This window comes from Carcharhinus amblyrhynchos, unplaced genomic scaffold (genome assembly GCF_965287045.1).
Source record: "Carcharhinus amblyrhynchos unplaced genomic scaffold, sCarAmb.v2.hapA scaffold_37, whole genome shotgun sequence".
NCBI lineage: Eukaryota > Metazoa > Chordata > Chondrichthyes > Carcharhiniformes > Carcharhinidae > Carcharhinus > Carcharhinus amblyrhynchos.
In genome coordinates, this window is record NW_027649778.1 from 5,852,307 (window position 1) to 5,924,015 (window position 71,709).

The 71,709-nt window shown below is 47.0% G+C and overlaps 2 protein-coding genes across 3 annotated transcripts; both read right to left on the minus strand.

Annotated features, from left to right (window-relative positions):
• Positions 1-1,772: 1,772 nt before the first annotated feature.
• ppp5c (protein phosphatase 5, catalytic subunit) lies at positions 1,773-42,992 on the minus strand. Of its 2 annotated transcripts, XM_080218211.1 has the most exons (13): positions 42,894-42,992; positions 40,452-40,693; positions 30,608-30,755; positions 24,857-24,978; positions 18,330-18,395; positions 16,784-16,882; positions 14,079-14,184; positions 8,728-8,870; positions 7,910-7,997; positions 6,728-6,768; positions 4,232-4,410; positions 3,310-3,391; positions 1,773-2,114 (listed from the first exon to the last, which is right to left on the minus strand). In XM_080218211.1, the coding sequence occupies exons 1-13, from the start codon at positions 42,976-42,978 to the stop codon at positions 2,052-2,054; spliced, it is 1,464 nt and encodes a 487-aa protein (XP_080074337.1). In that variant the 5' UTR covers positions 42,979-42,992; the 3' UTR covers positions 1,773-2,051. The 2 variants fall into 2 exon arrangements, with proteins under 2 accessions (XP_080074337.1, XP_080074338.1); XM_080218212.1 differs by lacking the exons at positions 40,452-40,693; positions 42,894-42,992 and adding an exon at positions 32,675-32,740.
• Positions 42,993-48,042: 5,050 nt separating this feature from the next.
• On the minus strand, positions 48,043-52,680 carry LOC145362130 (acidic phospholipase A2-like). Its single transcript, XM_080218188.1, has 4 exons — positions 52,635-52,680; positions 51,488-51,656; positions 50,120-50,223; positions 48,043-48,185 (listed from the first exon to the last, which is right to left on the minus strand). Exons 1-4 carry the CDS (start codon positions 52,678-52,680, stop codon positions 48,043-48,045), a joined length of 462 nt encoding a protein of 153 aa, XP_080074314.1.
• Positions 52,681-71,709: the final 19,029 nt, after the last annotated feature.

The following is a 71,709-nucleotide window of genomic DNA, read 5'->3' on the forward strand; positions in this document are numbered from 1 at the left end:
GGAGCTCTGGGCTAGCGTGCGGGAACACGAGACAATTTGGGGTTTTAAGATACTGAATGGAGGCCACCTGTTTAGCTGCAATTGAGAAAAAGAGGAGGAAGTGGATAGAATAATGCCCTGAGGTACAAATAGGTGGTCTCCCACTTTAAATGAAATGGCAGAAATGGGCCAGAAGAGGGTCATATTTGGGATGTATTGACGGACTCTTTTTACAGGTAGTAATGCACGGAATGGGGGTGGGGGGTGGTGGAGGAGTTGTGGGGATGTGTGTGGATGTGATGGAGGACTGAAGAAACAGTCAGTTTAGGGAAGAAATTGAGAGCTTATTCTGCATGGACGAGTCCACATCTGCCAAACTGATGGCTCACCATGAGTGTGTGCACCAGTGTGCGTGCATGCATGCACACGTGTGCCCATGCCAGTGTGCCTGTGTGCCCAAATGCACCCGCGAGTCTGTGCACGCATGTGTGCCCATGCCCGCCTGCGTGCGTCTGAATGCACGCCTGCATGCGCCCCGCATGTGTGCACATACGTGTGACTGCCTGTGCGCCCACCTGTGGATCTTGTCATCTGCTAACTTGAAACACTAATCTCCATCAATGGGGATTGCTGTTTTGCTTCAGGCAGGTGGATATCCAAGGCTGAGATTGATGGGATTTTGGATACGAAGGAACATTCATGGGGATAGGGCCAGGAAGTGAAGCTGAGATAGACCAGCGTGATCTTACTGAACGACAGAGCAGGCTCGAGTGGCCGAACGGCCTACTCCGGCGCTTATTTCTCACGCTGTTAGCTCGTGATGGCAATTGGTGGGCTCTGGCTGTGTGCAAACTGGTTTCTGCATTTCCTACACTCCCAACAAGTGGCAGCACCTCAAATCTGACTTCCTATTTGGGACATTGAGGTGGTGACAGGCGCTACAGAAATTCTTTTGAAGTCAGTTACGTTAAGTGCACTGGTTCTCTCCCACATCCTTGTGTCCCTGCCCAGCAACCAACCACCCCCCCCAACCCCCCCAAAACAAACATTCCCCTGAATTCACTTTCTGTGAACTGAGAAAGCTTCTCAAACTTTTAAATGTTACACCTGTGAGATTTCACTACAACAGCTGGAACCCCCTTGGTGGGGGTTTTAAGCTTTACTTGGAAACACCCGCTCTGTTTCCCTCCACCATCAACTCACAATCGCCTGCAAGTCATTGGCGAGAACAGATTGGGATTTTTGGGGGGTGGGGCATGAAAAAACAGCAAACGGTCCAATAAAGGCCCACCAAATTCAATTGGCGCAAACCAGCCACAGCAAATGGGAACGCAAGTGACAAAGTGGGAAGCAGGTGGGGGCGGGGTAGTCTGAGGATTGCGTACTGTTAGAAACAAAGGGAGTGTGGGGGTCACAGGTGATAGTTTGAGTGTCCCAGGGCTGACGGGGGTGGTGTTAATGCGGGCAGTTACAACCCAAAACCGGCAGCGAGAAACTAGATCCGCTAAAAAGCTTTATTTCTTTTCTCCTTGTATAAAACTTTGCTATTTACCTCTGCACTTCTATTTATTGTGGGATACTGGAGATCTGGTTTTGGGGAAAATTGGAGGTAATCTGGGGGGTGTCGACCAGCCATTCAGAGACTATGCATCAGCTTTAACCCCCCCCCCCCCACCCCCCTGGTTTAGGGGAACAGTCAGGGGCTTGTTAAAGGGCAGGAGGGTGAAAGAGAAGCTACAGTAGTTTAAGGGATTGAAATTACCTTATTCCGCAGAGTCCTGCTGATCGGGGGGGGGGGGGGGGGGGGGGTTAAGAATTTGTTCCGAGACCGTGCTCGCGAGGGCAGGCATGTGGACTGCGCGGGCATCACACGTGCTCGCTTGGGCTACGAGTCTAACGTATACTCTATGCACTAGGAGGACCTTGCACTTTGTGGAGCCCCAGCCAGCGAGGGCCCTGGGCAGGCGGGAGACTTGGTTCGGAGATGGCAGAGCGAGTGAGGAAGATTAAATTAAACCCTGATGCCCCGCCCACCGCGGGAGGGGATTCTGTCCAAACCAGATGCTCAGATACTACATCATCCCCATCTGCAGCAGAGAATTCGCGTATGCCATCGGCTTAACGTTCGGGTGAGGCTGCGGGAGAAAACAAAACAGGGCATTATCACGTGGTTAAAACTACACAGTCCTCAACTTCTAAATCTACCAGTGCTACACCCACAGCAGCTCCATATCTCATGCAATTCCTCTGCTGGAATCACTTCATTGCATCTTCATCTACTCAATTTATTTAAGAGACAAAACAGTGCAATCCCCATCACCTCTAGTGTTCTCACAGAATCCCTACTGTGCTGAAGGAGGCTATTTGGCCCATCGAGTCTTCACCAACTCCCCAACATAGCATCCAAATACAGGCCATGGACCTGCGACCCCACGATTTACCCCACTAATACTCCTAACCTTCACAACCTGAGACACTAAGGGGCAATTTAGCATGGCCAATCCACCTAACCTGCTCATCTTTGAACACTAAAGGACAATTTTGCATTGCCAATCCACTTAAACTGCACATCTTGGGACACCAAGGGGCAATTTAGTGTGGCCAATCCACCTAATTATAGAATCCATACAGGACAGAAGGTGTCCATTTGGCCCATCGATCACAATCCTTCAGGCCCTGACCCCATAACCCCACATATTTACCCTGCTAATCCCCCCCGACACTAAGGGGCAGTTTAGAACCCACACAGTTCTGAACACTAACCCGCACATTTCTGAACACTAAGGGCAATTTAGAATGGCCAATCCACCTAACCTGCACATCTTTGGACTATGGGAGGAAACAGGAGCACCCGGAGGAAACCCAGGCAGGCACGGGGAGAACGTGCAAACTCTGCACAGACAGTCATCCAAGGCAGGAATTGAACCTGGGACCCTGGCACTGCGAGGCAGCAGTGCTAACCAGTGTGCCACCGTGCTGCCCACCTGCTGTGGCTCTGGAGTCGCATGTAGGCCAGACTGGGTAAGGACGGCAGTTTTCCTTCCCTAAAGGGACATTAGTGAACCAGAAGGGTTTTTCTGACAATCAACAATAGTTTCATGGTCATCGGTAGATTCTTAATTCTAGATTTTTTTAATTTAATTCAAATTCCACCATCAGCTGTGGCGGGATTTGAACCTGGGTCCCCAGAACATTAGCTGAGTTTCTGGATTTATAGTCTAGTGATAATACCACTAGGCCATCACCTCCCCTCCCTCATTAGGGATGGCAAAAAATGCTGACTTTGCTAGAGACGTCCTCATCCCATGAAATAATAAAGCAGAAACTCACCACAGTTTTAAATTGATGGAAGATGGGTTTTAGGTCAGAGCCCTTGAGGTGAATGTATGCTCCTTGGTTCCCCATCTGATCACTGCAAGAGAAAGAAGGTTCACTAAGAGGAGGGGGGGCAGGCACAACCAATGGGCCGGCACAAGCATACCAGACCCAAAGCAATGTGGTCAACTCTGAACTACCCTCTGAAAGGGCCCAGCAAGCCCACTCAGTTCAAGGTGCAATAAGGGATGGGTAATAAATGTTTGAAAAGTTGGCTCTATTCTCTCTCTACAGATGCTGTCAGACCTGCTGAGATTTTTCCAGCATTTTCTGTTTCAACCTCCTCCCCCACCAATCTGCTCTGTGCAAGGCTGGTTAAACACACGAGACAAGGATAGAGTGGATGTAGAAAGGATGTTTCCACTGATAGGAAAAACTAGAACCAGAGGGCACAATGTCAGGCTAAAGGGACAATCCTTTGAACCAGAGGTGAGGAGGAATTTCTTCAGCCAAAGAGTGATGAATCTATGGAACTCTTTGCCACAGAAGGCTGTGGAGGCCAGGTCATTGAGTGTCTTTAAGGCAGAGATAGATAGATTCTTGATTAATAAGGGAATCAGGGATTATGGGGAAAAGGCAGGAGAATGGGGATGAGAAAAATATTAGCCATGATTGAATGGCAGAGCAGACTCGATGGGCCGAGTGGCCTAATTCTGCTCCTATGTCTTATGGTTTTAAGGGTGGCAGATACAGCAGTGTAGGGAGAATGCAAGGCACTGGTATTAGTCTTGAAATGTTCTGATAGGCTGGAGCAGGAAGCATGGGCTCCTCCTGCACACTCAGTGGAGGAATGAAAAGTGAAAGTTCAGCAGTCCCTGCCCCAGCCTGGGCAGATCCTGCGCTCTGCCCAGTCGCTGGAAGAGCACGGGATACTCACCAATAGTTAGGCGCTGAGAACACAGTGATGCATTTGCCGTTGTGCGTGACCTCGTAGCCCTCTGGCTTCACCTCGTGGCTCCTGATAATGTAATCCAGTTTATTCTCTTCCAGGAAGCGGCTGGTGACATCGGGTCCAAACTGGCAGCTGACCCCACGTTTGCTAACTGACCTTCCGTTCTGGAAAAGACAACAGAGACGGACACTTTCACTCCGGGCACGGTGCATTGGGACAAGAGACAGTGATGACAGACAACAGCCTGGGCGCCAGGGCTTTACTGGTGGAGCCAATTTGGCAGCAGTATCGTGATGCGGGGTCTGGTGCCTCAGAGGGTCTGAGTTTGAACCCCCCTCTATGTACACCTGTCTCATTTGGCAGTCAAGTCGGGTTGAAGTTAGGGGTACTGCAGTGGTTTAGATTAGAACACAAGGAGTAGGCCATTCACCTCCTCGGGCCTGTTCTGCCATTCAAAAAGATCAAGGCTGATCTGACTGTGGCCTCAATTCCACTTTCCTGTCTACACACCCCCTCATCCTACTCAATGCTCTTTGACGTCCTTCTCGATCAAAAATCTAAATCAGTCTTAAAAACATTCACCGAACTCATCCTCACTGCTCTCTGAGGAGGACTTATGATCCAAGAGAGAAAAGAATTCTCATAGAATCCCTACAGTGCAGAAGGCGGCCATTCAGCCCATTGGGTCTGCACTAACTACAGTCCCGTCCAGGCCCTATTCCCATAATCCCGCACATTTATCCTGCTAATCCACCTGACACTAAGGGACAATTTAGCATGACCAGTCCACCTAACCTATCTTCATCCTAAACGGGCATGCCTTATTTATAAACTGGCCCCCCCTTGTTCTGGGCTCTCCCAAGAGAGGGAACATCTCACTGTCCACCTTGTCAAGTACCCTGAGGACTTCAGATCCCGCCTTTTCTTACCTCCACCCCCCCCTTGCTTCCCCTTTCCCCCATTTTCTTAATTTTACCTCCGCCCACCCCCCCCCCCCATCTTCATCTGTCACTGTTTACCTCTGATTTCAGTTTCTCTGCCATTTGGCCATTCACACCCTTTATTCTCTCTACGGGCTGCCATTAGCAGCCTTTCCCCTTGTTTCTGTGGCTGTGATTCATCTTTCATTCCCTCCCCCTGCAGTACAAATATCTTCCACTTTCTATGCCCTTTAGCTTTGACGAAGGGTCGCCTGGATGCAAAACGTCAGCTCTTTTCTCTCATTACAGATGTTGCCTGACCTACTGAGATTTTCCAGCATTTTCTCTTTTGGGACCCTAAGGACTTTATATGTTTCAATAAGATCACCTCAGTCACCCAAACTCCAACGGATACAGCCCCAACCTGGCCAACAATTTCCTCAAAATAACTCCATCATCCCAGGAATCAGTCGAACAAAGTCCCTGAACCGCTTCTAATATCACTTCCAAAACTGTACACAGTGCTCTAGATGTGGTCTTACCAACACCCTATACAACTGTAGCAAAACGTTCCTGCTTTTATAGCTCATTCCCTCTATAGTAAACAACATTCCATTTGTATTCCTACTTTTGTGAATCATGTGCCAGGACACCCAGATCCCCCTGCACCTGAGTTCTACAATCTCACCCCATTTAAACAATACGTTGCCTTTTCATTCTTCCTGCTAAAGTTTTGTTTTTGACTTATTAGTGTCACAAGTAGGCTTACGTTAACACTGATGTGGAGTTGCCAGCGTTGGACTGGGATGGGCGCAGTAAGAAGTCTCACAACGCCAGGTTAAAGTCCAGGTTTATTTGGAATCACGAGCTTTCGGAGCGCTGTTACATTTGTTACAGCTCCATATTCTGGAGCAAAAAACTGCCAGTTCTTTTGTTCCTGTCAACATGTTTTCACATGGTTGTTAATTGTATCAGGTGTGACAGATCCTATTTTTATAAGACCATTATGCTGGATGAATATGGTGTCACAAGTCAGATTGCCATGGATGATCGGAGGATCACAGGAAGTAGCTTAAGGCAGGCAGGCAGGCAAAATCTGGGCTCACCATCTTCCATCCTTTCATCAATTGAGTGAGTAAACCTGTTGGATTTTAACCTGGTATTGAGAGACTTCTTACAACATTAACACTGTAATGAAGTTACTGTGAAAATCCCCTAGTCGCCACACTCCGGCGCCTGTTCGGCTACACTGAGGGAGAATTTAGTACGGCCAATGCACCCTAACCACCACCTCTTTCAGACTGTGGGAGGAAATCGGAGCACCTGGAGGAAACTCACGCAGACACAGTGGAGAAGGTGCAAACTCCACACAGATAGCGACCCAAGCTGGGAATCGAAACCAGGTCCCTGGCGCTGTGAGGAAGCAGTGCTAACCACTGTGCCACCATGCTGGTGGAGTTCACACTTCCACACAGGACACTCCCGTTAGTTCTGGTCTGGACTTACACAGAGAAGAGCCAGTGAGATTTGAATGTAGCATGCCCTGATTCTGGACTCTTACCTGAGGCTGTGGGTCTGACCAGAGCAAGTCACACATTGGACCTGTGGCGAAACAGAGTAAATGAGGAGAACATTGATTTAAAAATGCTGAGGACCACAACAGTCAGAGGAACAGAGAAACACCAAGCCTGATAATGGATGCAATGAAACACTTGGGTGAGACAGGAGACGAGGGACAAGAGAGAGGGTGGGGAAAGAGAGAGAGAGAGAGAGAAAAAAGGGAAAAAATCATCAGTTTGTTGCAGTGTGTGTGTGATCGTAGAAAGATAAATTCCACCCGAGTGAATAGAATGCATTTGAGGCCAATGCACATTTAATTCTGCATACAGTACTGGAAGGGTTAAATCTACATCCAAGCATAGAATCCCTACAGTACAGAAGGAGGCTATTCGGCCCATCAAGCTTGCACCGACAACAATCCCATCCAGGCCCCCCTAATGACTTCAATCAGGACATTGAGGCTGGCCTATTGGAATATAAACTCCTGATTAAGGAGTCAATTGATGGGCCAATCAGGGAGTCTTTTCTTTTTATTTAACCACAGTTCCTCTGGCACTCCGGAAAGCAGACTGTTGACTCGTAGCACACTGTGTACTGCTGTTGGAATTGTAAATAAAGGGATTTTGGTGAAGGGACTTCTGCCTCCGAAGATTTATATAGCCTTATCCCCTTAACCCCACGTATTTCCCCTGCTAGTCCCCGTGACACTAAGGCGCAATTTAGCATGGCCAATCCATCTAACCTTCACATCTTTAGACACGAAGGGGTAATTTAGCATGGCCAATCCACCTAACTCACACATCTTTGGAGTGTGGAGGAAGCCAGAGCACCCGGAAGAAACCCATGCAGACATGGGGAGAACGTGCAGACTCCACAGAGTCACTCGAGGCTGGAATTGCACCCGGGTTCCTGGTGCTGTGAGGCAGCAGTGCTAACCACTGTGCTACCGTGCCCAGAGCATCAAAGGTTTATATCTCTGTGCGTCACCCTTCTGTGAAGCATGAACATAAAGGTTGAAGTTTTTAAAGCTTCATTACAAACACTGAAATTCCTCCCTTCCCCCCCTCCACACAGATCAAATTAATGAGTTATGTTTCCACCCCAGATAAAGACCAGGTGCTGGGCGCACACCACCATTCATGGAAGCCTCGGTCACATAGTGTTACAGGCAGGGATTCCATACCTGAATCTGGAGGTTGTCGGTTCCGATCAATCTTTTTGATGTCTTCGAGGGTTATGCCATCCTCACTGAAGAGACCGCCATGCATAATCTATTACAGGGGGAAATAGGGTAGCTTTGAATAACAGGCAGACTCAGTGAGGCGTACAAGATTCTGAGGTGGACTGCAAGGGGGCGGTGGCATGCTGCCTCACAGCACCAGGGACCCAGGATTGATACCCGGCTTGGGTCACCGTCCATTTGGAGTTTGCACATTCTCCCTGTGTCTGTGTGGGTTTCCTCCGGGCGCTCTGGTTTCCTCCCGCACTCCAAAAATGTGGGCGTTAGGTGGATTAGCCATGCTAAATTGTCCCGTAATGTCCAAAGATGTGAAGGTTAGATGTACTGGCCATGCTAAATTGTCCCCTTGGTGTCCAAAGATGTGCAGGTTAGGTGGATTGGCCTGGTAAACACACCTTGAGACACAACAGGGCAATTTAGTATGATCAATTCATCAAATCTACATATTTTTGGACACTATGGGGCAATTGAGATGGCCAACCCATCTAACCTACACATTTTTGAACACTTAAGGGGACAATTTAGTCAATCCAGCCAAGCTGCACATCTTTGGAATGTGGGAGGAAACCAGAGGAAACTCATGCAGACACGGGGAGAACATGCAAAATCCACACAGACAGTAGTAACCTGAGGCCGGACTTGAACCCGGGGCTTTGGTGCCACAAAGCAGCAGAGTAACCACTGTGCCATCATGCCGCCCAAGAGAGTCAAGAAACAAGCAGTTAGCATCCGACGGAATAGATGGAGCAAGGTTCACTCACCAAGACTTTACCGTTGATGCACTGAGCCAGTGGTAGCCACTGGAAGACCTCACTGAAGAGCTCAAACATCTGAGATGTATATTTGGCCTTCACCTCACCCTCAAAGCCGTACATTTGATTCATGTTGTCCGTTTCATGGTTACCTGCAAGGGGCCAAGAACAAACTCGGATGTCAGTTTTCCCTTTGTCACTTCCCCCTGGGCTAAACACCACCCCCCCACCCCCAAGGCCAACTCCTGGAATCTACCCGCCTGTGTCTCTTCCTCCCTCCAGACACTACGAGGCAATGGAACAAGGGGAAGCCAAGCCAAGCAAGCTCTTGGACACCCTATCGGAGTTCAGCCCAGGGAGATGCCGTAGTTCCATTCGAATCTGGGTCCCCAGAACATTAGCTGAGCTTCTGGATTAATAGTCTAGCAAAAACTCAGTGAATGTTCTGGGGACCTGGATTCGGATCCCACCACGGCAGCTGGTGGAATTTGAATTCAGTAAAAAAAAAATTTAGAATTAAGAATCTACTGATGACCATTGTCAATTGTTGTAAAAATCTATCTGGTTCACTAATGTCTCTTTAGGGAAGGAAAACTGCTGTCCTTATCCGGTCTGGCCAACATGTGACTCCAGCAATGTGGCTGACTCTCAACTGCCCTCCAAGGGTGACTAGGAATGGGTAATAAATGCTGGTCACTGACACCCATGTCCCACAAACAAATAACAAAATAATTGGGAGGGTGATTGGAGACGCACCCTGTTGGAATTCAGCCGAAGGGAATGTTGCAGTTCAGTTGGGAGGGCGATGGGGAGAGACAGTCAGGCAGCTTCCCTGCTGCTCCAGATTATTATTCCGGAATCCTCTCTGTCCCAACGGATCCTGAACGTCTACCAGCAATGACGCAGAGCTGGATTTGGCCATGATCTCTGCTGTTGTCAAACTGTAGATGTGCAAAGAATTTACATTTCTACACCACCCTCCCAACCACCAGACATCGCAATGGGCTGCAAGAGCTAATGAAGTGTAGTCGGTGTCAATGCAGGGGGACAAATTATGTACACAGCGAGCTCCCACAACCCAATAACCCATCTGTGATGTCGACTGAGGGATGAATATTGGCTGGGAGAGTAGGTAAACACACCTTGAGACACTAAGGGGCAATTTAGCATGGCCAATCTTTGGACACTAAGGGGACAATTTAGTCAATCCACTCAACCTGTACATCTTGGGAGTGTGGGAGGAAACCCACGCAGACACGAGGAGAACGTGCAAACTCCACATAGACAGTGACCTGAGGCTGGAATTGAACCCGGGGTTCTGGCAACTTAGAGCAGCAGTGCTCACCGCTGTGCCACCCATGAAAGTCAAGAAACAAGCAGTCAGCAAGACCCCCTGCTCTTCTTCAAAAGAGCAGCCTTTGGAGTCTTTTAGGTTCAGGTAAGAGGGCAGACAGGTAAAAGTCTCATCTGAATGACAACATGTCAGCAGTGCAGCACTCCCTCTGTACTACACTGCAGTGCCAACCTAGAATTTTACGTTGAAGGCCTGCAGTGAGATCGGAATCCACAATCCTGTGACTCAGAGGAAAGAATGATACCAACCGAGTCACAGTTAACTCTCAAGGCAATAAGTGGCTACCTGAGCAAGATACTGGGGGAAATACAAGGCGTGGGGTTCCTGCGGTACTATATCCTGGGTGGGGAAGGGAGATGAAGGGCAAAGACAAGGTGGGAAGAAAAGAACACAAAAAATAGAACTGATGGATCTGTATGGCCCCTCTGACGCTCTTTTCTATTTCGCTCTAGTTCCCTATCCACCTACATTTATTTTTCCGTCATCTCCTCCTCCTATAGTTTTCTCTTCCGTAAGATATAGGAGCAGAATTAGGCCATTATGTCTGCTCCGTCATTCAATCGTGGCTAATAAGTTTCTGAACCCCATTCTCCAACCTTTTCCCCATACCCCTGATCCCCTTTTAAATCAAGAAACTATCTATCGCTGTGTTAAATACACTCAATACCCTGGCGTCCTCTATGGCAACGAATTCCAGATTCACCACCCTCTGGCTGAAGAAATTCCTCCTCATCTCGTTTCTAAAGGGTTGTCCCCTTACTCTGAGGCTGTGCCCTCGGATCCGAGTCTGACTAACGGATACATCTTCCCCACGTACATTTTATCTAGGCCTTTCAGTATTCTGCAAATTTAAATGAGAACCCCCCCACTCCACATCCTTTTAAACACCATCGAGTACAGACCCAGAGTCCTGAGACACTCCTCATGGGATCGTTTCATTTATTCATTTCATTCTCGGGATCATTCTCGTGAACCTCTTCTGGACCCTTTCCTAGGCCAGCACATCCTTCCTTAGATACGGGGTCCAAAATTGCTCACAATATTCCAAATGTGCTCTGACTACAGCCTTACAAAGCCTCGGCAGTACATCCCTGCTTTTGTATTCTACTTTTGCTCACGTTTCTGCCACTCATGTTTTCTCCCCTGCACCTTGTGCACCTGGGATCAGGTTTCATTATCTTATACTTGTCACCAGCCTATGCTCCAGATTTGTGGATAACCCCCCAAAACAACTTCAGGCACTGGTCAATTGAGATCTGATCAATGGGTAGCACTTACATCCAAGTTAGAAGGTCGTGGATTCAAGCACTACCCCTCTCCAGCTTGGGCATGGAATCTGGGCCGACCCTCCCGCACAGTACTGAGGGAGTGCAGCGCAATTGGAGGGGCTGACTGTTCAGATGAGACATTAAACCGAGACCCTGCCTACCCTCTGGAGGGAACCGAAGAGCTTGCGCTGCACTACAGGTGAGTTCTCCCAGGTCTCCTGTCCAACATTCATTCTGTGTCACTGTTGTTTGAGGGGTACAGTTTGTTTAGATAATGACAGTGACTACACATCTAAAGTACTGGCTGTAAAGTTGCTTTAGGGGGTGTTCCGAGATCTCTAGAGACAGAGACAGAGAAACTTCATGTAGCCACCCATCGATCGTTAATGGATGAGCTAAGCCTTGCTCAGAATAGTTTCAACTGCATTAACACCTTCTCCCAAGGCTATATAGCGAGATGCAATGGAGTGGTTAAGTTCACAGTCTCCTCTCCAACTTGTTCCCCACCTCTCATCTCATCAAATTCCCTCCCACCACACCCTCCTTGTCACTTTTCTAACCTCTTCCACCAAACTGTTCTTTTTTCCCATGTTCAGCATCTAGTTTCTGACTTTAGTGTTTGTTGCCTGGACTAGGAAACCTTAACTAATATCAACTAATTAACCCTAACTAATATCAACTAACCCTAACTAACATAAACTAACACAGAATTGTCAACTTTCAAATTTTGCTCCTTTGTCATCCAACACCCCTCTTATATAAAAGTTTATTATTAGTGTCACACAAGTATGCTTACATTAACACTGCAATGAAGTATTGTGAAAATCCCCAAGTCACCAGACTCTGGTGCCTGTTTGGCTACACTGAGGAAGAATTTAGCACAGCCAATCTACCTAACATCTTTTGGAGCGTGGGAGGAAACCCACACTCACACGGGGGAGAACGTGCGGACTCCACACAGACAGTAACCCAAGGTGGGAATCGAACCCAGGTCCCTGGCGCTATGAGGCAGCAGTGCTAACCACTGTGCCACCATGCCATCCCCTATATCTTGTCACTCCCACCTTTCCAAGGTTTTTAATTTTCCTTTTCTCCATTTAACCTCTCATATCCTCCCAAATCTGGTTAATTCCCGATTTTCGGTTGGAGATGTTCCACTTTTCAAATGGGAAGTGACATGTTGTTTTAATGAGTAGCTTTTATGCACCAAAACAGCTGCCCCATCACACCTGTGCAATGGCACCTTTTGCCGTAGTGAATTACAGGGGGCCATTTGACCCACTGTATTCGTGGTGGCCCCCCTGCAAAAGCAATTCACCTAGTCCCCCCCCCCACACACCATTACCTCAAGATTTTTCTCTTCAGATAGTTATCCAATTCCCTTCTGACAGTCTTGACTCAGCACATCAGGGAAAGTATTTCATGGCCCATCAAGCCTCGTTTTAAATAGATCCCTGCGATGGGACTTTTTTTTGAAAAAAGAGAGGATCAGGGCAAAGGGAAACTGTTTTGAGTACATGTAGACTCTTCCCCCAGCATTGGAAAGGTACCCCCCTCATTCAAAATCAGGGGACGGGCAATTATAGAATCCCAACAGTTATTCACTAGGTTGATTGTGGAGTTGAGAGGGTTTGCTTATGAGGAGAGACTGAGACTATACTCATTGGAATTCAGAAGAATGAGGGGAGATCTGTTTCCACTGGTGGGTGAAACTAGAACTAGGGGGCATGGCCTCAAAATAAGGGGGAGCAGATTTAGGACTGAGTTGAGGAACTTCTTCACACAAAGGGTTGAGAATCTGTGGAATTCCCTCCCCTGTGAAGCAGTTGAGGTGACCTCATTGAATGTTTTTAAGGCAAAGATAGATTTTTGAACAATAAAGGAATTAAGGACTATGGTGAGTGGGCGGGTAAGTGGAGCTGAGTTCCCAAAAAGATCAGATATAACCTTACTGAATGAAGGGGCAGGTTCAAGGGGCCAGGTAACCTACACCTGCTCCTAATTCTTATGTATAATGCAGAAGGAAGCCATTCAGCCCATCAAGTCTGCACCAGCTCTCCAACAGAACAGCTTACCCATCCCCGTAACCCCACAAACCACCCTAGTTCCACATCTCTAGACACTAAAGGACAATTTAGCATGGCCAATCCACTTAACCCACACCCCTTTGGAGTGTGGGAGGAAACTGGAGTACCCGGAGGAAACCCACGCAGACACGGGGAGAAAGTGCAAACTCCACATAGGCAATGACCCCAGGCCACAATCGAACCCGGGTCCCTGGCGCTGTAAGGTAGCAGTGCTAACCACTGTGCCACATGGTGCCCTTAAGTTATACCTTAAAAATAAAGGTGAACCTGATCATTGATTTCATTGCTGTTTTGTGGGATCTTGCTGTGCACATTTTGGCTGCTTTGGCTTACATTCCAACAGAGATCACACATCAAAAAGTGCTTCATTGGCTGCAAAAGGCGTTGGGGCGTCCCACAGCTGGTGGGATTTAAATTCAACGAACTAAAAGAAGAACAGAAAGGCAGTCCAGTGATAGTCTTGGTGATTGTTATCCGGTCTGACCTCCACATTACTCCAGACCGAAGGCAACACGCTTGATTTTTAGCTGCCCTATCTGAAATGGGCCTTTGGGGTGAGCAATAAACTATGGCCTTGCTACCAATGCCCACATCCCATGAAAGAAGCAACAGAAGGTCTAACAGCAGGACGAGAGGGAAAATGCACCTTACCTCGGAGAACATGGAAGTGGTTTGGCAAAAGCAGCTTGAACCCGAAGAGGACTAATATGACCTCCACGGAGAATGACCCTCGGTCTACAAAATCGCCATTAAATAACTGAGTAACACCTGGGTTAAGGAGGAATACTGGATGAGCAGCAGAGAATGATATTAACTAGGCTTTGGTTCCTCCATTATACAAAGATGGGTAGTAATGAAACATCTTGCTGGTTTTGGTGGACGCACTCAAGCACTCTCAGCTCCCGAACTAATTGATGTGTCAGTCCTAGTTCTAATGGAACATCTTTCTGACAAATTCATAGAATTATAGAAACCCTACAGTGGAGGCCATTCAGCCCATCAAGTCTACACTGACAACAATCCTTCCCAGCCCTATGCCATATTTACCCTGCTAATCCCTCTAACCTACGCATCCCAGGACACTAAGGGACAATTTAACATGGCCAATTCACCTAACCTGCACATCTTTGTACTGTGAGAGGAAACCAGAGCAACTGGACGAAACTTGGGCAGACGTGGGGAGAACATGCAAACTCCACACAGTGACCCAAGACCAGTAACTGAACCCAGGTCTCTGGCGCTGTGAGGCAACAGTGCTAACCACTGTGCTGCCCCAATGATATCGGAGGCAAAATCCACTGGGGAATGTGAGTATTATTACTGCAAATTTGCACACTACCGAGTATTTTTGTACTGTTGCAGAGGTTCAAGGCCCAAACAGTAATTATTATTTGACTTTTGAAAAGTTATATTCATTTCTAGGATATGGGTATAACTGGCTCGACCAGCATTTATTGCCCATCCCTAGTTGTCCCTGGAGGTGGTGGTGGGTGAGCTGCCTTCTTGAACCGCTGCAGTCCCTGTTGTGTAGGCACACCCAGTGCTGTGAGGGAGGGCTAAACCACATAACCCGCACATCTTCAGACTATGGGAGGAAACCGGAGCACCCAGAGTTAACCCACGCAGACACGCTGTGCTGGAGGGAGTTCCAAGATTTTGATCCAGCAACAGTGAAGGAACGGCCAGTATATTTCCAAGTCAGGGAAGGGAAGGGAGTTTCCAGGTGCTGGTGTTCCCATGTATCTGCTGACCTTGTCCTTCTAGGTGGTGGTAGAGATTGTGGGTTTGGAAGGTGCTGTCGAAAGAGGCTTGGTAAGTTGCTGCAGTGCATTTTGTAAATGGTACACACTGCTGCCACAGTCCATCGGTGGAGGGAGTGAATGCTTGTGGATGGGCTGCCAATCAAGCGGGACTGCTTTGTACTGCATGGAGCTTCTTGAGTGTTGTTGGAGCTGCACCCATCCAGGCAAAGGGAGAGCATTCCTCACATCTCATCTCGCATCTTGTAGATGGTAGACAGGCTTTGGAGGTGAGTTACTCACTGCAAAAACCCAGCCTCTGTTGCCATCTTCTGCTCGTAGGCGGGTTGGGAATGTGGACTTATTCTGCAACCAGTGCTACTGAAATACATTCTCTGACACAAATGCTTCAGTAAGGTTCACAAAGGGTAACAGAGTTGTACCTATAGGGAAGCGGCCAGCTTCTATCTCCAGTCTGCATCGATACAGCTCAGTGAGGCTGCTAAATTTGGTCTTAAAATTCCTGATGTAAGAAATAAGTATGGGATTGGGAGGTGTAGGGGGTAACTGGAATACCTGGTTCCAATCACTATTTATTGAATTCTGCCAGAGGGCAGTGAACGTCTGGAATACGCTGCCCGGTGAAGTGGTGGGAGCAGGTACAACAGTGGCGTTTAAGGGGCATCTGGACAAATACACGAATAGGCTGGGAATGGAAGGATGCGGACTCTAAGAGCACACACTTTTAGGTTAGGCGGCACAGCAGCATGCGCTATTTCACAGCCATGATGTGGGTATGCCGGCGTTGGACTGGCGTAAACACAGTAAAAAGTCTGACAACACCAGGTTTTAGTCCAACCTATTTATTTGATAATATACTCACTAGCTTTCGGGGTCACGGGCATTCAGCCTCTGACCTTCGGGTAAGCATTCTCCAAGGCGGCCTTCACGACACACGACAGCGCAGAGTCGCCGAGCAGAGACTGACCTTGTCCTTCTAGGTGGTGGTAGAGATTGTGGGTTTGGAAGGTGCTGTCGAAAGAGGCTTGGTAAGTTGCTGCAGTGCATTTTGTAAATGGTACACACTGCTGCCACAGTCCATCGGTGGAGGGAGTGAATGCTTGTGGATGGGCTGCCAATCAATCAGTCTCTGCTCGGCGACTCTGCGCTGTCGTGTGTCGTGAAGGCCGCCTTGGAGAATGCTTACCCGAAGGTCAGAGGCTGAATGCCCGTGACCCCGAAAGCTAGTGAGTATATTATCAAATAAATAGGTTGGACTAAAACCTGGTGTTGTCAGACTTTTTACTATTTCACAGCGCCAGGGACCTGGGTTCTCCCAATGTGTGGGGCTGCATTTACTTCTGAAGCAACACCCCCCCCCCCTTATAGATTAATAGGTCAGCCATCTCGTTGCTGCTTGTGGAGCTTTGCAAAATGGCTGCCGTGTTTCCCACACCACACTAGTCACAGTACATCATTGGCTTCAGGACAGTGAGGATTTGGAAGGTTCTAAATAAACGCAACTCATTTATTTCCTCTCTCTCTCCCTGAATGGCTTTGTGGCCACTTATATCTCATTCACTTTACTAGGGATTTCTCCCAAGATGAAAAGGATACATAAGGATTAGATTCTGAAGGTAGTCCGTTGAGATCAAATATATTCAACAGGTCATAATACTGCCCGTGAATGTCGCCACAAATGGTAATGGACTCTTTCTGAAACAGAACAGCAGTCAGGTGAGCAGAGACCAGTAACAGACGCACAGATGCAGCCAGCAGACAAAACATTGCAAAATAAGTAATTCATCTCACAACACCAGGTTAGAATCCAACAAGTTTATTTGGAGTCACGAGCTTTCAGAGCACTGCCCCTTCATCAGGCAAGTGGAGAGGTAGGTTCACAAACACGACATGTATAGACACAATTACAGATTGAAATGTAAAGAATCCGTAATTATCTTGCAGTTGTGTCTTTGCCTATACATATAATACATATATAAGCCATGTTTGTGAACCTATCTCCACTCACCTGATGAAGAACTAGCGCTCCAAAAGCTTGAGATTCCAAATAAACCTGTTGGGCTTTAACCTGGTGTTGTGAGACTTCTCACTGAGCCCACTCCAGTCCGACCCTGACATCTCCACATCAATAAGTAAGATAGGAGTCTTGGAGACCCTGAGCAGTTCAGACAGCAAATTATCTCAGAGCAGCAATGTCTGATGGAAAGCTCATTGACCAGAAATACGAATTAACTTTGTCTCTCCCCCCCCACCCCGAGTATTTCCAGCACTTTCGCTTTAAGACCAGAATAATATCAGTTGTCCACTCTGCCGAAAATGCTGGGGGGGATTGGTGGCTGGCTTTGGCTGTAACTTGGACTCCCTCTCATCAACCTCAGCCGAATGAGCGCTGCCACTGCCCAGGACTGATACCTGGAAAGGAGGAGACGAAGGGGAAATGAATAAAGTGTGCAGCGTGGAAACGGGCCTTGGTTTTGGCTCCATAAGTGTCTCTGCCACCCTACTTCATTTAACCCCATCTGCAAATCCCTCCTTTCCTCAAATTATAGAAACCCTACTGTGCAGGAGGCCATTCGGCTCATTGAGTTTACAATCCCACCCAGGCGCTATCCCCAAGACTTCACCCTGCTAATCCTGTGATAATTAAGACAATTTAGCATGGCCAATCCACCTAACCCACACACCTTTGGAGTGTGGGAGGAAACCAGAGCATCTGGAAGAAACCCATGCAGATTTGGGGAGAACATAGAAACTCCACACAGACAGTCACCCGAGCTGGAATTGAACTCGGATCTCTGGTGCTGAGAGGCAGCAGTGCTAAGCTTTAAGTTGTCAGACCAGCCTTGGTGCAATTTAACCATTTGCATGGGAAAATTGGAAGAGTACTTGTTGAGATACCCACCTCGCCCTGCACAAGAGCAACTTTCACTACTGGGACGCCGACAGAGGTACAGGAGCATCCTGAACTCCCGTTATTCTCTGTCTAGTGAAGGTTCTATGATTATAGAATCATTCCGAACACAAGAGGGGCACGTCCAGCTCTTGCTTCGAAAGAGCTGTCCAATTAATCTCTTTTCTTATGTTACCATACCAGAAGCATTACAAGCCCTCAAAGCCACGGAGAGACTGTTACAACCCTTACCTCGCCCAGCGTGATCTCGACTAAGCTGGGTAGTTTTGACAATACTTCTTTCACCTGGACCAGAATCTGTAAGAGAAAGCGAGATAAGGCACGTAGAAAATGGGGGGGCGGGGGGGGGGAGGCCTATGTTTCCAGCTGACAGATCCCACACAGGCCATGCTCTGTGATGAATAGTGCACGCGTACACAAACATGCAAAGGGAATGCGCACAGAGAGAAATAAAAAGAAAGCTGGATCACACATAAACTGCATTTTAACAGGAAGATTGGGAGGCACTAAATAGGAACCTTAATCCAGAATTCACAAGACACAATACATAGTTAAAGGTGACAAACAGTAAATTAATGGCAAATGGAGTGTAATGTGACATTGTCAATTTTAGCAGGAAGAATAAAAAGGCACATTCTGTATACGGTGACAGATTGAAGAATTCTGCAATAGGGGGACCTTAATGTCCTAGTGTACTAATTACAAAAGGCTAATATGCAGGTACAGCATAGGAAAGCTAATAGAATGTTGTCGAGGGGAATTGATTCTAAAAGTAGGGAGGTTATGCTTCAGCTGTACAGGGCACTGGTGAGATACATAGGATCCCTCAAGTACAGAAGAGGTCATTTGGCCCATCGAGTCTGTGCCAGCTTTCTGACAAAGACGTCTGGAGTATTGTATGCCACATTGGTCTCCTTACTTATGGAAACATGCAAATGTGTTCAGAGCAGCTCAGAGGAGGTTTACTAGACCGATACCAGGAATCAACAGGTTGTCATATCAGGGCAGCATGGTGGCACAGCATTCACAGAGCCAGGGACCCAGGTTTGATTCCCGGCTTGGGTCACTGTCTGTGTGGAGTCTGCACGTTCTCCCCGTGTCTGCACAGGTTTCCTCCGGGTGATCCGGTTTCCCCCCAAAGTGCAAAGATGTGCAGATTGGCTGTGCTACGTTGTCCCTTAGTGTCCCAAGATGTACAGGTTAGGTGGATTGGCCATGCTAACCTGCCCTTTAGTGTCCCATTAGCCATGGGAACTGGGTGGGAGTTATGAGGTCAGAGTGCGGCAGAGGGCTGAGGTAAGAAACTCCGTCAGAATCTGCACAGACTTGGTGGGTCAAATGGTCTCTTCTGCACTATAGGGATTCTATAAAGGGTTGGGCAGACTAGGCTTGTATTCACTGGAGGCAATTTGACTAAAACATAACATCCTGAGGGCTATTGACAGGGTGGATGCAGAGAGGATGCTTCCTCTTGTGGGAGAATCTACATTAGGGGGAGGTCACTGTTTAAAAATAAGGGGTTGCCCATTTAAAACAGAGAACTAAAGATTTTTTTTCTCAGAGGCAGAGAGACTTGGGAACTTCTTCCTTCAAAAGACGGTGGAAGCGAAATCCTTGAAAGTTTTCTTATTAATGTCACAAATACGCTTTCATTAACACTGCAATGAAGTTACTGTGAAAACCGCTTAGTTGCCACACTCCAACTCTTGTTTGGGTACATGGAAGAAGAATTTATCATGGCCAATACACCTAACCAGCACGTCTTTCCAACCATGGGAGGAAACCGGAGCAGCCGCAGGAAACTCACACAGATATGGGGGAGAACGTACAGACTCTGAACAGAGAGTGACACTGGAATCGAACCCAGGTCCTGGCGCTGGGAGGCAGCAGTGCTAACCACAGTGCCATCCCTTGACAAACAAGAGGGTGAAAGGTTATTGGGGGTACAATCAGATCGCCATGATCTTATTGAATGGCAAAGCAAAGCTGTAAGGGCTGAATGGCCCACTCCTGCTCCTAATTAGTACGTTTGTACATCTGAATTTGACCTCTCGATGCTGGAGGCAGTGGGTGGAGGGATGAATTGCTGCTGTTAAGGCGGCTAGGGTTGATGCATGTTCTCACACTGACTCAGAGCACAGGGAAAGTTGGAGGTATGTGCTCCACAGCTGTGTTTAAGCTGCACACAGACAACAGCTCCACTCCTGAGCATCACAGACCAGTTGGACTTGTCAGGCTACCGACATTCCTGACAGATTTCGAGCTGTGCAACTTTCCCAGGAACATGATGCAATGATGCTCACCTTCTAAATATAGAGCTCCAAAATGTACTGTTGAAGGTTTGAGGATAGCAAAAACCTCCCATTAAAAAAAACAAGTATTCATCACAGAATCCCTACAGTGCAGAGGCCATTCGGGTCATTGAGCCTGCACCAACTCTCTGACAGAAGTATTTTAACCAGATCCTATCCCCATAACCCCACACATTTACCATGGCTAACCCGCCTCCCCCCCTCTACCCCCACCCCCACAACTTACACACCTTTGGACACCAAGGGGCAATTTAGCATGGCCAATCCACCTAACCTACACATCTTTGGTCACTAAGGAACAATTTTGCACGGTCAAAGCACCTAACCTACAAATCTTGGGATACTAAGGGGCAATTTAGCATGGCCAGTCTACCTAATCTGCACATCTTTGGAATGTGGGAGGAAACTGGAGCACCTGGAGGAAACCCACACAGATACAGGGAGAACGTGCAGATTCCACACAGAGTGACCCAAGATGCCATTGCTGAAAGGTAGGGTGGGAGCAGCAGAACGGTTCAAGACATTAAATTTTGAAATCATGTTGGGAAGTAGGGGAAACAAAATGGAAGAGCAGAAAATTAAGCACCGGGTTATGATGTTAATAAGCACATTCCTTCCAGCTTTATTACTGTAAAGTTAGTGATTGATTCAAAGTTACAATGTGTTAGCTGCAAAATAAGCTGATAGAACGGATGTGACTGTGGCAACTTATATTTGCTGCAGTTTCCCCAGTATGGTAAAGGGCATCAGGAACTTCGCAAAAATACAATCAGACAGAAGCTGCTGTTTCCATGTTCCTGCCTCAGACGTGGTGTTTAGGATTTGTAATCTTGTACCGTTGCCACGCCTGACATCTCCTGGTCACAACATGACACTGCAAGTCTTTGAAAAGGACTAAACAGGAAAACCGCCCCTCGGGGGAAGTGCCTGAAATACCTGGGCAACCAGATGTTGACCCTTGGCTACAAGGTGGAACTTGGGAGCAGCACGGTGACACAGTGGTGAGCACTGCTGCCTCACAGCGCCAGGGCCCTGGGTTAGACTTGCAGCTCGGGTCACCGTCTGTGTGGAGTTGGCATGTTCTCCCTGCATCTGCGTGGATTTCTTCCAGATGCTCCGGTTTCCTCCCACACTCCAAAGATGTGCTGGTTAGGTGGGATTGGCTGTGCTAAATTCTCTCTGTGTACCCAAACACAGTGGAGTGTGGCGACTAGGGGATTTTCACAGTGGCTTCACTGCAGTGTTAGTGTAAGCTGACTTGTGATTAATAAACTTTAAATAGTGTTTAGCACAAAAACAGGTTCCTTCATCAAAAGAACTATAGAAAAGTTACAGCACAGGAGGCCATTCGGACCATCTTGTCCATGCTAGCCTGAAGACACACAGGTATCCTTTCTAATCCAACATTCCTGCAACCGGCCCATAACCCTGTAGCTTACCTGTAGATACCGGAGTTGAGGGGGTTGAGCTATGAGGAGAGGCTGAATAAACTAGGCTTGTACTCGTTAGAGTTTAGAAGAATGAGGGGAGATCTCATTGAGGCATACAAGATGATGAATGGGATGGATAGGATAGAGGTGGAGAGACTCTTCCCGCTCAGAAAGGACAGTAGGACTAGAGGGCACAGCCTCAAGATAAAGGGGGGGCAGTTTAGAACGGAGTTGAGGAAGAACTTCTTCACTCAAAGGGTGGTGAATCTCTGGAATTCTCTGCTCGTTGAGGTGGTGGAGGCTGCCTCGCTAAATATTTTTAAGACGCGGGTTGATGGGTTTTTGATAAGCAAGGGGATTAAGGGTTATGGGGAGAGGGTGGGAATGCGGAACTGAGCCACGACAGATCAGCCATGATCTTATTGAATGGCGGGGCAGGCTCGAAGGGCTAGATGGCCTACTCCTGCTCCTATTTCTTATGTTCTTACAGCACTTAAGGTGCAGATCCAAGTACTTTTTAAAGGAGTTTAGGGTCTCTGTCTCCATCACCAACTCAAGCAGCAAATTCCAGACACCCACCACCCTCTGCATAAAGGCTTTTCCTCATGTCCCCTCTATACCTTCTGCCACTTGTCTTAAATCCAACTTATCTGTACTGCTGTTAATGTTCCACATGAGCGTCTTTCCCCCTCCCCTCTTTGTCCAATGTGATCTCTCTACCCTTTTCTTTCTTTTGCGTTAATCTATATTCTCCTTCAGTACAGCAATGCCAATCACTTTAGCTGCTCCCTGTGGCATTCTCCCCACTTGTTGGGAAAAACAATGTCTCCTGAAACCCCCACTGGATTTATTACTGGCTAACTGATATTTATTACCCCCTAGTTCTGGTCTTGCTGCTGAGTGGTAAACCCTTCATAATTTTAAAACCATTCACCCCTCAGTCTTCATTCTTCTAAAGAAAGGATGCCCCACCCATTCAGTTATTCCAAATAGATAAAGCGTCTCAGTTCATCCTCATGAAAAAGATTATCTCATTGAACCATATGGGATTCACAAGGGGCTTGACAGGATAGATGTTCACAGGACGTTCCCCCTCATGGGAGAGTCTAGGGCCAGAGAGCGGAGTCTCAGAATAAAGCGGTGCCTGTTTTGAACTGACAGGAAGAGAGTTGAGTGTCTTTGGAACTCCTTGCCATGAAAAGCTTTGGAGCCAGAATCTAGAGATAGGATCTGGGTGGAGACTTGATGGACCAAAAGCCGCTCCGAAGGGATTCTTTGATTCTATTCCAAGAACGTTCCATAGAATCCCTACAGTACAGAAGGAGACCATTCGACTCATCATGTCTGTTCCAACCATAATCCCACCCAGGTCCTATTCCCAGAACCCTACACATTTACCCTGCTAATCGCCCTGACTCTAGGGTCAGTTTAGCATGGCCAATCCATTTGACACGCACATTTTTGGACCGTGGGAGGAAACTGGAGCACCCGGAGGAAACCCACGCAGACACGGGGAGAATGTGCAAACTCCACACAGATAGTGATCAGATGCCGGAATCAAACCTGGATCCCTAGCACAGAGAGGCAGCTGTGCTAACCACTGTGCTGTCCCAACGTTGTGTTATACTGTGAGCAGTTTTGGTCTTCTTATTTGAGGAAATATATGATTGCATTGGAGGCATTTCAGAGAAGGTTCACTAGGATGATCCCCGGTATGGAGGGATTGTCATACCATGGAAAGAGTAAACAGGTTGGGACTCCACTTATTGGAATTTAGAACAATAAGAGGTGATCTCTTTGAAACGTATCGGATTAAGGGGCTTGATAGGGTAGGTGCTGAAAGGATGTTCCCCCTCATGGGAGAGTCTTGGACCAGAGGGCAAAGTCTCATAATAAAGGGGTGTCAATTTAAGACTGAGATGGGGAGGCATTTGTTCCTAAATGAAGTTTATTTATTAGTGTCACAAGTAGGCTTACATTAACACTGCAATGAAGTTACTATGAAAATCCCCATGTCGCCACACTCCAGCGCCTGTTCAGTTACACTGAAGGAGAATTTAATATGGCCAACGCACCCAACCAGCATGTCTTTCCAAGTGTGGGAGAAACTCTTGCAGACACGGGGAGAATGTGCAGACAGCGACCCAAGTCAGGAATCGAACCCAGGTCCCTGCACTGTGAGGCAGCAATGCTAACCACTGTGCTACTGGGCCAACCCTCCCTCAGACGGCTGAGAGTCTTTGGAATCCCTTGCCACAGGTAGGTGTGGGGGCAGAGTCCTTATGTATACTTAAAGCTGAGATAGATAGATTTTTGATCAGTAAGGGAATCAAGGACTTACCTTGCATTAAGTTGATCTTTCTCTACATGCTAGCTATGACTGTAGCACTACATTCTGCACTCTCATTTCATTCTCTATGAACGCTTTGTTTATTTAGCACGCAAGAAACAATACTTTTCACTCTATGTTAATACATGGGACAATAATAAATCAAATCAAATCAAATCAACAGTTTCAGGGAAAGGGCAGGAAGTTTGGATCAGCCATATTCTTATAGAATTGCGGAGCTGGCTTGAGGGGCCAAATGGCCTAATCCTTTCCTTTTTCTTGTGGTCCTGAGGACAGAGATCCCCTCTGCTAACATGGAAAGGCAGAAGAGACAACAAAACCAAGCAACACAAAGCACGGTCACGATGACTGGGGAATGGGGATTTGGACAAAATGCCGCAAGGCATTCAATGTTGCTCAGCCAGAGGGGGTGACTCCCAGGTGAGGAAGGGTGAGGGTGGGACAAGAGGTGGTGGCTTGACAATGAGAACAATTGAGCACAAAGTGTAATATTGGGAGTGGTTGCAAGCAGCTGAGAGACAATAATGAGGAATGGATGAGAATGAGACTAAAGCGAGTTGGAACATGTCACCCAAAGGCAAACTGGTTGCCCTGTTAAAACCCATGATCAGTCTTCCATTGCGTGCCCAGGTTATGCTGTTGGTGCACAGAGCAGAAGCTCCTTACCTGATAGGCACACTTCCTGTGCAATTTCTTCTGATCTTTAAACCACTGCATCAGGTCTTTCACGAACTGTAAAGTGACTTTCCCATCTTCCAATTTGGGACCCGTATAATCATCTTCGATTGCTAGGTACAAAACAAAAGCCAGGACACTGAGAAACTGGAGCATGTACAAGGTGGAAGTATGTGGGGTGGAGTGCGAGGGACAATGCTGCTGAATGTTTAGCTACGATAATGGCTTTGTAACTTATTATGGGCCATCGGGACAGGCTCAAAGGAAGGAATCTTCTTTAATGAAGGAAACACATGCTGAGAAAATATGGCTCGAGCTTTTTGAAGGAACTGAGATTTTGTACAGGTGGTTTGCATAGCATGAGGGGCGCACACTGTCTGGGCCCACAATTCATTGCCCATCCCTAATTGCCCCTTGAGAAGGCGATGGGTGAGCCGCCTTCTTGAACCGCTGCAGTCCATGTGGTGTAGGTACACACACTGCTGCAAGGGAGGGAGTTGCGGAATTTTGATCCAGCAACAGTGAAGGAATGGCTGAGAGAGAATCACAGAAGAATCCTTACAGTGCAGGTGGCGGCCAATTCGGCCCATCGACTGCGCTGACCACAATCCCACCCAGGCCCTCCTCCCATAACCGCACATTTGCTCTGCTAATCCCCTGACACTAGGGTCAATTTAGCATGGCCAATCAATCTAACCTGCACATCTTTGGAGGAAACCGGAGCACCCAGAGGAAACCCGCGCAGACACAGGAAGAATGTGCAAACTCCACACAATCACCCGAGGCCTGAACTGAACCTGGGTTCCTGGCGCTGTGAGGTGCTAACCACTGTGCCACCCCCATGTAGTTCCAAGTCAGGATGGTGAGTGTTTTGGAAGGGAACTTCACAGAATTGTTACGGCACAGAGAGGGGCCATTTGGCTCATTGTGTCTGTAACCGGTCTCCAAACAAACATTGTGACTTAGTGCCATTCCCTTGCCTTTTCCCCATACTCCTATACATTGTTTCTATTCAAATAATCATCTAACGCCCTCTTGAACGCCTCAACTTAACCTGCCTGCACTCCAGTGAGGATGTCTGCTGGTGGTGGTGGTGTTCCCTATTGGTTCTGCTGTTCTAGTTCTTCTGGATGTCAGAGGTCAGAGGTTTGGAAGGTGCTCTTGAAGGAGCCTTGGTGAGTTACTGCAGTGTATCTTGTAGATGGTATGCACCGCTGCTACTGTGTATCAATGGTGGCGGGTGAATATTTAAAGTGATGGATGGGGCCTGGGCTGGTATTGAGATTCGAGTACCCTCAGAGATGCACTCATCAAGGCAAGTGGAAAGTTTTCCATCACAATCCTGACTTGTGCCTCATCAATGGTGGAAAGACTTTGGGGTGAATCACTCTCCATAGAATTCCAACTCTGATCCACTCTTGTTGCCACACTTTCCCCGATATCAGATCCAGATTAAGATCAAATGTGATCCCTTGGATGCTGATAGTGGAAGATTCAGCAATGGTTGTTTGCTGTTGAATGTTAAAAGGAGGTGGTTTGATTCTCTTGTTATTTGCAAAAATTGGAGAACAGGAAGGATGGCGACACAGTGGTTAGCACTGCTGCGTCACAGCTCCAGAGACTCGGGCTCAATTCTGGCTTCAGGTGACTAACTTTGTGGAGTTTGCACATTCTCTCCGTGTTCGCGTGGGTTTTCTCCGGTGCTCCGGTTTCTTCCCAGTCTAAAAGTGTGCAGGTTAGGTGGATTGGCCATGCTAAATTGCCCCTTTGTATCCAAAGATGTGCAGGTTTGATGGACTAGCCATGTTAATGTGCCCCTTAGTGTCCAAAAATGTGCAGGTTAGGGGATTGGGCATGGTAAATAACCCCTTAGTGTCCAAAGACATGCAGGTTAGGTGGATTGGCCATGGTTAATTGCCCTTTAGGGTCCCAAGATGTGCAGGTTAAGGGGGTTAGTCATGCTAAATATGTGGGGCTACGGGGGTAGGGCAGGGGAGAGCGCCTGGATAAGATACTCTGTCAGAGAGTCGGTGCAGATTCTTTGGCATTGTAGGGATTCTATGGTTCAATGAGAGGGCATGAATATAAAATATAAAAGCAGACAAATAGCTCTGGTGGCACAGAGGTACCAAACTTTCAGTAGAACGGTCAATACAAATCAAGTGCAGACTTTCTCAAGTCACTGATTAGGTCCTGGAAGTCACCTCAAGTTACTGAAGATAGGTAACAGGTGGTCAGGACTTTTGAATCGAGTGACCCAACCCAGATTGAAGAATGTGCAAACAAAAACCGGGACACAGAGACTGGAACATGTACAAGGTGGAAGTATGGGTGGGGCGGAGTGCGAGGGACAATGCTGCTCAATGTTTAGCTACGATAATGGCTTCGTAACTTATTATGGGCCATCGGGACAGGCTCAAAGGAAGGAATCTTCTTTAATGAGGGAAACACATGCTGAGAAAATATGGCTCGAGCTTTTTGAAGGAGATTTTGTACAGGTGGTTTGCATAGCATGAGGGGCGTGCACTGTCTGGGCCCACAATTCATTGCCCATCCCTAATTGCTCTCCCTTCACAGGTCTAAATGTCTCTTTTCTCTGGCATTCAGTAAATTAACTGGTTGGAGGGGCAGTGGGTCAGGAACGTGTGGGGGACAGATTGTCTGACCATTTCCTGACTTTGATATGTTTATGAATGTTGAGCCTGGACAAGCTTGCATTCTGCTGTCCTTTCTTTATGTTTTAGTGCCAACACGTTGGAGATATCTGCGCTCCCTGGCATTCAACAGCAGATTAGCTAAGGGCAGGTCTCGACAGTGACTTTCCTGCTGCTCAAAGGAACTCTCCAGACAGGGTCGCTTCCTACTCATCGCTGCAAATGGAGCAGGCTGCAGTTGGTTCCCTCCAAACCCGCCACTCATTCACAGACTGTACAGGGCCACATCTAGAGTATTGCGTCTCCTTATCGAAGGAAGAATGTAAATGGAAGCAGTTCAGAGAAGGGGCGGCACAGTGGCAGTGGTTAGTACTGCTGCCTCACAGTGCCAGGAACCCGGGTTCAATTCCTGACTTGGATCACTGTCTGTGTGGATTTTGCACATTCTCCCTGTGTCTGCATGGGTTTCCAGGTGCTCAGTCTGAAAGGCGTGCTGGTGGCATGCACTGGCCATGCTAAATTCTCCTTCAGTGTAGCCAAACAGGCGCCAGAGTACGGTAACTAGGGGATTTTCACTGTGACTTCATTATAATATTAATGTAAGCCTAGTTATGACAGTAATAAGTAAACTTACAACTTAAAAGTTTACCAGACTAATACCAGGAATGGATAGGATGCCTTTCGGAGGAACGTTTGGGCAGGCTGGGCTCGTGTCTGCTGGAGTTTAGAAGAGTAAGGGGCAACTTGACTGAGACATATGAGATTGTGAGGGTTATTGACAGAGTGGATGCGAAGAGGATGAACATAAGAAATAGGAGCAGGAGTAGGCCATCTAGCCCTTCGAGCCTGCCCCGCCATTCAATAAGATCATGGCTGATCTGAAGTGGCTCAGTTCCACTTTCCCACTTTCTCCCCATAACCCTCAATTCCCTTGTCTGTCAAAAATCTATCTACCCGTGACTTCACCACCACTTCAACGGGCAGAGAATTCCAGAGATTCACCACCCTTTGAGTGAAGAAGTTCCTCCTCAACTCCGTTCTAAACTGCCCCCCCGCCCCTTAACTTGAGGCTGTGCCCTCTAGTCCTGTTGTCCTTTCTGAGTGGGAAGAATCTCTCTACCTCTACCCTATCCATCCCTTTCATTATCTTATACGTCTCTATAAGATCCCCCCCTCATCCTTCTAAACTCCATGCTTCCTCTTGCGGGAGAATCTCGAACTGGGGTAGTGGGAGAGTCACTATTTAAGAATAAGGGGTCACTCAATTGAAATGGAGATGAGGCAAAATGTTTTCACTCAAAGTTGTGTGTCTTTGGAATCTCTTTCTGGGAGTCTGAATATTTTTAAGGCAGAGGTGCATAGATTCTTGGTAAACAAGGAAGGGTGGGAGGGGGTTGATAGGCTTTTGGGGGGTAGACAGGATACAGATTTGAGGTGACAATTAGATCAGCCATGATTCTGCTGAATGACAGAGTAGGCCTGAGGGGCTGAATGGCTTCCTCCTGCTCCTTGCTTGTATTACAGGTTCCTGGAAGGTATCCGTACACTCCAATCTGAGAAACAAAGCTGGTGAACGTGGTGCCATCTGATGCTCCCCCCGCACCCCCCGAGACAATTGGACTGGAAAGACCTCAGGTGCAGTGCTCGGCCTGAAACAAGATAACTAAGCTGAGGTTTGGGAGGAGCAGGTAAACACAGTGGTGCAATGGTTAGCATTGCTACCTCACAGTGCCAGGAACCTGGGTTCGATTCCCGGCTTGGGTCACTGTCTGTGCAGAGTCTACATGTTCTCCCCATGTCTGCGTGCGTTTCCTCCCACACTCCAGAGATGTGCTGGTTAGGTGCATTGGCTGTGCTAAATTCTCCCTCGGTATTCAAGACAGGCGCTGGAGTGTGGCGACTAAGGGATTTTCACAGTAATTTCATTGCAGTATTTGGCCTACTCCTGCTCCTATTTCTTATGTTCTTATGTAAGTCTACTTGTGACACTAATAAATAAACTACTTTATTTAAACAAGCCTCAGGACTGGGGAGGGGTGTAGTAAGGTAGGGGACAAGAAAATTAGCCAGAAATGCATATGCTGATACTTTCTGTGGGCAAAAACCGGAGCAGCATTTGTCCTGTAAATGCCCAAAAGCAACTCGGGTGCGTTACTTGAGTATTCCCAGTGCTTTCACCCCAGCAACACTACACTTCCAGGAAAAAAAACAAGAGGTGAGATGAGGAAACATTTTTTTTTATAAACACAGCGCGTTGTTGTGATTTGGAAGGCGCTGTCTGAAAGAGTGACAGAAGCATGTTAAAGAGGAACTTTCTTGATTTGATTTATTGTCACATGTATTGGGATACAGTGAAAAGTATTGCTTCCTAGGTGCCATATAGACAAAGCATACTGTTCATAAAGAAGGAAAGGAGAGGGTGCAGAATGTACTGTTATAGTCATAGTTAGGCTGTAGAGAAAGATCAGCTTAATATGTGATGGGTCCATTCAAAAGTCTGACGGCAGTAGGGAAGAAGCTGTTCTCGAGTCGGTTGAATTGGAAATATGTTGGCCATTGCTTTGCAGTTGCTGGGTCAACACCCTGAAATTCCCTTCCTAGTGCATGATCCACTCTGTGCCATCAGTGGGACATCTTGACAAATACATGAATAAGATGGGAATAGAGAAATATGGTCCAGGGAAGGGTAGGAATTCTTAGTTCAGTTGGGCAGCATGGTCGGTACAGTTTGGAGGGCCGAAGGGCCTGTTCCTGTGATGTAATTATCTTTGCACTAACCCACAGAACAAGGACTGCAGCAATCCAAGGTGGCACCTTCTCAGGACAACTAGGGATGGGCAATCAATGCTGGCCAACCAGCAACGCCCGTTCGCCGCAAGTGAATAAAAAAGAATGAATAGCTGGGAGTAAAAATTTGCAGAGCTTTGGGGGGGGAAAGGAACAGGGTGATGAAACAAATTGAATATCTCTTTCAAAGGGCAGGCCTTGGGCTGAAGGGCCTCCATCTGCTGCATGATTCTAAGTGCTGTGGAGAAAACAGTGCAAGCTTGCTCCAGCAAAGTGTGAAGTCTCATTTTTAAATACTTACTCATGCTCTCGATGTCTAAAGAATCCACCACTGATCGCTTCAGCTCATCGTTTGCTATTGCACGCTCGAAGGCTTTCTGTTTGACAATTTTGTTACATTCTTGGTATTTCATTTTAGCATCTTTGTCATTTGGCTTCACCTTAACCACCTGTAATGGGACAGAAAGGGCCAAAAGTTATATCCAGGTTTTCTTACACAGCTCTGACCTTCCCCCGAAAAGACAAGTCAGTCCAAGCCACCTGAAACAGAGTCTGGAGTGAGACTTTACCCATCAAGTCTGCACCATCCACAGCCATGTTCTTCCGCACTGCTGAACCCTTCCATTGATCCCACTGTCATTCCTTAACTGCTGTCAGCAGGAGTGAAATCAGGGATTAGGAAGCTGACTTTGCAGTGGAGAGGCAACGTGGGCCCAACTGTGTGAACAGCAGCTCAATGCTTACACCCAGACTCAAATCCTACATGCCTACCTGACCCAAACATTGCCAATGGGCTTATTTCACGCATCGGTGCTGATATACTTCCGAGAGATCGTGCTTAACTCAGTGCGTGATTCACTGTGTGCATGGCTCTTAAACCATCTGAGTGGTTCCCACCTACCTTAGCACAATGGTTAGCACTGCTGCCTCAACGCCAGGGACGCAGGTTTGATTCCCGGCTTGGGTCGTTGTTTCTTTGTGTCTGCGTGGGTTTCCTCCGGATGCTCCGGTTTCCTCCCACACTCCAAAGATGCGTAGGTTAGGTGGATTGCCCGTGCTAAGGTGCAGGGTGACGGAGTTAAATGGAGGGGAGGGACCCAAGTAAGATGCTCTTTCAGAGAGTCTGTGCAGACACGATGGGCCAAATGGTTTCCTTCTGTACTGTAGGGATTCTACAGATTCTAGAATGATAAACACCACACAACCACTCTTTTCAGAGTCTAGATTGTTCTAGAGCAGACTCCACAGCTCAGACTATTCCAACAGAGTTCCAGTCACACAGCCCAGACTGTTCTAGAGCAGACAAACTTCCAGTCACATAGCCTGGACTGTTCTAGAGCAAACTTCCAGTCACATAGCCCGGACTGTTTTAGAGGCAAAACCACTCCAATCACATAGCCCAGATTGTTCTGGAGCAGACAAGATTCTAGGCACATAGCCCAGATTGTTCTAGAACAAACGTCTGGTCGCAGAGCCTGGACTGTTCTAGAGCAGACACTACTCCTGTCACACAGCCCAGACTGTTCCAGAGCAAACATCTCCTGTCACATAGCCCAGACTGTTCTAAAGCAAATACCACTCCAACCACACAGCCCAGACTATTCTAGAGCAGACACCACTCCTGTCACACAACCCAGACTGTTTTAGAGCAGAAGCTGCACTGTCACACAACCCAGACTGTTCCAGAGCAGAAAATACTCCTGTCACAGCCCAGATTGTTCAAGACTCAAATTCAGTTAGGAACGATATGATCCACAATTGGATTGTTGGGACATTCCTATGGTTTGAATAGGCATGGTGAGAACTTAAATATATTGATCATTATGCCTCACAGACATTCTAGAAACAGCTTTCCAGTGTAAATGCCCAGTAACCACTACCATTTAAAAAAAATCTCAAATGTCAGTGAACTGCAGAGCTAATACAGGTAAATAAGAAGGCAAACATATACATGAAAGCCAAGATATATCCAGGACTCATCTTCAAACTAAAGGTGTCAAGAATGGATATGAGTTCGTGGCAATGTTCTGGGTTAGAATGGGACCGACGACCCCGTTGTTAAAATAAGTCACAAATATACGCAGCTTGTATTTATAACAACTGACTGTATGTGGAATGATTTCCTAACTAAGCTTTTACTGAGGATTTATCACCCTCATCGCCCACTATAAATACTCTGACAGCTCTGTGAATGCACCTGACTGCTCGCTCCAGCAACTGTTAAAAGCTCAGCCAGCATTTCTAGAATTTGCTGGGCAGCGACACACTGAATATGTGAAACAAATCAGCACAGGAGTCAAGAGTTGGGAGCCAGTCAAAACTGGAAAAATCTGGACTTACGTATCCCTTTTCTTTTTAATAAACTCACAGTGCGATAACAGGATTGTCTGACCCTGGAGCTCCCCTCACTTCGGAGCAGAGAGGCTCGCATGGGAGAGCGGGTGGACATCTTGTGCGGACACTGAAGTCACGGGCGCTTCCAAATACCAACTGCAGCCCATCCTAAACTCGCTTCCTGCTCTGTTTGTGTTCAGGGTTCCAAGTTCCACACATTTTTCCCTCCTCTTTAACTGGTCAGGCCACAGTGAAGATTCAGTTGTTTACATGGAGGCATGTGACTGGCCAGGGAATTACCAGCTAGGCTCCCCCAGAATCTTGTTCAAATCTGCAGGGGTGCATGTGCGAGTGCACGTTTGTGTGTGTTTGTGTATTGCATGCATGAGTGTGTGCATGTGTTTGTGTGTGGTGAACATGACATGTTTGCGTATGTGTGGTGTGTGCATGTTTGTGTACTGCGGTGCGTGTGCACGTTTGTATGTGCGCACATGTAGTGTGTGTGCATAGTGTGTGTGGTGTGCAGTGCACGTATGCACATACAGACAGGAGTCAACATGCTTTCTATGTTCCCTGCAGTCAAATTAATCTACCAGGCCACCAATGAACAACAGAGCCCTAACACGTTAGCACATTTTGGAGTAGAGAAAGTGACTACTGAACCAAGAACGATGTGGGTTCACATAGGAAAATAACGAGGAGGAAGAAACGTGCATTCACATGTGAAGGCATGAAGGGATTATCTTATGCAGAAATGAGGTGAACAACTTTGTGTCAGTCTCCACCGGAGATTAGAAGAATGCCTCACATCCTTTAAAAAGTATCTGGATGAGCGCTTGGCACATCATAACATTCAGGGCTGTGGGCCAAGTGCTGGTAAATGGAATTAGGTGTCAGTGCAGACTCAATGGGCCAAAGGGCCTTTTCCACATTATATGACTCTATGATTCTTTACCAGGGAGACAACGGTATTGTCACTAGATTAGTAATCCTGAGAGCCCAGGTGAGATCCGGGGACCTGGGATCTAATCCCACCATGGCAGATGGTGATATTCGAATTCAAAAAAAAGTCTGGAATTAAAAAGTCTAATGATGACCATGAAACCGTTGTCAATTGCTGTAGAAACCCATCTGGTTCACTCATGCCCCTTTAGGGAAGGAAATCCGTTGTCCTTACCCAGTCTGGCCTACATGTGACTCCAGAGCCGCAGCAATGTAGTGACTCTCAAACGCCATCTGAAATGGAGGGCATGTAGGTTTCGGGCAATAAATGCTGGGCCCAGCCCGCATTCCATAAATGAGTAAGAAGAAAGGTGGGAGGTCAGGTACTGTTCATGCGTTGGTGCAAACTTGATGGGCTGAAGGGCCACATCTGCTCTGTATGACTCTCAATGATGGAGCAGGCTCGGGATGCCAAATGGCCAACTCCTGTTCCGAATTTGGACGTTTGCATCACTTATCACATCTCCTGGGGTGAGCCAAAGCCACGCAGTCAATGAAGTGCAGTCACTCACAGGAACATGCAATGCACACAGCAGGATCCCACAAACAGCAGCAAAATAAACAACCAACTCATTCGCATTGGTGACATCGAAAGATAAAACTGTTGGCTTGAAGGATCAAAGGTGAACATGACCAGTGGCATGGGGGGGCGGCACAATGGTTAGCACTGCTGCCTCACAGCGCCAGGGACCCGGGTTCAATTCCGGCCTTGGGTCACTGTCTGTGTGGAGTTTGCACTTTCTCCCCATGTCTGTGTGGGTCTCCTCCCACAGTTCAGGTTAGGAGCATTGGCCATGCTAAATTGCCCCTTAGTGTACCAAAATGAATAGGTTAGGTGGATTGGCCATGCTAAATTGCCCCTTAACGTCCCAAATATGTAGGTTAGGTGGATTAGCAGGATAAATACAAGTGATTTAAGGGATAATGCCTGGGTAGTATTGTTGTCAGCACAGACTCAAAGGGCTGAATGGCCTCTTTCTGCACTGTAGGGATTCTGTGACTCCATGCAGGAGTGCACTGAAGCATTTCCCTCTCATTACAAACATCAGAATGCAGAGTTTTCACACCAAGAGCTGACTCCCAATATTTTTGAGCGGTGCAAAGTACTGGTGCTTATAGGTTTGGTGATAGCTATGAGAGCAATTTGAGGTGGGCCAGTGAGTCTGCTGACCAGCTGCTGGTCCGGCCTCACCTCAACTTTTCAATTGCCACCCTTGCTTTCAAAGCCTTCACCCCCCCTCCCATTCCTGTGACCTTGTCTAGCCTGCTGAGATTGCCACATTCTTCTGGCGTCCTAACTTCAATCGCTCAACACTGGAGGCCATGCCTACAGATGCCTGGCTCCTAAGTTCAAGAATTTCCTCTCTAGCGCTTTTTCAAGTCATCTTGTAAGACACTCAGAGTCACAGAGCTGAGACATAGAGGTTTACAGAATGGAAACAGGCACTTTGGCCCATCTTGTCCATGCTGCCCCTTTTGTTTTAAAAAACCCCTAAGCTAATCCCAATTGCCCCATTTGGCCCATATCCCTCTAAACCCATCATAATACCCATGTAACTGTCTAAATGCTTTTTAAAAGATAAAATTATACCCGCCTCTACCTCTGGCAGCTTGTTCTAGATACTCACCAGCCTCTGTGTGAAAAAATTGTCCCTCTGGACACTTTTGTAATTCTCCCCTTTCACCTTAATCTATGCCCTCTAGTTTTAGACTCCCCTACCTTTGGGAAAAGATATTGACTATCTACCTTGTCTATGCCCCTCATTATTTTATAGACCTCTATAAAGTTACCCCTCAGCCTTCTCCGCTCCAGAGAAAAAAGTCCCAGTCTATTCAGCCTCTCCTTATAACTCAATCCATCAAGTCCTGGTAGCATCCTAGTAAATCTTTTCTGAACTATTTCTAGTTTAATAATATCCTTTCTATAATAGGATGATCAGAATTGCACACGGTATTCCAACTGTGGCCTTACCAATGTCTTGTACAACTTCAACAAGACACCCCAACTCCAGTATTCAATGCTCTGACCGATGAAACCAAGCATGCCAAATGCCTTCTTCACCACTCTGTCCACCCGTGACTCCACTTTCAAAGAGCTATGAACATGTACCCCTAAATCTCTCTGTTCTGCAACTTTCCCCAGTGCCAGTAACTGAGTAAGTCCTGCCCTGGTTCAGTCTACCAAAATGCATCATCTCGCATTTGTCTAAATTAAACTCCATCTGCCATTCGCCAACCCACTAGTCCAATTGATCAAGATCCCATTGCAATTGGAGATAACTTTCTTCACCATCCACTATGCCACCAATCTTGGTGTCAACTGCAAACTTACTAACTATACCCCCTATATTCTCATCTAAATCATTAATGTAAATGACAAATAACAGTGTCCCTGAGGCACACTGCTGGTCACAGGCTGCCAGTTTGGAAAACAACTCTCTACAACCACTCTCTGGCTTTTGTCAAAAAGCCAATTTTGTATCCATTTGGATAGCTCGATACAACGTGAAGTCAGAATCATATAGCACAGAAACAGGCCCTTCAGTCCAACACATCCATGCCAACCAGGTTTCATAACTGAACTAGCCCCATTTGGCTGTGTTTGGCCCACATCTCTCTGGGCAGCAAGGGGGCACAGTGCTTAGTACGGCTTTCTCACAGTACCAGGGACTCAAGTTTGGTTGCTGGCTTGGGTGACTGTCTATGCAGAGTCTGCATGTTCTCCCCATGTCTGCGTGGGTTTCCTCCCACAGTCCAAAGACTGTTAGGTGAATTGGCCATGCTGAACTGTCCCTTAGTGTCAGGGGGACTGGCTAGGGTAAATGCATAGGGTTATGGGGATTAGGGCCCAGGTGGGATTGTTGTCGGTGCAGACTCGATGGGCCAAATGGCCTCCTTCTGTACTGTAGGGATTTTCCCATCCATGTACCTGTCCAAATGTCTTTTAAATGTTGTAACTGTGCCCATCTCTACTACTTATTCTGGCAGCTCATTCCATACACACACCACCCTCTGTGTGAAAATGTTGCCCCTCGACTCCCTTTCCCCTCACCTTTAACTTATGCCCTCTAGTTTTTGGACTTCTCTACCTTGGGGGGAAAAAAACCTTGGCTGTTCAGCTTACCTATGCCCCTCATGATTTTATAAACCTCTATAAGGTCACCTCTCATCCCCCCACGCTCCAGGGAAATAGGTCCCAGCTCTCCTAATAATCTACCTCTTTGACCTGGATTTAGCTCACCTGTTTGAATATTGCCTCGTACGTCAAATTTGGTTTGATAACACTGTGATCAAACACTCTGGGGCTTGTCCTCTGTTGAAGGCGGTGCGTAAATACAAACTGCTGCGGATTAGCAACACTGCACAAGCTGTAAGTGTTCCAGAATCTCGCGACCACCTTGAGCTCGTCTTGACCTGGGCAGCAGTAAGGATGATACCACTGGCTTCAGTGGATCAAGACTGGCAAAGTGACTGCCAAGTCAAGGATCCTGCCACTGAGCTTTAGGTAGCAACGCTCTGGGAAATCAGGCTGCTGACCTGGTGCCCCCCTACCCCAACTTTTCCAACAGTACATCAGAATGTCATTGGGGACCTGGACCCACCTCTGTTCATTTGCCTTGCTTTTGGGTCCCTTAATTTCCTCTTTCTTTCCTCAACCTCCCCCCAACCCCACCTCCATCATTCCATTCAGTTTAACCAGGCTTTTATTTTGCAGGTCCAGAGAACCCTCAAGTCCCAGAGGGCGGGCACGGTGGTCAACACTGCTGCCTCACAGGGCCAGGGACCCAGGTTCAATTACGGCCTGGGGTGACTGTGTGGAGTTTGCACGTTCTCCCCATGCCTGCGAGGATTTCCTCCAGGTACTCCGCTTTCCTCCCACAGTCCCAAGATATGCAGGTTAAGTGGACTGGCCATGCTAAATTGCACCTGAGTGTCCCAAGATATGTAGGTTAGATGGATTGGTCATGCTAAGTTGCCCCTTAGTGTTCAAAGATGTGTAGGCTAGGGGGATTAACCATGGTAAATGTTTGGGGTTTCAGGGCTAGGCCTGCTCTGTCAGGGAGTCAATGTAGTGTCAATGGGCCAAATGGCCTCCTTCTGCACTGTAGAGATTCAATGATGACAAGTCGGGGCCCATTCTGTCCGACCTGCTGAATGTTTCCTGCTTTCCCGACCCCACCCCATGTCAGATGCACCCCAAGTTCCAGGTTCAAGCGCAGTAATACATGCTGACACTCGGAGTGCAGATGGAAGAGATTAAACTGAAGCCTTATCTGTCCTCTTGGGCAGATGGAAAAGATCCCCCGGTGCTATTCTGAAGATTGGGAGGGGGAGGGTGTGTGTGTGCGTGGTGGGGTTTTGACCTGGTGAACTGGTCAATATTTATCTCTCAATCACCATCACAAAAAGACAGATTATCTGGTCATTATCACACTGCTGTTTGTTAAAGTTGCTGTGCAACTGCTGTCTTGTTGCAAAAATGACGTTAAAAAATACACATTTTCCACGATCCTTATCACAGAATCATTGAATCCTGCAGTGCAGGAGGAGGCCATTTGGCCCATCAAGTCTGCACCGACCACAATCCCACCCAGGTTCTAACCTCATAACCCCATATATTTACCCTGCTAATAAAGAGTGATGAGTGTCTGGAACAAGCAGCCAGAGGTGGCTACAATTTTATCTTTTTAAAAGCGTTAGACAGTTATATAGGTAAGGTGGGCATAATGGGATATGGGCCGAATGTGGGCCATTTGGACTAGCTTTGGGGTTTTAAAAATAAAGGTGGCATGGACAAGTTGGGCTGAAGGGCCCGTTTCCATGCTGTAAACCTCTACGACGCTATGACTCTAATCCCTCCAGCCTATGCATCCTGGGAATTTAGCATGGCCAATGCACCTAAGCTGTACATCTTATGCCTGGAAGCATCCTCATGCATCTCTTCAGCAATTTCTCCAATGCACTCACATCTTTCCTAAAGTGCGGGATCCAGAACTGGACACAATACTGCAGCTGAAGTTAAACTAGTGTTTTACACAAGTTCAACATTATCTCCTTGCTCTTGTGCTCTGTGCCCTTGTTGATAAAGCCTAGTTTACAGTGTACTTTACTCGGCACTCCCTCAACAACGTATACACGTATGCACGTGGGTGCCCCAGCTCCTGCACCCCTGCTAGAATTGTACACCTTATGTTATATTGTTTCTCCAAGTTTTTCCTAACAAAATGAATCACTTCTAACGTTTCTGATTTCTATGGTTCTGTGTCTAACTCACAAAGTTAGGGAGCCTGATTGCTTCTAGTTTAGTAACAAAAAAACTGCAGGTGCTAGACATCTGGTAAAGAACACAGAAAATTCTGGAAAGACTCAGCAGGTCAGGCAGCGCCTGTGGAGAGAGAAACAGAGTTAATGTTTTGAGTTTGTGTCTCGTCTCGTTACTGCAGAAGGTCAGGGGACATGGAGTTGGGGGTAGGGTGTTAGCGTGGATAGAGGATTGGTTGTCAAATAGGAGGCAGAGAGTGGGGGTTAATGGGTGCTATTCGGATTGGCGGTTGGTGACTAGTGGAGTGCCCCAGGGGTCGGTGCTGGGCCCTCAGCTATTTACCATTTATACAGATGATCTGGAGGAGGGAACCGAGTGTATGGTGTCGAAATTTGCTGATGACACCAAGATTGGTGGAACAGCAAATTGCGCGGAGGGTGTGGAGAGTCTACAGAAGGATCTAGATACGCTGGGCGAATGGGCCAGGAACTGGCAAATGGAATTTAATGTTGGCAAGTGCGAGGTGGTCCACTTTGGTAGGAATAATGGTAGGAAGGATTATTACATACGTGGCGAAAAACTGCAGCAAGCGACGGTGCAGAGGGACCTCGGGGTCCTTGTGCATGAGTCGCAAAAACCCAGCTTGCAGGTGCAGCAGGTGGTCAGGAAGGCTAATGGGATGCTGGCCTTCATAGCGAGGGGGATTGAATATAAAAGTAGGGAGGTCTTGTTGCGGTTGTATAGGGCATTGGTGAGGCTGCAGCTGGAGTAGTGTGTGCAGTTTTGGGCGCCGTACTTACGCAAGGATATTTTGGCCTTGGAGGGAGTGCAGAGGAGGTTTACTAGGCTGATGCCGGAGTTGAGGGGGTTGAGCTATGAGGAGAGGCTGAATAAACTAGGCTTGTTCTCGTTAGAGTTTAGAAGAATGAGGGGAGATCTCATTGAGACGTATAAGATGATGAATGGGATGGATAAGATAGAGGTGGAGAGACTCTTCCCACTCAGAAAGGACAGTAGGACTAGGGGGCACAGCCTCAAGATAAAGGGGGGGGCGGTTTAGAACGGAGTCGAGGAAGAACGTCTTCACTCAAAGGGTGGTGAAACTCTGGAATTCTCTGCCCGTTGAAGTAGTGGAGGCTACCTCGCTAAATATTTTTAAGACGCGGGTTGATGGGTTTTTGATAAGAGAGGGGATTAAGGGTTATGGGGAGAGGGCGGGAATGCGGAACTGAGCCATGACAGATCAGCCATGATCTTATTGAATGGCGGGGCAGGCTCGAAGGGCTAGATGGCCTACTCCTGCTCCTATTTCTTATGTTCTAACACAGTTGGAGTGAAGGTTAACACACAAACATACGGATAAAATTGCAGTTAATGCTGCCTCAGTCCCAGCAGGTATTAAGAGATCTGGGGCAAAAGTGGGTGTGTGTGAGAGGAGGGCATAGGTGAGCGATAATTTTACAGAGTGGCGAGACACGCCCAAGGGGTTTAATGGCCTCCTTCTGTATTCTTTGTCAGGAAAATCAACCTGTAGATTTCCACTCACCGTATCGTAGTCTTTCAGCGCTGCCTTAAACTTGCCTAGTGCCATATTGGCTGTGGCTCTTCTGTAATATCCTTTAATGTATTTCTTATCCAGTTCCACTGCCTTGGTGGCGTCTGACAAGGCGTAGCCATAACATTCAGTCCGTAAGTATGCCAAGCTACGGTTCCCGTAATAAATAGCATTCTCCGAGTTCAACTCGATGGCCAGTGTATAATACTTAATGGCATTATCGTAATCCTTATCTGCAAGAACAACAGGCCAGCATTAGAAACTGACTACTGACAGTGCAGCTAACTAGAGTCTACACTGTTATCCAGGTTGTGTATAACCTGGCATCTGCCTTAATGCACAGTAACTGTAATAGGAACCGTCACTGCTCAGTTAACTTAATCTCCACATCAGCAGTCGTTACAGATTGTGTACAAATTATAAGACAGAGGCCAGGATGAGGAACTTAAGCTGAATCTTCCTGCTTATGTTGCAACTACCCCTTTCTGAAGGGGCAGACTTGCAGACCGGGCACCAGGGACACCATCTGTGGCTGCCGTTGGAGCAGTTGTGGCAGTCCCACCAAGGACAGCGTCAGCACCCAGCTCAAACCCTGCCCTCACATCCTGTGCTCCGTCCTGTGCCCTTTCCAAGCTCGGATATACTGGGAACTAATTACAAATGAAATACCCATTCATATGCGAGCAGACAAGAGTGGAATTACCTCATCACAGAAGCAGGGGACCCATCAATCTTGCAGCACAGACTGTCTGTGCAGCACACACGCCCAGGGGAAATTAAATGATTCTATTCATCAAAACGTGCTGTGTCTCTTCAGAACCTGCCTGTTCGAATGGGGGGACAGCGCAACTGACAAATTCAATGGCATCATCCGTGGCTGGTACTCAGGTTGGGGACGCAAGCCTGGAATTCAGCATGTGGCAGGAACACAGGAGTCCTTCAAGCCTGTTACTTCATTCTGAAGCCAGTTGGAAAGTTGGAAACCAGATGTCAATGGGGTTGCGGGGATAGGGCCTGGGTGGGATTGTGGTCAATACAGACTCAATGAGCTGAATGGCCTCCTTCTGCACTGTAGGGATTCTATGTTCTATATTTGATAACTAGCCTGTTTGACCATGTTACGAATGCACCTTCTCGACGCAAGTCCTGGAGTGGGACTTGAACCCGAAGTTTTTGGCTCTGAGGCAGGTATGTCACCTCCATGCTGTCAATTGCTGCTTATACTCTTTCTTGTGAAGCAAATCATAACCAAATCCCGGTAAAGGAGCAATGTAACAAAATTAAAACTTTAATGATACTTAAATTAAAATAATGTCTCACTTTCCAAGTACCGGGTTTTTATATAAACAACAGGTTGGAGATTAGTGTGTGCATGTCTCACTGAATTAAACCCAGTGGCAGCATGGCAGCACCTCCCCACTCAGAGTGTGCCAGTCTCTCTCGTACCTTCTATTGGCACAGCATCTGCCAGCCATAATAAAGTCCACTATTTGGCAACCAAACCCGTCAACAACAGCTATTTGGCAGATGAACCTCTTGTAATGTGAACAATAGCTCACTATTTAGCAGCCAAATCTCCCTCATTGCAACTAACAGCTCACTATTTGGAAGACAAACTTGAATCTCCCTATTATAACTAATAGCTCACTATTTGGTAGCCAAATCTTCGCTGTAACCTATAGGTGACTATTGGCAGACAAGCCTCCCTTATTGGAACCAATAGCTCACGATTTAGCAGCCAAATCTGCCACACTATAACCAATTGATTACTATTTGCCAGTCAAATCTCCCTCACTATAATCAATAGCTCACTATTTGGCAGTAAAATCTCCCTCACTACAATCAATAGCACTATTTAGCAGCGAAATCTCCCTCACAATATTTGGCTGTCAAATCTCCCTCACTGTAACCAATAGCTCACTATTCAGCAGCCAAATCTCCCTCACTGTAACCAATTGGTCACTATTTGGCAGCCAAATTTCCCTCATTATAGTCTATAGCTCACCATTTAGCAACCAACCCTCCCTCACTATCACCAATTAGTCACTGTTTGGCAGTCAAATCTCCCTCTCTATAATCAATAGCTCACTATCTGGCAGGCAAACCTCCCTCACTATAATCAATAGCTCACTATTTGGCAGTTAAATCTCCCTCACTGTAACCAATTGGTCACTATTTGGCAGTCAAATTTCCCTTATTGAAACCAATAGCTCACTATTTAACAGCCAAATCTCCGTTACTATAATCAATATCTCACTATTTGGCAGTCAAATCTCCCTCATTGTAACTAATACCTCACTATTTGGCAGGCTGGATTTGAGGCCCTTCCCTCTCTCCCTCACACGAGGGCCAGGGGCCCGGGATGTTGGTGCCGATTCTGCCCCCTCTCCCCCCGGGGAAGACAGGACCCGGGGCATGGGGCTCCTCCCTCACCTTTGAAATACTGGTTGGCTTTGGCCTTCATGCTCTGGGCCTGGTCGTGCTTCTCTCCGCTCGCCGCCTCCGCGCCCTCCGCCATCTTCCCACCGCCGGCTCGACCGTAAATCGAAGCCGCTCTCCCTCACCCCGGCCCATAGCAACCGGTCGCAAAACAAACAGCGCAGGGGAACGCCGGCGACGGCCACTGTCGTGAAGTGCTACCGTCAAGCGGGGGCGCCAGTGACGCCATCACGTCAACATGCCAGGCAGTGACGTCAGCACGCAGACACACGCACCTGGGTGACGTCGCCAGACGGGAACGTCAGCACCAGGGGTGTGACGTCATCAAGTGGCAAACAGAGGGGATTTCCCCTTGTCTGCCAGAGAATCCCAGACTCTGCTCCACACCATAATATACCCACATTCTGCTCCACAACACAATATACCCACAGTCTTCTGCACAATCTAGTACACCCACATTCTGCTGCACAATCTAATATACCCACATTCTGCTGTACAATCTAATATACCCACACTCTGCTGCACAATCTAATATACCCACACTCTGCTGCACAATATAATATACCCTCATTCGGCTGCACAATCTAATATACCCACAGTCTGCTGTACAATCTAATATACCCACACTCTGCTGCACAATCTAACATACCCACACTCCGCTGCACAATATACCCTCATTCGGCTGCACAATCTAATATACCCACAGTCTGCTGTACAATCTAATATACCCACATTCTGCTCTACAATCTAATATACCCAGATTCTGCTGTACAATCTAATATACCCACATTGCGCTGTTCAATCTAATATACCCACAGTCTGCTGCACAATGTAATATACCCACATTCTGCTTTACAGTCTAATATGCCCACATTCTGCTGTACAATCTAATATACCTGTCCTGGTCCCTCCACACCCATGCTATAGTTAAGAAAGCCCATCAATGCCTCTATTTTCTCAGAAGACTAAGGACACTCAACATGTCCACTATGACACTCACTAATTTTTACAGACGTAGCATAGAAAGCAGATGTATCACAGCTTGATATGGTCCCTGCTCTGACAAACGCTACAAAAAACTACAAAGGATCGTGAATGTTGCTCAGTCCATCACACAAACCAACTGCCCATCCATTCACTCCATTTACACTTCCCTCTGCCTTGGAAAAGCAGCCAGCACAATTAAGGGTCCCACACACCGTGGTCATTCTCTCTTCCACCTTTTTCCATCAAGATAAAACAGTCTGAAAACACATACCAGGTGACTCAAGAACTTCCCTGCTGTTATCAGACTTTTGGATGGACTCACCATATGTGCCAGCAGTGAACGACTGAAATGGGAATGTTTAATCCAGAGGTTGTTGTTTGAATCTGTTCTCCCATGTAATCAACAATTCCATCCTGGGGAAAAAAACCTCTGACTATCATGGGTGGCACGGTGGCACAGTGGTTAGCACTGCTGCCTCACTATGACAGCGACTTGGGTTTGATTCTCGGCTTGGGTCACTGTCTGTGCCGAATCTGCACGTTCTCCCCGTGTCTGCGTGAGTTTCCTCTGGGCGCTCTGGTTTCCTCCTACAGTCTGAAAGATGTGCAGGTTTGGTGCATTGGCCGTGCTAAATTCTCCCTGAACAGGTGCCGGTTGTGTGGATTTTCACAGTAACTTCATTGCAGTGTTAACGTAAGTCTATTTGTGACACTAATAAATAGGCTCTAAACAGTGCCAAATACTCCTATCATTTTTAAATGGAGATTTCCCTGATGTGTCTTGTGACGATACTGTGCCTTTAAGATATGTGTTTTCATTATGTTTCTCTGAAGTTTTTTCAAGCAAGCCTCATGTTTTTTGTTACTGTGCTATCTGAGACGATGTCCTCTGATTGTTACTGAAGAATTATAATGGGTATCTTGTTAATTTTTAACCTGGGCTGAATGTAGTGTCTTGGAGTTTTATGACCCTTTTGGAATTATTGTGGAGCATGATTGACAGGTCAGGTGACGCCTGTATGGACAGTTTTTTCCCCACTAAGGGGCAATTTTGCACAGCCAATGCACCTAACCTGCACATCTTTGGACTGTGGAAGGAAACTGGAGCGCCCGGAGGAAAAAGTTTATTTATTAGTCACAAGTAAGGCTTACATTAACACTGCAATGAAGTAACTGTGAAATTCCCCTAGTTGCCACACTCCAGTGCCTGTTCGGGTCAATGCACCCAACCAGCACGTCTTTCAGATTGTGGGAGGAAACCGGAGCACCTGGAGGAAACCCACGTAGACATAGGGAGAACGTACAAACAGTGACCCAAGCTGGGAATTGAGCCCAGGTCCCTGGCGCTGTGAAGTGGCAGTGCTAACCACTGTGTTACCATGCCACCCCAAACACAGAACTCCAACAGTGCCGAAGGAAGCCATTCAGCCCATCGAGTCTACATCAGCAACAATCCAAGCCAGGCCTTATCCCCGTTGTCCCTGTTAATGCCCCTGACACTAAGGGGCAATTTAGCATGGCCAACCCACCCAACCCTGTGGACGGTCAAGTTTAAGGTTTTAGTTTCATTTTTGTCAGCAGCTGTTTGGACTGCAGACTGAAAGCAGTCTTCTCTCTCTCTCTCTCTGTCTCTGAAATGAAAATTCTACTGTCTGGCTAGAAGCCAGATCAAGCAGTATCTCTAACTTGAGGTATGCTGAAAGTTTCAGGATTGGGAAGTCTCAGTTATGAGCCAACATGTCAAAGGACCAATTCACAGTACAGGTTACAAAGCAGCATCACGGCAGCATACTTGCTTTTGTTTGTATCAAGCTGAGAAAGGGGCGTATGTTTGTGGGTGTCCTTTGATTTGGAACAGCGTACTTAGCTCTTAAGATAGTCATAGTTGGTTCTTGCAATTGGTAAAGGTTATGCTGCATTTTTTAAATTATCTTTTAACTGAGTTCTTAAATAAAGTTTGTTTTGATTGAAGCTCCCCAGTGGGTCACTTGAATCATATCTGGAGTGAATCATCTAATGCTCTCCCCAAAGCCAAAATCAAAGTGCAATACCTATGAATCACTACAGTGAAGAAAGAGGCCATTCAGCCCATTGAGTCTGCATTGACAACAATTCCATCCATGCTCTATCACCGTAACCCCATGTATTTGCCCTCATAATCTCTCCAACATTAAGGGGCAATTGAGCATGCCAAATCCAGCTAACCTACACATCTGATACACTAAGGGGCAATTTAGCATGGCCAAACCACCAAACCTAAACATCTGGGACACTACAGGGCATAGCATGGCTAATCCACCTAACCCACACATCTTTGGACACTAAGGGGCAATTTAGCATGGCCAATCCACCTAACCTGCACATCTTTGGACTGTGGGAGGAAACTGGGTGACACTCCTCAGATAACACTTCCAAGTAAGTTAGTCAATGAAACCAAGCGCATCTGCACCACCCAATGACAACAGCTTCTTCAAACATCTCCCTCCTTGGATCACGGTGAAAATTGGAATGAGTGCTCAATGGGTTTGGAAGCCTATTTGCATTTGCTCAATAAATACGGATTGTAACCGCCCCCAGAGCAGAATACAAGAGACAGAGCCCCGAAGAGACAATCATCCATCTCTGGAAGGAATCGAGAAATCATGGAGTCCCTGAAACTCATTGTGATCCTCCTCATCGTGCTTGGAGGTAAGTGATCAACTGGAGACCTCAGGGATGTGCTGGAGGAGTGCGGGTAATATCAAATGAAGGAACACCCAAAAACTGGGCATGATTCAGAACAGATAAACTGTCAGTGAGAAAGAAGGTTAAAGGAAATGTGAATATCTGTCCTGGGAGAGTTTGATGGGGACAGTGTAGAGGGAGCTTTACTCTGTATCTAACCCCATGCTGTACCGGTCCTGGTAGGAACTGTATCCCAGTGAGAGTCAGCATCTTCAGGAACTGTATCCCAGTGAGAGTCAGCACCTTCAGGAACTGTATCCCAGTGAGAGTCAGCACCTTCAGGAACTGTATCCATGTGAGAGTCAGCACCTTCAGGAACTGTATCCCAGTGAGAGTCAGCACCTTCAGGAACTGTATCCCAGTGAGAGTCAGCACGGTCAGGAACTGTATCCAGTGAGAGTCAGCACCTTCAGGAACTGTATCCCAGTGAGAGTCAGCACCTTCAGGAACTGTATTCCAGTGAGAGTCAGCACCTTCAGGAACTGTATCCCAGTGAGGGTCAGCACCTTCAGGAACTGTATTCCAGTGAGAGTCAGCACCTTCAGGAACTGTATCCCAGTGAGAGTCAGCACCTTCAGGAACTGTATCCCAGTGAGAGTCAGCACCTTCAGGAACTGTATCCCAGTGAGAGTCAGCACGGTCAGGAACTGTATCCCAGTGAGAGTCAGCACCTTCAGGAACTGTATCCCAGTGAGAGTCAGCACCTTCAGGAACTGTATCCCAGTGAGAGTCAGCACTTTGTCAAGTTGACCCCAATGAGGATCTGTACCTTCAGTAACTAATACATTCCCTCATAGATGAGGAATGTGTGAGGAATATTGTCTGAAAGGACCTTTACCGTGGGATAGTCTGGTGGGTTTTGGGGGAGGTGTTAATCTCGCTGCGTTATAGCTTTAGGTGTGTGTGAGTGGGAGAGAGCTGAAGGTGTGTGCTGTGTAATTCACAATGACATCTGAGAATGTGTCAATTCGATGGACAAACCGTGACTGGGTATTTCTGGGCGGGTTTGTGAGAATTGAAATGGTGATGATGATCCACATTGCCCCTCATTCTCCGATCTTTGCACATTCTGTTTTGTCTCTCTGCCTTCAGTGGAATTGCCTGCACCTGCTGGAATTGTTCATCTCTCCTCGGCACCCTGACCATCCAGAATGGTTCCTGTATCAGTAATTAACAAACGCTGCAACTCCCAGCATTGCATGCTTCAATCAGTGTGGTTTATTTCACTAGAATTGCAAAGTACATTTCAAACAGATTAAAAGGTAAAAGAGCAACAAAACGTCGACATGAGAGACACTCGGTGAGGAATTAGAAATCAGTGAGACGGTGAGAGAGAAATCCTATCAATCACCCCCGGAATATTCAATTGGAGAGACGCTTGTCAATGTGGCTCCTAGTCCCATCACTATCGCTTCATTGCAAGCTGGGGTTATCAGATGGTCTTGCATTGCTTTTGGTCATAGCCCACAAACTTACTGTTCAATTTGTCGCTGTGTTTCTTGAAGCACAGAGCAGCTTCCACATCACAACTGCACACTTTCTTTCCACAGGTTGAACTTGTTGACCACGTATCAGCTGAAAAAGAGTGGACAACAACGAAGTGTACACAAACTAAAGTACGCACTGTGATGTATATGTGGATATATGCACTCGAATATACATGCGTTAATGTACGTACTAATGTGGTGGATGGGGGTTAAATGTGTGAGATTTTGCAATGTTGTTAAATCCTTTATTTTTGTTGGTTCCTTAATAGAACAAAGAGCAAAGAAAATTACAGCACAGGAACAGGCCCTTCGGCCCTCCAAGCCTGCACCGACTATGCTGCCCAACTGAACTAAAACCCCCTACCCTTCCGGGGACCGTATCCTTCTATTCCCATCCTATTCATGTATTTGTCAAGACACCCCTTAAAAGTCACTACCATATCGCTTCCCTATCTCCCTCGGTAACGAGTTCCAGGCACCCACTACTCCCTGTGTAAAAAAATCCGCCTTGTACTTCTCTTTCAAACCTTGCCCTCACACCTTAAACCTAGGCTCCTTAGTAATTGACTCTTCAACCCTGGGAAAAGCTTCTGACTATCCATTCTGTCCATGCCTCTCACAATCTTTAGACTTCTATCAGGTCTCCCCTCAACCTCCGTCGCTCCAATGAGAACAAACCAAGTTTCTCCAACCTCTCCTCGTAACTAATACCCTCCATACCAGGGAACATGCTGATAAATGTTTTCTGTACCCTCTCCAAAGCCTCCACATCCTTCTGGTAGTGTGGCAACAAGAATAGAACACTATATTCCAAATGTGGCCTGACTAGGGTTCTACAAAGCGTCAACATGACTTGCCAATTTTTAACCTCAATATCCCGGCCAATGAAGGCATGCATGCTCTCTGCCTTCTTGACTACCTTCTCCACCTGCATTGCCACTTTCAGTGACCTGTGTACCTGTACACCCAGATCCCTCTGCCTATTAATACTCCTAAGGGTTCTGCCATTTACTGTATATTTCCTATCTGTATTAGACCTTCCAAAATACATTAACTCACATTTGTCTGGATTAAACGGCATCTGCCATCTCTCCGCCCAAACCTCCAACTGATTTATATCCTGCTATATCCTCTGATGGTCCCCATCGCTATCCACAAATCCACCAACATTTAGGTTGTCCGCAAACTTACTAATCAAACCAGTTACATTTTCTTCCAAATCATTAATATATATTACAAACAGCAAAGGTCCCAGCACTGATCCCGGAACAAAAAAACAGTACAGCACGGAAACAGGCCCTTCGGCCCTTCAAGCCTGTGCCGACCATGATGCCTGCTTAAACTAAAACCCTAAGCACTTAGAGAGTCTGTATCCTTCCATTCCAATCCTATTCATGTATTTGTCTAGATGCCCTTTAAATGCTGTTATCGTACCTGCTCCCTGGTTCCAGGCATTCACCACCCTCTCTGCAAAAAAAACTCGCCTCGAAACCTTAAACCTATGTCGCCTAATACTGGGTGTCACGGGTAGCACAGTGGTTAGCACTGCTGCTTCACAGCTCCAGGGTCCTGGGTTCGATTCCTAGCTCAGGTCAGTGTCTGTGTGGAGTTTGCACATTCTCCTCGTGTCTGTATGTGTTTCCTCTGGGTGCTCTGGTTTCCTCCCACAGTCCAAAGATGTGCGGGTTAGGCTGATTGGTCATGCTAAGAAATTGCCCCTTAGTATCCAGGGATGTGTAGGTTAGAGGGATTAGTGGGTATAACATGTAGGGATATGGGTCTGGGTGGGATTGTGTTCGGTGCAGACTCGATGGGCTGAAGGGCCTCTTTCTGCACAGTAGGGTTCTATGATTTATGATCTTTGACCTTTCTACCCTAGGAAAGAGCATCTGACTATCCACTCTGTCCACGCTGCTCGTAATCTTGTAAACCTCCCATCAGGTCACCCCTCAACCTCCGTCGTGCCAGTGAGAACAAACCCGAGTTTCTCCAACCTCTCCTCATAGTTAATACCCTCCAGACCAGACAACATCCTGGTCAAAAGGGTAAAAGGGTACGGTGCGATCTCCTCAGAGCACTCAATTTTCTTGGCTTCAACGTAACAGTCATCACGCACTTGGCAACATCTAAACAGGTGGACAAACAGGAGATAACATTTCAGATTGAAGTTTTCCCTTGGTGAGAATGAAACTCAGCCAGAGGCTGAATAATTCCAACCCAGCCTCAGATCGGGTTGTCCTTGGAGTTTTCAGGAATGAAAGATTAATCCTCAGGGAACTCATTCCCTTGAACTGATGGAATAAGGTCATTGCTGCAGGGGGGGTTTTCCTCTTTTGTTTCAACACATTTGTTTATTGGGGATAAAGTGGGGGGTGGGAGGGAGAAACTGTTTCTCAAAAAAGCATCCAATCAGATGACAAAGAGTCTGTTCACTTTCCAATTGGTCTGGAAAGGTTGGGCACCCCGAGAATGGACCAATGGGAACTTGGAGGAGGGATGTTTGGAGTTGGGAGGTGGTATCATGAATAGTCGATGAATATGGACAATTATTCTTCGCATCTACATCATCAAACCGATATTTTGTGAAAGAACATCGCATCCAGCTCAAGACAAACATGACAAGGAAGGATGTGGAAGCTTTGGGAGAGAGGGCAAAGAAGGTTCACCAGGATGTTGCCTGGTCTCCAGGGTGTTGACGATGAGGAGAGGTTGAATAAACTAGGATCCAATTAACTGGAAAGATGGAGGCTAAAGGGAGAACTGATGGAGGTCTGCAAAATTATGAGGGGCACAGACAGTCAGAAGCTTTTCATAAATTACTCCAATAACCCCCTATCAATTACCCCCAGTAACTCCTCCAAACCAGTGCCTCACCTGTTAACCACTTCTATGGGATGCCTGATGAGCCAATGGTGCCACTGGGGTGGAATTGCCAATCAGGACACTGAATGTTGAACCAATCAGGAGAGAGAAAAGTTTGGCCTTGCCGGGGGGGAATGTTTCTTGTTGGGGTGGGGGGGTCGGTCCCAGTATATCCACTGCAGGAGATTCTGATTGGGAGGGTGCAGCTCACCCAGAGAGGGGCTTGAATGGGGTTTGCTGACACATAAGGGGTGGGTTAAAGGGGAGGGGGTGTGGAGCACAAGCTGTGTCTAAATTGGCTTTGACCGTACCACAGTGATCACACTTGAAAAATCTTTCATCACTGAAGCAGTTACTCTGCCTGGAGGCAGTGGGAAGGATTACACAGAAGCAAGTTCTGGCCTTCTAAGAAACGTCTTCACTCTGCTTTGCCCCAGAGCAAGACATTGCTGTTTCTCAATCAGCGCAAACACTTGCATTTTGGCTTCACAGAGAGTATTTCTTTACACCGCAATTCTTTTATTTTACCTGTCAACTGCATCCACTGACTGGTTGCCATTCCCTCCAAGTGCACAGAAACAGCCATACTTGACCAATTGCCTTATATTGAACTTTGTTTTGGTGCACTCAAGAACACGTCTGAAGTCGTTGAATTTTTTCCGTTCAATGGTAGCGTCCTGTCCAGGGATCCACATTGCTACGAGGGGACAACAGAATAAATTACTGTATCAGAAAGCCCGGAATCAGAGCCAGCATGAGGACAATTTAACAACACGCGGAATCCAAAAACCAGAACAACCTGCAGAAGAATATTTGTGAATTTAACGGAAATTGTGTCTCACAAACAGGCCATTCGGCCCAACAATCCATGGCTGTGTCTGTCCCACACCAGGCTCCTCTCATCCATTTTCATCCAACCCAACCAGCAAAGCTTTCCATTCCTTTCTCCCTCATGTACTTACCGAGCTTCTCCTTAAAGCCATCAATAATACTCACACCAAGCATTCCCTACGCCAGAGAATTTCACAGTCCCAACATCAAACAATCCTAGAACAGGCACAGCACAGGGTACTGCATAGAGTAAAGCTCTCTTGGCACTGTGCCTCATCAAACTCTCCCAGGACAGGTACAGAATGGGGTTAGATACAGAGTAAAGCTCCCTCTGCACTGATCCTCGTCAAATAGTCATTGGACAGATAGAACAAGGGGTTAGATTTGGAGTAAACCTCCCTCCACACTGTCCCCCATCAAACACTCCCAGGACAGGTACAGCACGGTGTTAGATGCACAGTGAAGAACCCTCTGCACTGTCCCCCAACAAACAATCCCAGGACAGGCAGAGCACAGGTTTAGATTCAGAATAAAGCTCCCTCGACTCTGTTCCCATCAAACTCACCCAGAGCAGGTACAGCACGGGGTTTGACACAGAGGAAAGCTCCCTCTACACTATCCCCTTCACATACTGTCAGGACAGGTACAGCACGGGGTTAGATACAGAGTAAATCTCTCTCTACACTGTCAAACACTCCTAGGACAGCTATTCACATTTCCATTAACCTTCTTTGTCACTGACAGTTTATCTGTTCCGAATCATGCCCAGTTTTTGGGCGTTGTTTCATTTGATATTACCTGCACTCCTCCAGCACATCCCTGAGATCTCCAATTGATCACTTACCTCCGAGCACGATGAGGAGGGTCACAATGAGTTTCGGGGACTTCATGACTTCTCGATTCCTTTCAGAGATGGATGATTGTCTCCTCAGGGCTCTGTCTCTTTTATTCTGCTCCGGGGGTGGTTACAACCAATATTTGCTTCGCAAATGTAAATAGGCTTCCAACCCCATTGGGCACTCATTCCAATTCTCACCGTGACCCAAGGAGGGAGATGTTTGAAGAAGCTGTTGTCATTGGGTGGTGCAGATGCGCTTGGTTTCATTGACTAACTTACTTGGCATTGAAGATATCTGGAAAGTAAAAGTGTACTTATTGTTCACCACAATTCCCAGTCTAATTTATTTAACCACAACAGTCAGATCAATGATATCCTGATATATATCAGTGAGCAAATTTACTGACCGGGTTGTCAAGTAAACAAATGAGATTGAGGATCTGGTGAACCGGTGCAATGACAATAACCTCTCCCTCAATGTCAACAAAACAAAGCAGACTGCCATCGACTTCAGGAAGCGTAAAGACGAACATGCCCGTCTACATCAATGGGGACGAAGTAGAAATGGTTGAGAACTTCAAGTTCAGATCAGCAACAATCTGTCCTGGTCCTCCCATGCTGACACGATAGTGAAGAGAGTCCGCCAACGCCTCTACTTTCTCAGAAGACTCAGGAAATTTGGAACGACTCTCACCAACTTTTACAGATGCACCATAGAAAGCATTCTTTCTGGTTGTATCACAGCTTGGTATGGCTCCTGCTCTGCCCAAAACTGCAAGGAACAACAAAGGGTCGTGAATGTAGCCTAATCCATCACGCAAACCAACCTCCCATCCATTGACTCTGTCTGTACTTCCTGGTACCTTGGAAAAGCAGCCTGCATAATCAGTGACCTCACGCACCCTGGCTATTCTTTCTTCCACCTTCTTCCATCAGGAAAAAGATATAAAAGTCTGAGGTCACGTACCAACTGACTCAAGAACAGCTTCTTGTCTGCTGCTGTCAGACTTTTGAATGAAGCCATCCCGTACTAAGTTGATCTTTCTCTACACCCTAGCTATGACTGTAATACTACATTCTGCACTCTTTCTTTTCCTTTTCTATGAACAGTATGCCTTGTCTGTATTGCGCACAAGAAACAATGCTTTTCACTGTAAACCAATACACATGACAATAACAAAACTAAATCAAAAATCTCTTCACATCCTGACAGTTAATGACAACTCCTGAATTCACTGAGTGAATATTACTGTGGACATATATGCAGGGGTGTTGCTTTTTGTTAATTTTGGAATAAGCTGTGATGCACCACATGGTTAAATATCCTTCCAAAACCTTCATTGCAGACTCACAGGTAAACAAGAGGAATTCCAATGTGTCAGACGCTGGTAACAGCCATCTGGTTAAACAGTACTGTCATCACTTTAAACAACTGACCCCAGTGAGAGTCAGCACCTTCAAGAACTGTATCCCAGTGAGAGTCAGCACCTTCAGGAACTGTATCCCAGTGAGAGTCAGCACCTTCAGGAACTGTATCCCAGTGAGAGTCAGCACCTTCAGGAACTGTATCCCAGTGAGAGTCAGCACCTTCAGGAACTGTATCCCAGTGAGAGTCAGCACCTTCAGGAACTGTATCCCAGTGAGAGTCAGCACCTTCAGGAACTGTATCCCAGTGAGAGTCAGCACCTTCAAGAACTGTATCCCAGTGACAGTCAGCACCTTCAAGAACTGTATCCCAGTGAGAGTCAGCACCTTCAGGAACTGTATCCCAGTGAGAGTCAGCACCTTCAGGAACTGTATCCCAGTGAGAGTCAGCACAGTCAGGAACTGTATCCCAGTGACAGTCAGCACCTTCAGGAACTGTATCCATGTGAGAGTCAGGAACTTTAGGAACTATCCCAGTGAGAGTCAGCACCTTCAGGAACTGTATCCAGTGAGAGTCAGCACTTCCAGGAACTGTATCCCAGTGAGAGTCAGCACCTTCAGGAACTGTATCCCAGTGAGAGTCAGCACCTTCAGGAACTGTATCCATGTGAGAGTCAGGAACTTTAGGAACTATCCCAGTGAGAGTCAGCACCTTCAGGAAATGTATCCCAGTGAGAGTCAGCACCTTCAGGAACTGTATCCCAGTGAGAGTCAGCACCTTCAGGAACTGTATCCCAGTGAGAGTCAGCACCTTCAGGAACTGTATTCCAGTGAGAGTCAGCACCTTCAGGAACTGCATCCCAGTGAGAGTCAGCACCTTCAGGAACTGTATCCCAGTGAGAGTCAGCACAGTCAGGAACTGTATCCCAGTGAGAGTCAGCACCTTCAGGAACTGTATCCAGTGAGAGTCAGCACTTCCAGGAACTGTATCCCAGTGAGAGTTAGCACCTTCAGGAACTGTATCCCAGTGAAAGTAAGCACCTTCAGGAACTGTATCCATGTGAGAGTCAGGAACTTTAGGAACTATCACAGTGAGAGTCAGCACCTTCAGGAACTGTATCCCAGTGAGAGTCAGCACCTTCAGGAACTGTGTCCCAGTGAGAGTCAGCACCTTCAGGAACTGTATCCCAGTGAGAGTCAGCACCTTCAGGAACTGTATCCCAGTGAGAGTCAGCACCTTCAGGAACTGTATCCCAGTGAGAGTCAGCACCTTCAGGAACTGTATCCCAGTGAGAGTCAGCACCTTCAGGAAATGTATCCCAGTGAGAGTCAGCACCTTCAGGAACTGTATCCCAGTGAGAGTCAGCACCTTCAGGAACTGTGTCCCAGTGAGAGTCAGCACCTTCAGGAACTGTATCCCAGTGAGAGTCAGCACCTTCAGGAACTGTATCCCAGTGAGAGTCAGCACCTTCAGGAACTGTATCCCAGTGAGAGTCAGCACATGGAGTCCCAGAAACTCATTGCGATCCTCATCATGCTCAGAGGTAATTGATCAACTGGAAACCTCAGGGATGTGCTGGAGGAGTGTGGGTAATATCAAATGAAGCAACGCCCAAAAAACGGGGCATGATTCAGAACAGATAAACTGTCAATGAGAAAGAAGGTTAAAGGAAATGTGAATATCTGTCCTGGGAGAGTTTGATGGGGGCACTGTAGAGGGAGCTTTACTCTGTATTTAACAACATGCTGTGCCTGTCCTGGAAGTGTTTGATGGGAGGCAGTGTAGAAGGAGCTTTACTTTATATCTAACCCCGTGCTGTACCTGTCCTTGGATTGTATGATAGGGACAGTGTAGAGGGAGCTTTACTCTGTGTCTAACCCGGTGCTATACCTGCCTGGGAGTGTTTGATGGGGACAGTGTAGAGGGAGATTTACTCTGAATCTAACCTCCTGCTTTACCTGTTCTGGGTGCATTTGATGGGGGATACTGTAGAGGGAACTTTAGTCTACGCTGTACAATTTGCTGTGCCTGTTTGATGTTGAGATTGTGAAATTCTCCAGGATAGGGAATGCTCGGTGTGAATATTATTGATGGCTTTAAGGGGAAGCTCGGTAAGTACATGAGGGAGAAAGGAACGGAAAGCTTTGCTGTTTGGGTTGGATGAAAATGGATGAGAGGAGCCTGGTGTGGAACAGACACAGCCATGGATTGTTAGGCTGAATGGCCTGTTTCTGAGACACAATTTCCGTTAAATTCACAAATATTCTTCTGCAGGTTGTTCTGGGTTTTGCAATCCGCGTGTTGTTAAATTGTCTTCCTGCTGGCTCTGATTCCAGGTTTTCTGATACAGTGATTTATTCTGTTGTCCTCTTGTAGCAATGTGGATCCCTGCACAGGACGCTGCCATTGACCGGGGAAGCTTAATGAACTTCAGACTTGCTATTGATTGCACCAAAACAAAGTTCAGTAAAAGGCACCTCCTTCACTATGGCTGTTTCTGTGGGCTTGGAGGGAATCGCAACCAGCCAGTGGATGCAATTGCCAGGTAAAATGAGAGCATTCCTGTGTTAAAAAAAAACATTCTCCGAAGAAGAAGAGTAGTCAGGGTCCCCCGGCCTCCCCAGAGGCCCCCCAATGTTCGTCGACAGGGGCACAGAAAGATAGGCAGGAGGGGGAGACTGACTTAGAGGGACAGAAGGGGGCTGGCAAGGTGATAGTGGTAGGGGATGGGAGGGTCCGAGGTATTGATAGGAGGTTCTGTGGACAGAGGCGTGACTCCAGGATGGTTGTCTGCCTCCCTGGAGCAGGGGTAAAGGATGTAACAGAAAGGGTAGAGGGAATTTTGAAAGGGGAGGGGGCACAGGCTGAGGTCATAGTACATGTAGGGGAGGGGGACATAGGAAGGAGGAGTAGGGTAGAGGTCCGTAGGCAATTTAGGGAGTTGGGGTCCAAACTAAAGAGCAGGACCTCCAGGGTGGCACTCTCTGGGTTGCTGCCCAGTACCAGCAGGGCAAAGAATGACGAGATCATGCAGCTGAATGCATGGTTGAGGGATTGGTGTAGGGTAGAGGGCTTTACTTTTGTGGATCACTGGGAGGTGTTTAGGAGAGAAGGGCAACTGTACAGGAGGGGTAGGGAGAATTTGAATGGGAGGGGAACTAGTGTCTTAGCGGGGAGGTTAGCTGGGGTGTTTAGGAATGGTTTAAACTAATAGGGAGGGGGGGTGGGGATGTGGCTGGGAGAGAGTCGGGCGAAAGGAAAATTGTCAGGGAGGAGGTGGTTCCGAGGGACACTTGTGGGTTGAACTGTGTCTGTTTCAATTGTAGGAGTGTGACAGGGAAAACGGATGAGCTTAGGGCCTTGATGTTTGTGAGGAAGTTAGATGTGGTGGCTGTAACGGAGACGTGGTTACGGGAAGGGCAGGACTGGCAGCTGAATGTTCCTGGGTACAAGTGTTTTAGGTGTGACAGAGGAGGGTTGAAGAGAGGTGGAGGGGTGGCACTGTTAGTAAAGGAGAACATCACAGTAGTGCAGAGGGAGGACAATATGGAAGAGATAGGGATTGAGTCACTGTGGGTGGAGTTGAGAAATAAAAAGGGAGAGATTACGTTGCTAGGGGTGTACTATAGGCCACCCAACAGCCCGAGGTCAGTGGAGGAAGGCATTTGCAGGGGCATTTTGGATAGGTGTGGGAAGAATAGGATGGTTGTAGTGGGTGACTTTAATCTACCTGGAGTGGATTGGAGGGGGCCTAGAGCTGGGGGTACGGAGGGAGAGGAGTTTGTGAAATGTGTTTTGGAAGGGTCTCTAGAGCAGTATGTAACTAACCCGACTAGGGGAGGGGCTATACTGGATTTAGTGTTGGGTAATGAGCCAGGGCAGGTGGTTGAGGTAGAGGTAGGCGAACATGTGGCTAACAGTGACCACAAGTCCGTCTACTTTAGGATAAAAATGGAAAGGGATGAGTGCCGGCCGAACGGGAGTGTGCTGAACTGGGGAAAGGCGAGCTATAGCAGGATTAGGAGGGAGCTGCAGGACACTGATTGGGAGGGACTGTTAGCTGGAAAGTCCACGGTTGGCAAGTGGGAGGCTTTTAAGGGCAAAATGAAATGGTTGCAGGGGAGGTATGTTCCGGTTAAGCGTAAGGATGGGAAAGGTAGGATTAGAGAGCCGTGGATTACAGGGGGTATTGAAGACTTGGTCAGGAAGAAGAGGGAGGCGTATGTTAGGTCGAAACAACTGGGAACGGAGAGTGCGCTGGAGGAATATAGAGAGAGTAGGAGGGAGCTAAAAAGGGGAATTAGAAGGGCGAAGAGAGGGCATGAAATGGCTTTGGCTGGTAGGATTAAGGAAAATCCAAAGGCATTTTATTCTTATATTAGGAGCAAGAGAGTAGTTAGAGGGAAAATTGGTCCTCTTAGGGACAAAAGCGGGGAGTTATGTATTGAGTCGGAGGGAATGGGGGAGCTCCTGAATGAATACTTTGCGTCGGTATTCACGAAGGAGAGAGGTTCGGAATCGTGCGGTCTCTTGGAGGGAGCTGAGGATCAGTTGCAGGAAATATCTATTACGAGGGAGGAAGTGCTAGGGCTTTTAGGTAGCGTAAGGACGGATGAAGCTCCGGGGCCTGATGGTATTTATCCCAGGCTGCTTAGGGAGGTGAAAGATGAAATTGCTGGGCCTCTGGCGCAAATCTTTGTCTCTTCTTTGGACACAGGTGAGGTCCCAGAAGACTGGAGGGTAGCAAATGTGGTACCGCTGTTTAAAAAAGGTAGTAGGGATAACCCTGTAAATTATAGACCGGTGAGTTTGACATCGGTGGTAGGGAAATTAATGGAAAAAATACTTAGGGGTAGGATGTATGAGCATTTGGAGCGTTGCGATCTGATTAGGGATACGCAACATGGCTTTGTTAGAGGGAGGTCTTGCCTTACAAATCTGGTGGAATTCTTTGAGGAGGTGACAAAAACGGTTGACGATGGGAGAGCCGTTGATGTCATCTATATGGATTTCAGTAAGGCGTTTGACAAAGTCCCTCATGGTAGGCTGGTAGAAAAGGTTAAGGCGCATGGGATACGAGGTCAGGTAGCTAGGTGGATTGAGAACTGGCTGGGCAATAGGAGACAGAGGGTAGTTGTGGAGGGGACCTCTTCGGGCTGGAGGCCAGTGACCAGTGGTGTGCCGCAGGGCTCAGTACTGGGACCTCTCCTCTTTGTAGTATACATAAATGACTTGGAAGAGAGCATAGGTGGTGTGATCAGCAAGTTTGCAGATGACACCAAGATGGCAGGGTTGGCGGGTACTGAAGTGGAATGTCAGGTGATACAACAGGATATAGATAGGTTGGTGCATTGAGCAGATAGGTGGCAGATGGAATTTAATCCTGACAAATGCGAGGTGATGCATATTGGAAGGAATAATGCAGAGAGGAGCTATGTGATAAAAGGTAGACCGATTAGGAGTATAGAGATACAGAGGGACCTGGGAGTGCAGGTTCACAAATCCATGAAGGTTGCGACACAAGTGGAGAAGGTTGTTAGGAAGGCTTATGGAATGCTAGCCTTTATAGGAAGGGGTATAGAGTATAAAAGCTGCCGTCTAATGCTTCAGTTGTATAGAACGTTGGTTAGACCGCATTTGGAGTACTGCGTCCAGTTCTGGTCACCTTACTACCGGAAGGACGTGGAGGCTCTGGAGAGGGTTCAGAGGAGGTTTACCAGGATGTTGCCTGGCATGGAGGGGCTGGGGTACGAGGAAAGGTTGGAGAAACTGGGACTTTTCTCCTTGGAAAGACGGAGGTTGAGGGGGGACATGATAGAGGTATATAAGATACTGAAGGGAATAGATAGAGTCAATAGTGAGAGACTGCTCCCTAGACTGGGTACAAATACGAGAGGTCATGATTTAAGGGTGAGGGGGGAGAGGTATAATTTGGACGTGAGAGGAAGGTTCTTTACGCAGAGAGTTGTGGGGGTATGGAACACGCTACCGAGTAGGGTGGTGGAGGCAGGAATGTTGGACTCGTTTAAGGTTCAGTTAGACAGACACATGAGTGAAACGAGGATGGAGGGTTATAGTAGGGGCTATTAAATAAGGTCAGAACCTCGGGAGACACCGGAAATGCAGACTTGTAAGTTAACGTTTTTGTCTTTTTATTCCGCAGGTGGAGGTCCACCTCGTTGTCAAACGAGGGGCATGCACACGGTGGGTCGTGCGTGGGCTGCTCTTGGAGGTTCCGGGAGTGGCCTAGTACTTCGTGTCGGTGTGTGTGCTTGATCCTGGACCGGTAGACGGGCACCGCAACAGCTCGGTGACTAGCACTGCTGGCTGTGCAGATACATGGATTTGGGCCTGTGTCTGTGGGAGTTTGTGCATTCTCCCTGTGGTTGCGTGGGTTTCCTCCGGGCACTCCGGTTTCCTCCCACACCCCCAAAGATGTGCTCTTAGGCTGACTGGTTTACCAAATTGACACTATTCTCCCCTGAATCTGGCTAAGTTAGGGGTTCCATTCGTAGACACGCAGGGTAGAATAGGTGTAGGGTGATGCGGCGGCGCGGGCTCGTTGGGCCGAAGGGCCTGTTTCCCGTACTGGGTTGTTCTTTGTTAAGCCAAGATGTGAATGTTTGTGCTGATTGAGAAACAGCAATGTCTTGCTCTGGGGCAAAGCAGAGTGAAGACCTTCCTTAAAAAGGCAGAACTTGCTTCTGTGTAATCAAAGAACAAAGAAAATTACAGCACAGGAACAGGCTCTTCGACCCTCTAAGCCTGCTCTGACCACGCTGCCAGACTTAACTAAAACCCCCTACCTTTCCGGGGACCATATCCCCACTATTCCCACCCTATTTATGTACTTGTCAAGGCGCCCCTTAAAAGTCACCACTCTATCCCCCGGCAACGAGTTCCAGGCACCCACTACTCTCAGTGTAAAAAATCTGCCTCGTACATCTCCTTTAAACCTTGCCCCTCACACCTTAAATCTGTGCCCTCTAGTAATTGACTCTTCCACCCTGGGAAAAAGCTTCTGACTATCCACTCTGTCCAAGCCTCTCATAATCTCGTGGCCTTCTATCAGTCGCCCCTCAACCTCCGTCGTTCCAGTGAGAACAAACCAAGTTTCTCCAACCTCTCCTCATAGCTAATGCCCTCCATACCAGGCAACATCCTGGTGAATCTTTTCTGCACCCTCTCCAAAACCTCCACATCTTTCTGGTAAGCGTGCCGTATGCCTTCTTGACTACCTTCTCCACCTGCATTGCCACTTTCAGTGACCTGTGTACCGGTACACCCAGATCCCTTTGCCTATCAATATTCTTAAGGGTTCTGCCATTTACTGTATATTTCCTATCTGTATTAGACCTTCCAAAACACATTACCTCACATGTTCTTTCAATGACAAAAGCAAATTCACTCAGTAGTCTAGTGTCATATGCAAATCATTAGTAGTCAGTACAAATTATAAGCAATAATTCCACACAGTGGTTACAATGTTTCTGACACTTTGCAAGGGTAGAAAATACTGTTAAAGCTGCTTTAAAATAGAAAATTGGAAGATTGGGAGGAGCACTGATTTTTTTTCTCTGCTGGAACAAATATTTTATGATCATTGCTATCCTGCCAAATCCCGCAAAGTAAATTTATATGACAAAAGGAGCAAATTAGCATGTTTGTCTATGAGAACATATGTTTCTCTAATTTCCATTTGCAAACCTTCCCACTGCCTACAGGCAGAGTAACTGCTTCAATAATGAAAGATTTTTAAAGTGTGATCACTGTGGTAAGGTCAAAGCCAATTTAGACACAGCTTGTGCTCCGCACCCCCTCCCCTTTCACCCACCCCTTATGTGTCAGCAAACCCCATTCACGCCCCTGTCTGGCTGGGCTGCACCCTCCCAATCAGAATCTCCTGCAGTGGATACACTGGGACCACCCCCCGCCCCCCACCCCCCGCGCCCCCCCCCCCCCGCCCCCGCCCCCCCCAACAAGAAACATTTCCCCCGGCAAGGGCAAACTTTTCTCTCTCTTGATTGGTTCAATATTCAGTGTCCTGATTGACCATTCCAACCCAGTGGCACCACTGGCTCATCAGGCATCCCACAGAGGTGGTTAACGGGTGAGACACTGGTTTGGAGAAGTTACTGGAGAAATTGTATTGCGAGTTCCTGGGGGTAATTTATAGGGAGTTCCTGGGGGTAATTTATAGGGAGTTCCTGGGGGTAATTTATAGCAAGTTACTGGGATAATTTATTAAAAGTCTCTGATTATCCACTCTGTCTCTGCTCTTCAAAATTTTGTAGACCTCGATCAGTTCTACCCTCAGTCTCCATCTTTCCAGTTAAATGGATCTCAGTTTATTCAACCTCTCCTCATCGTCAACACCCTCGAGACCAGGCAACATCCTGGTGAACCTTCTTTGTCCTCTCTCCCAAAGCTTCCATGTCCTTCCTTGTCATGTTTGTCTTGAGCTGGATGAGATGTTCTTTCACAAAATATCGGTTAGATGATGTCGATGTGAAGAATAATTGTCCATATTCATCGACTGTTCATGATACCACCTCCCAGCTCCAAACATCCCTCCTCCATGCTGCCATTGGTCCATTCTCAGGGTGCCCCGCCTTTCCAGACCAATTGGAAAGTGAACAGACTCTTTGTCATCTGATTGGATGCTTTTTTGAGAAACAGTTTCTCCCTCCCACCCCCCACTTTATCCCCAATAAACAAATGTGTTGAAACAAAAGAGGAAAACCCCCCTGCAGCAATGACCTTATTCCCTCAGTTCAAGGGAATGTGTTCCCTGAGGATTAACCTTTCATTCCTGAAACTCCAAGGGCAACCTGATCTGAGGCTGGGTTGGAATTATTCAGCCTCTGAGTTTCAGTCTCGCCAAGAGAAAACTTCAATCTGAAATGTTATCTCCTGTTTGTCAACCTGTTTAGATGCTGCCAAGTGCGCAATGACTGTTACGATGAAGCCAAGGAAATGGGGTGCTTTGTGAAGATCAGACCTACAATAATGGAGTCCCCAATTGCGGTAAGTAAAACCTTAAATAAAATCTATTCCTACCTTGGGGATTTCCTCTGACTCCCTGTCCCCTCCCTTCCCTCAACAGGTCAACATCAGCAATGTACAAAAGCAGCTTTTATCTGATCCCATTCACAGAATCCCAACAATGCAGGAGGCCATTTGGCCCATTGAGTCTGCATTGACCACATCCCAGCAAGAAGTCTCACAACACCAGGTTAAAGTCCAACAGGTTTAGTTGACAGCAAATGCCATTAGCTATTGTCAGGTGAGTGGGGAGTTCTGATCACAAACAGGGCATATAAAGTCACACGGTCAGTTTACAGAATACTGATTAGAATGCGAGTCTTTACAGCTAATCAAGTGGAGATAGCATTAATGCTATCTCCACTCACATTGTCTGCTCCTTTAAGGCTCGATTAGCTGACTCTCACTGGGATACAGTTCCTGAAGGTGCTGACTCTCACTGGGATACAGTTCCTGAAGGTGCTGACTCTCACCGGGATACAGATCCTGAAGGTGCTGACTCTCACCGGGATACAGATCCTGAAGGTGCTGACTCTCACAATGGAACAATTGCTTAAAGTGCTGACAATACTGTTTAACCAGACACATTGGAATCCTTCTTGTTCACAGCTTATTCCGAATTTGACAAAAAGCAACACCCCTGCATATACTTCCACAGTAATATTAACTCATTGAATTTGGGTGTTGTCATTAACAGTCAGGATGTGAGGAGATTTTTGATTTGATTTTGTTATTGTCATGTGTATTGGTATACAGTGAAAACTATTGTTTCTGTGTGCAATACAGACAAAGCATACCGTTCACAGAGAAGAAAAAGAAAGTGCAGAATGTAGTGTTACAGTCATAGCTAGGGTGTAGAGAAAGATCAACTTAGTACGGGGTAGCTTCATTCAAAATTCTGACAGCAGCAGGCAAGAAGCTGCTCGAGTTGGTTGACACGTGACCTCAGACTTTTGTCTCTTTTTCCCGATGGAAGAAGATGGAAGACAGAATGTCCAGAGTGGGTGAGGTCACTGATTATGCTGGCTGCTTTTCCAAGGCAGCGGGAAGTGTAGACAGAGTCAATGGATGGGAGGCTAGTTTGCATGATGGAATGGGCTACATTCATGACCCTTTGTTGTTTCTTGCAGTTTTCGGCAGAGCAGGAGCCATACCAAGTTGTGATACAACCAGAAAGAATTCAGTCTGTGAGGCATCTGTAAAAGTTGGTGAGACTTGTCGTGGACATGCCAAATTTCCTGAGTCTTCTGAGAAAGAGGAGTTGGTGAGCTTTCTTAACTATGGTGTCAAGATAGGAGGAACATTGTCGTTGGTCTGAACACCTAAAAACTTGAAGATCTTGACCATTTCTACATCGTCCCCATTGATGTAGACAGGGGCATGTTCATCTTTACGCTTCCTGAAGTCGATGACAGTCTGCTTTGTTTTGTTGACGTTGAGGGAGAGGTTATTGTCATTGCACCGGTTCACCAGATTCTCAGTCTCATTTGTGTACTCGACAACCCGGTCAGTAAATTTGCTCTCTGATAAGTATCAGGATATCATTGATCTGACTATTGTGATTAACTAAATAAAACTGGGATTTGCGGTGAACAATAAGTACACTTTTACTTTCCAGATATCTTCAATGCCAAGTAAGTTAGTCAATGAAACCAAGCCCATCTGCACCACCCAATGACAACAGCTTCTTCAAACATCTCCCTCCTTGGGTAATGGTGAGAATTGGAATGAGTGCCCAATGGGGTTGGAAGCCTACTTGCATTTGCGAAGGAAATATGGGTTGTAACCACCCCCGGAGCAGAATAAAAGAGACAGAGCCCCGAGGAGACAATCATCCATCTCCAGAAGGAATTGAGAAGTCATGGAGTCCCCAAAACTCATTGTGATCCTTCTCATCGTGCTCGGAGGTAAGTGATCAACTGGAGACCTCAGGGATGTGCTGGAGGAGTGCGGTTAATAGCAAAGGAAACAATGCCCAAAAACTGGGCACGATTCAGAACAGATAAACTGTCAATGACAAAGAAGATAAAAGGAAATGTGAATATCTGTCCTGGGAGTGTTTGATGGGGACTGTGTAGAGGGAGCTTTCCTCTGTATCTCATCCCGTGCTGTACCTGCTCTGGGTGTGTTTGATGGGAACAGTGCAGAGGGAGCTTTACTCTGTATCTAACCTCATGCCCTACCTGTCCTGGGAGTGTTTGACAGGGGAAAATGTAGAGGGTTCTGTACTGTGTATCTAATGTCGTGTTGTACGTATCCTGGGAGTATTTGATGGGGGAAAGTGTTGGGGGAGCTTTACTCCATATTTAACCCCATGCTGTACCTCTCCTGGGAGTGTTTGATGGGAGGTAGTGTCGAGGGAGGTTTACTCCAAATCTAACCCCTTGTTGTATCTGTCCAATGACTATTTGATGAGGATACAGTGTAGAGGGAGCTTTACTCTGTATCTAACCCCGTTCTGTATCTGTCCTGGGAGAGTTTGATGAGGCACAGTGTCGAGACAGCTTTACTCTATGCAGTGCCGTGCCTGTCCCAGGATTGTCTGATGTTGGGATTGTGAAATTCTCTAGCATAGGGAATTTTTGGTGTGAATATTATTGATGGCTTTAAGGGGAAGCTCGGTCAGTTCATGAGGGAGAAAGGAATGGAAAACTTTGCTGGTTGGGCTGGATGAAGATGGATGGGAGGAGCCTGGTGTGGAACAGACACAGCCATGGATTGTTGGGCCGAATGGCCTGTTTCTGAGACACAATTTCCATTAAAATCACAAATATTCTTCTGCAGGTTGTTCTGGTTTTTGCAATCCACGTGTTGTTAAATTGTCTTCCTGCTGACTCTGATTCCGGGCTTTCTGATAGTGATTTATTCTGTTGTCCTCTTGTAGCAATGTGGATCCCTGGACAGGACGCTGCCATTGAGCGGAAAAAATTCAACGACTTCAGACGTGTTCTTGAGTGCACCAAAACAAAGTTCAATGTAAGGCAATTGGTCAAGTATGGCTGTTTCTGTGCACTTGGAGGGAATGGCAACCAGTCAGTGGATGCAGTTGACAGGTAAAATAAAAGAATTCCGGTGTAAAGAAATACTCTCTGTGAAGCCAAAATGCGAGTGTTTGCGCTGATTGAGAAACAGCAATGTCTTGCTCTGGGGCAAAGCAGAGTGAAGACATTTCTTAGAAGGCCAGAACTTGCTTCTGTGTAATCCTTCCCACTGCCTCCAGGCAGAGTAACTGCTTCAGTGATGAAAGATTTTTCAAGTGTGATCACTGTGGTAAGGTCAAAGCCAATTTAGACACAGCTTGTGCTCCGCACCCCCTCCCCTTTAACCCACCCCTTATGTGTCAGCAAACCCCATTCAAGCCCCTCTCTGGTTGGGCTGGACCCTCCCAATCAGAATCTCCTGCAGTGGATACACTGGGACCCCCCCCCACTCCAACAAGAAACATTTCCCCCCGGCAAGGGCAAACATTTCTCTCTCCTGATTGGTTCAACATTCAGTGCCCTGATTGGCAATTCCATCCCAGTGGCACCATTGGCTCATCAGGCATCCCACAGAGGTGGTTAACAGGTGAGGCACTGGTTTGGAGGAGTTACTGGGGGTATTTTAGAGGGAGTCACTGGGGTAATTTATCGGGAGTTACTGGGGGTATTTTATAAATAGTTACTGGGGGTAATTTATAAGGGGTTATTGGTGTAATTTTTAGGGAGTTACTGGGGTAATTTATTAAAAGCCTCTGACTATCCACTCTGTCTCTGCCCCTCATAATTTTGTACACCTCGATCAGGTCTCCTCTCAGTCTCCATCTTTCCAGTTAAATGGATCCTCGTTTATTCAACCTCTCCTCACCGTCAACACCCTTGAGACTAGGCAACATCCTGGTGAACCTTCTTTGTCCTCTCTCCCAAAGCTTCCATGTCCTTCCTTGTTATGTTTGTCTTGAGCTGGATGCGATGTTCTTTCACAAAAATATTGGTTAGATGATGTAGATGCGAAGAATAATTGTCCATATTCATCGACTATTCATGATACCACCTCCCAGCTCCAAACATCCCTCCTCCATGCTGCCATTGGTCCATTCTCGGGAAGCCCCACCTTTCCAGACCAATTGGAAAGTGAACAAACTCTTTGTCATCTGATTGGATGCTTTTTTGAGAAATAGTTTCTCCCTCCCACCCCCCACTTTATCCCCAGTAAACAAATGTGTTGAAACAAAAGAGGAAACCACCCCTGCAGCAATGACCTTACTCCCTTAGTTCAAGGGAATGTGTTCCCTGAGGATTAACCTTTCATTCCTGAAAACTACAAGGGCAACCCGATCTGAGGCTGGGTTGGAATTATTCAGCCTCTGACTGAGTTTCAGTCTCTCCAAGAGAAAACTTCAATCTGAAATGCTATCTCCTGTTTGTCCACCTGTTAGATGCTGCCAAGTCCGTGGTGACTGTTACGATGAAGGCAAGAAAATGGGGTGCTTTGTGGACATCAGACCGTACCCTTTTACCTGCAATAATGAAGTCCCCAAGTGCAGTGAGTGAAAACCCTAAATAAAATCTTTTCCGACCTTGGGAATTTCCTCTGACTCCCTGTCACCTCCCTTCCCTCAACAGGTCAACATCAGCAATGTACAACAGGAGCTTTTATCTGATCCCATTAGAGTCATGAAACATCCAAAGTTGGCTTCAGATGATCAAAAGCTTTGGTCAAAGAGGGTTTAAGGAATGTCTCAATCCAGGCAGAAAGTTGGAGGGAGGGAATTCCAGAGCTTGGGAGTGACTGAAATCAAGAATACACAAGGGAGCAGAATTAGTGGGAAAGGTGATGGGGTTGGGAAACATAGAACATTACAGTGCAGTAGAGGCCCTTCAGCCTTCGATGTTGACCTGCCCTGTGAAACCAATCTAAAGCCCATCTAACCTACGCTATTCCAATATTATGCATATGTTTATCCAATGACAATTTAAATGCACTTAATGTTGGCGAGTCGACTACTGTTGCAAGAAGGGCATTCCACGCCCTTATTACTTTCTGAGTAAAGAACCTACTTCTGACATCTGTCCTATATCTATCACCGCTCAATTTAAAGCTATGTCCCTTTGTGCTAGCCATCTCCGTCTGAGGAAAAAGGCTCTCACTGTCCACCCTATCTAATCCTCTGATAATCTTATATGCCTCTATTAAGTCACCTCTTAAGCTTTTTCTCTAACGAAAACAGCCTTAAGTCCCTCAGTCTTTCCTCATTAGACCTTCCCACCATACCAGGCAATATCCTGGTATATCTCCTCTGCTCCTCCTCTCCAATGCTTCCATATCCTTCTGATAATACGGTGACTAGACCTGGACGCAATACTCCAAGTGCAGCCGTACCAGAGTTTTGTACAGGTGCAACATGATCTCATGGCTCTGAAACTCCATCCCTCTACCAATAAAAGCGAACACACTGCATGCCTTCTTAACAATCCTATCCAGGGATCTATGGACATGGACACAGAGATCTCACTGCTCATCCACACTACCAAGTATCTTACCATTAGCCCAGTACTCTGTATTCCTGTTACTCCTTCCAAAGTGAATCACTTCACACTTTTCTGCCTTAAACTCCATTTGCCACCTCTCAGCCCAGCTCTGCAGCTTATCTATGTCCCTCTGTAACCTGCAACATCCTTCCGCACTGTCCACAACTCCACTGACTTTAGTGTCATCCACAAATTTATTAACTCATCCTTCTACGCACTCATCCAGGTTATTTATAAAAATGACAAACAGCAGTGGCCCCAAACCGGATCCTTGTGGTACACCACTAGTAACTGAACTCCAAGATGAACATTTTCTATCAACCATCACTCTCTGTCTTTTTACAGCTAGCTAATTTCTGATCCAAACCGCTAAATCACCCTCAATCCCATGCCTCCGTATCTTCTGCAATAGCTTACTGTGGGGAGCCTTATCAAATACTTTACTGAAATCCATATACACCACATCAACTGCTTTACCTACATCCACCTCTTTGGTCACCTTCTCAAAGAACTCAATAATATTTGTGAGGCATGACCTACAATTCATGTTTCCATCACACAGCTGAATTAGTTTAAATCCTCCTGAAGAGCATTAGCAAATTTCCCCCCAAGGATATCGGTACCCCTCTGGTTCAGGTGTAGACCATCTCGTTTGTAGAGGTCCCATCTACCCTAGAATTAGAGCCTCAATTATCCAGGTACCTGAATCCCTCCCTCCTGCACCATCCCTGTAGCCACGTGTTCAACTGCTCTCTCTCCCTATTCCTCTCCTCGTAGCACTTGGCACGGGAATAACTCTTTTCTAGCTCTAAGCTTCCACCCTAACTCCCTGAATTTCTGCCTTACGTCCCCATCCCTTTTCCTACTTACGTCTTTGGTGCCTATGTGGACCACAACTTGGGGCTGGTCCCCCCCACTTAAGGATCCCGGAAAAACGATCCGAGACATCACGAACCCCGGCACCTGGGAGGCAACACACCAATCACGATTATCTGTCATTCCCCAGAATCTCCTATCTGACCTCCTAACTATGGAGTTCCCAGAGATTAATGCCCTACTCCCCTCCTCCATTTCCTTCTGAGCAACAGGGACAGACTCTGTGCCAGAGACCTGTACCGCATGGCTTACCCCTGGTAAGTCCCCCCGCCCCCAGTTGGGACGCTAAGGATGTCCCTCACCTCCCACAGGAGGAACACTGCACTGCCTGCACTACCATTCCTGCTAACTTTCCAGACTAAGAAGAGAAAGGGAAGAGAAGAAACGAAATATTTAAAATGTCAGAAACGAGACATATTTAAAATGTCAGTATTCACGGGGGAGGTGCCGGATGATTGGAAGTTGGCTTATGTTGTTCCGTTGTTTAAAAAAGGTTCCAAAAGAAATCCAGGAAATTATAGACCAGTAAGTTTGACATCGGTGGTGGGCAAGTTATTGGACCGTGTGATAAGGGATAGGATCTACAAATATTTGGATAGACAGGGACTTATTAGGGAGAGTCAACATGGTTTTGTGTGTGGTAGGTCATGTTTGACCAATCTATTAAGAGTTTTTCGATGATGTTACCAGGAAAGTGGATGAAGGGAAGGCGGTGGATGTTGTCTACATGGATTTCAGCAAGGCCTTTGACAAGGTACCTCATGGGAGGTTAGTCAGGAACGTTCAGTCACTAGGTATACATGAGGAGGTAGTAAATTGGATTAGACACTGGCTCAATGGAAGAAGCCAGAGAGTGGTTGTGGAGGATTGCTTCTCTGATTGGAGGTCTGTGACTAGTGGTGTGCCGCAGGGATCAGTGCTGGGTCCACTGTCGTTTATCATCGATATCAATGATCTGGATGATAATGTGGTAAACTGGATCAGCAAATTTGCTGATGATACAAAGATTGGAGGTGTAATGGACAGTGAGGAAGGTTTTCAAAGCTTGCAAAGGGATTTGGACCAACTAGAGAAATGGGCTGAAAAATGGCAAATGGAATTTAACACAGACAAGTGTGAGGTATTGCACTTTGGAAGGACCAAACCAAAGTAGAATGTACAGGGTAAACAGTAGGACTCTGAAGAGTGCAGATGAACAGAGGGATCTGGGAATACAGGTACAGAATTCCCTAAAAGTGATGTCACAGGTGGATAGGGTCATAAAGAGTGCTTTTGGTACATTGGCCTTTATAAATTGGAGTATCGAGTATAAAAGTTAGAGCGTTATGGTAAGGTTATATGAGGCATTGGTGAGGCTGAATTTAGAGTATTGTGTACAGTTTTGATCACCTAGTTACAGGAAGGATGTAAATAAGGTCGAAAGAGTGCAGAGGAGGTTCACAAGGATGTTGCTGGGACTTGAGAAGCTGAGTTACAGAGAGAGATTGAATAGGTTAGGACTTTATTCCCTGGAGCACAGAAGAATGAGGGGAGATTTGATAGAGGTGTATAAGATTTTGATGGGTATAGATAGAGTGAATGCAAGCAGGCTTTTTCCACTGACGCTAGGGAAGGAAAAAACAGAGGGCATGGGTTAAGGGTGAAAGGAGAAAAGCTTAAGGGAATATTGGGGGTGGGGGCTTCTTCACACAGAACGGTGGGAGTGTGGAATGAGCTGCCGGATAAAATGGTAAATGCGGGGTCACTTTTAACATTTAAGAAAAGCGTGGACGAGTTCATGGATGAGAGGGGTGTGGAGGGATATGGTCCAAGTGCAGGTCAGTGGGACTAGGCAGAAAATAGTTCGGCACAGACAAGAAAGGCCAAAAGGCCTGTTTCTGAGCTGTAATTTTCTATGGTTCTATGGAAAGAAAAAAACCTTTCTGCTCTCGCACCAAATCTTTTCTTGTAATTACTATGAAAATCCCCTACTTGCCACACCCCTGTTCGGGTAAACAGAGGCAGAATTTAGCAAGGCCAATACACCTAACCAGCATGGCTTTCCAACTGTGGGAGGAAACCAGAGCACCTGGAGGAAACCCATGCAGGTATGGGGTGAATGTGCAGTCTCCACACAGACAGTGACCCAGGCCAGGAATTGAACCATGGCCCCTGTGCTGTGAAGCAGCAGTGCTAACCACTGTGCCACTGTGCCACAAATCTGCTGCAGCAGTTATGAATAAAAAAGAATTGATAGAATCCAAGCCAGTTGAAGTCAGAACAAAACACATATGACCCCACTCTT

Excerpts from the sequence above, each read along its gene's own strand:
- ppp5c (XM_080218211.1), bottom strand. The coding sequence starts at position 42,978 with ATGGCGGAGGGCGCGGAGGCGGCGAGCGGAGAGAAGCACGACCAGGCC. Across the intron at positions 24,979-30,607 it reads TTTAGACATCGAGAGCATGA|CAATCGAAGATGATTATACG; the intron begins GTAAGTATTTAA and ends TTTTGTACCTAG. Across the intron at positions 7,998-8,727 it reads GCATCAACGGTAAAGTCTTG|ATTATGCATGGCGGTCTCTT; the intron begins GTGAGTGAACCT and ends CCCCTGTAATAG.
- LOC145362130 (XM_080218188.1), bottom strand. The coding sequence starts at position 52,680 with ATGAAGTCCCCGAAACTCATTGTGACCCTCCTCATCGTGCTCGGAG. Across the intron at positions 51,657-52,634 it reads CCTCCTCATCGTGCTCGGAG|CAATGTGGATCCCTGGACAG; the intron begins GTAAGTGATCAA and ends GTCCCCTCGTAG. Across the intron at positions 48,186-50,119 it reads TTTGACCAGGATGTTGTCTG|CTGATACGTGGTCAACAAGT; the intron begins GTCTGGAGGGTA and ends ACTCTTTTTCAG.